The sequence below is a fragment of the Hibiscus syriacus genome, unplaced genomic scaffold (assembly GCF_006381635.1).
Source record: "Hibiscus syriacus cultivar Baekdansim isolate YM2019G1 unplaced genomic scaffold, ASM638163v2 tig00112305_pilon, whole genome shotgun sequence".
NCBI classification, from domain to species: domain Eukaryota; kingdom Viridiplantae; phylum Streptophyta; class Magnoliopsida; order Malvales; family Malvaceae; genus Hibiscus; species Hibiscus syriacus.
This window is the reverse complement of record NW_024063299.1, coordinates 272,819-344,907: the sequence shown is the minus strand read 5'-3', so window position 1 is coordinate 344,907 and position 72,089 is coordinate 272,819. Positions and strand designations below refer to the sequence as shown.

General features: G+C 32.5%; 3 protein-coding genes across 3 annotated transcripts; 1 reads left to right on the top strand and 2 right to left on the bottom strand.

Annotated features, from left to right (window-relative positions):
- The first annotated feature begins 29,585 nt into the window (after positions 1 to 29,585).
- LOC120177732 (probable LRR receptor-like serine/threonine-protein kinase At1g34110) lies at positions 29,586 to 33,331 on the top strand. Its single transcript, XM_039183767.1, is given in 3 exon segments — positions 29,586 to 31,519; positions 31,521 to 32,688; positions 32,880 to 33,331. Coding segments are annotated over 3 exon segments (3,234 nt in total). The 5' UTR covers positions 29,586 to 29,836; the 3' UTR covers positions 33,263 to 33,331.
- A 6,271-nt stretch (positions 33,332 to 39,602) lies between these two features.
- LOC120177706 (non-specific lipid-transfer protein 2-like) lies at positions 39,603 to 39,905 on the bottom strand. Its single transcript, XM_039183757.1, has one exon. It carries the CDS (start codon positions 39,903 to 39,905, stop codon positions 39,603 to 39,605), a length of 303 nt encoding a protein of 100 aa, XP_039039688.1.
- A 5,889-nt stretch (positions 39,906 to 45,794) lies between these two features.
- LOC120177731 (ras-related protein Rab7-like) lies at positions 45,795 to 50,163 on the bottom strand. The gene is made up of 7 exons (XM_039183766.1): positions 49,976 to 50,163; positions 49,834 to 49,860; positions 49,525 to 49,624; positions 49,265 to 49,411; positions 47,424 to 47,504; positions 47,194 to 47,339; positions 45,795 to 46,087 (listed from the first exon to the last, which is right to left on the bottom strand). Exons 1-7 carry the CDS (start codon positions 50,026 to 50,028, stop codon positions 46,024 to 46,026), a joined length of 618 nt encoding a protein of 205 aa, XP_039039697.1. The 5' UTR covers positions 50,029 to 50,163; the 3' UTR covers positions 45,795 to 46,023.
- Positions 50,164 to 72,089: the final 21,926 nt, after the last annotated feature.

Sequence of the window (72,089 nt, the reverse complement as noted above, 5' to 3'; positions counted from 1 at the left end):
GCCTTCTTCTCAGTTTAAAGACCTTGGTATAAAAATTTGACCTGAAAGTAATTATTTGCTCCTACCTTGCGGTAAATACGCCCTCGAGCTGAATGGAATCGAGCTCAAAGGTTCTCGTTGATAGATAACCCTTCTCGCCTTGAGCTATGTTGTACTAGGTTGGGAGATAACCCCCTGTTGTTGCAGATGACTCATTTGCTCTAAAAATGAGTCGATCCATTGGGCACGATATCCTTCTTTGTGAAGTTGAAATCGTGGGTGACTCATTCGTTGTGAAATTGAGCTTTGAGTTGGATATCATTCGTTGTGAAGTTGAAATCTAATCTCGAGTTGTATTGCTTCACCAAATTGGCTTTGAGCTGGGTATCATTCGTTGTAAAGTTGAAATTCAATCTTGTGTAAGTTACGTCGTTTCGAGTCCAATATCATTCGTTGTGAAGTTGAAACTAACTCTAGCATGAATCTATAAAATTATGCATTTATGCGATGCTATGGATGTAATACTCTTATGTGTGCCTAAAATGCATATGTGAAATATATTATTTTAGGATTTGGAGAGAAATCTCAATATCTGATTTTCGATCTTGATGACTCTTGAATTTCTGATTCTTGATCTTGGAACATACTTAAATCCGATGTACAAAATGTTATTTTTTAGTCTTGGTTTGGGTAATGCCTTTCAATTTTCTGCAGGATGGTGCATAAGCCTTGATCGGCTTCCGAATATCTGTACATTTCAAAAATCTTTGTACAGTAATACGCAGTTATCCATCCAAAAGTGAATAAATCATTTAAATTCAATTCAAGATTCTCTAAAATGAATTGATTAAGAAATGATCGTATTTATTGATGAGGAAAATGAACAAAGAATACATGGCAATTGTTCTTGAAAAAAGAAATATAAAGAAATACAAGTAAGTGCCCTAGATCTTGATAATGAGGATGCCTTTGAACTGATACACCGTTAGATGACTTTTGAGTGTAGCTTTTGTTAAGGGGACTTTGACAACGTGACAATGTTCAGAAGAGTGAAAAGTTCCTTCGAACTACGAAAGACTTGGATGCCGTGATGTTTTCTACTGCTTTGATCTGGGACCCTTCTCTTGCGTGAGTCTCATCTTTATCCAAGCTACCCTTCTGGGTTTTCAACTTGAATCCCTTATTAGTTTTAAGATGCCCTTTGTTGTTTTCATCCTAGACCCACATTTTCATTTTTTTTATTTATTTAGGGCGCCCTTTCGAGTTTTACCCTAAACTGTCCTTTCATTTTTTTCTGTTTCAACTTAGGATGCCCTTTTTGGTTTTTACCCTAAGCGAAATATTTTTGACTGCATTTGAATTAACGATATTTGGTAGTTCCTCCTGTCCATTTCAATCAAAATCAGTGCTCCTCCGGAGAAAGCCTTCTTTACGACATAAGATCCTTCCTAATTTGGAATCCATTTTTCTCTGTAGTCTTTTTGTATTGGCCAGACCTTTTTTAGTACGAGATCTCCTTCTTGGAACACCTTGGGAGCAATTTCTTGTTGTGTGCTCGGATCATTCGTTTTTGGCAGAGTTGATCATGATGAATGGCTTTCAACCTCTTTTCTTCTATTAAGTTCAATTGATCATAATTGGATTGCATCCATTATGCATTATCTAGTTTGATTTCTGACAAAACCCGGAGGGACGGGATCTCTACCTCAATTGGCGATACTACCTCCATCTCATATGCCAATGAAAATAGGGTTACCCCGATCGAAGTCCTTATCGAGGTTCAAAAAGCAAACAAAGCAAAATGTAATTTATCGTGCCAATCCTTGTATATCTCAATTGTTTTTCCACTATTTTATTGATGTTTTTGTTTGATGCTTCTACTGCTCAATTCATCTTCGGTATATAAGCAGTAGAGTTGTGATGTTTTATGTTGAATTGTTCACAAGCAGCGTCTATCATCTTATTGTTCAAGTTTGTAACATTATCGGTAATGATTCTTTCGGGAAAACCATGCGAACATATGATCTATTTTTTTCAAGAAATTGTAAATAGTGGACTGAGTGACACTGGCATATGATGCAGCTTCCACCCACATAGTAAAATAGTCAATTGCTACAAGAATGAATCAATGACCATTTGAAGCCTTCGGATGGATCTGCCCGATAACATCCATGCCCCACATAGAGAAGGGTCATGGTGCTGTCATCACATGAAAAGGTTGAGGCGGAACATTTATTTTATCCCCGTAAATTTAACATTTGTGACATTTTCTAGCATAATTGATGCGGTCGCTTTCTAATGTTGACCAGAAATATTTGTATCTCATAATTTACATCAACATCATATGTCCATTCGCATGCGTTCCACAAACTCCGTCATGTATCTCTTTTAATATCATCTTTGCCTCTTCTGCATCTACACATCTCAACAGGATTTGATAATGGTTTTTCTTGTATAGGACTTCCCCATCAAGAACATATCCAACCTCCATCCTTTTAATAGTTCTTTTTATCAGTTTCAGTGGCTTCCTCTGGATAACTTCAATTTTTGATGTCTTTTACTTCCTCAATTTGGTAACAATGATCCGGGTACTCTTACGACTGCATGTCAATTAGCATCATGTCAGACTTCCTACCGACCTTGAATGTGACTACCAAGGTAGCTAAAGCATCAATCATTTGATTTTCTTCTCTAGGCACGTAATGGAAAGTGACTTCATTAAACTCTTTGAGTAGATCCAGTATTAGCTTTCGGTACTCCACTAGCTTTAGATCATTTGTCTTCCATTCTCCACAGAGCTGATAGATCTCTAAGGTCAAATCTCCATATACCCGCAAGGTCTTTATATTTTGTCCGATAGCAGCTCGAATACCCAAAACATAAGCCTCATACTCTGTCATATTGTCGGTGCAATTGAAATTCATTCTGTTAGTGAACGGGTAATGATTTCCTTCAGGGGAGACCAATATTGCCCCAATGTCGCATTCTAATGCATTTGATGCACTATCAAAATGCATTTTCTAGGAAGCACACGTGGAAGTACTTGCTTTTTCTAAGGATATGACTATCAAGTATTCGTTTGGGAAGTCAAAATCCAGTGGTTCGTAATTTTCAACAGTTCTGCTTGCCAAAAAACCATATATTACACTTCCCTTTATAGCTTTTGGCTCACGCACTCGATGTCAAATTCAGATAACAACATCTTTCATCAGGCTAATCTTCCAGAGAGAGCAGGTACACTCATCATATACTTTAGTGGATCTAACATGGAAATCAACCAAGTGGTGTGGTACAACATGTATTGTCTGAGTCTACGCGTAGCCCAGACTAAAACGCAGTAAACCTTTTCGATGAGAGGATATATGATCTCGTAATCAGTGAACTTCTTGGTCAGGTAGTAAATGACCCTTTATTTTATCTCAGATTCATCATGTTAACCTAGGCATACCCCATTGAATTCTCGAATATAGATAAATATATGAAAAGAGGTTTGCCCGGGATGAAGGACATTAAGATAGGAGTGCGAGATAAGTACTCTTTTATTTTATCGAATGCAATCTGGCAATCCTCATCCCATGTTCCAGAATTATTTTTTTTGAAGAAGGCATAATATTGGATCGCACTTGTCGGTCAGTTGAGATATGAACCGCACTATGTAATCAATATGCCCATAAAACCTCGAACTTCTTTTTGTGTTTGTGGGGGAGGTAAATTCTGGATAGCTTTGGCTTTATCTGGATCAATTTTAATGTCTTTCCGACTAACCACGAAGCCTAACAGCTTTCCAGATGTTACCCTGAAGGTACATTTGCTGGGGTTCAGTCTCAGTTGAAACTTCTTTAATCTTTGGAAGAGCTTTCTCAGATTCTTGACATATTCATTTTCGGTTTGAGCCTTGACAATCATGTCGTTAACATAAACTTCAATTTCCTTGTGCATCATGTCGTGGAACAAGGTTACCATATCTCTTTGGTACGTTACCCCATTATTCTTTAATCTGAAGGGCATCACCTTGTAGTAGAAAGTTTGTCATATTGTGACAAATGTGGTTTTTTCCATGTCATCAGGATGCATCTTAATCTGTTTATATCCTGAGAATCTGTCTATGAATGAGAAGAAAGTGTTCCCGGCAGTATTATCCACCAAAGTGTCTATGTGCGGCAGAGGAAAGTTATCTTTAGGACTTGCCTTGTTAAGGTCTCGGTAGTCGACACACAAGCATACTTTCCTATCTTTCTTTGGAACCGATACTATGTTGGCCACCCACTCCAAATACTTGGCCACTTGAAGGAATCCAACATCAAACTGATTCTTGACATCTTTGATTTTAAGGAGCATTTCAGGTCTCATTCTCCTTAGCTTTTGTTGTACGGGTTTGCATTTTGGTTTGATAGGCAGTTTGTGGACTACCATATTTGTATCTAGTCCCGGTATATCCTGATACGACCATGCAAACACATCATTAAATTCTCGAAGTAAATCTATCAAGTTTTGTCTTGCTTCCGCCGAAAGAGTTATGTCAATTTTGACTTCTTTCTCTCCTCTTCGGTACCCAGATTCAAGACTTAGATTTTCTCTTCATGTGGCAATATTTGTTTGTCTTCTCTTTCTACCATCCTCAACAATTCAGAAGGTAAATTGCATTATTCTTCATTGTCACATTCATAATTTCCCCAAAATAATCGAACTGTTCAAAATCCACTTTCGGGTCAGGATCATCAGTGCCTGCAATATCATTATCTTGGGACCTGAATGAGAAATGAAATATGTATGCATGAAAGGAAAATATCCCACACATAATGATCGAAAATTAAATTCCAAAGAGAATGAAATGAAGTATTGAATAAAAGAAAATTAAATTCAAATGAAATGAAATGAAATGAAATAAGAAAAAATGTTTGCCATGAAAAAAATTGCATCTTTTATTGAATTTAAAAACATTTATTCACCCTTACAAAAGATCACTTATTCCCCCGGGTAGAGGAAAATAGGATAGTTTGAGTATTACTCTGAAAGAAATTTGAAAACCACAGGTAATTCTTCAGCCGTCCAATTGCTAAGCTCTGACCCAGGTAGCAAAAGCCAGATTATTGATCTATTCGCATTTTCAGTACCATATGTGGTTATAGCGTTAATACTCCAATCTTTCAAAACAACCTTAAAATCTGGTAAGGTAGTCTCAAACTCATAACCACTGGACTTAAATGTTTCATAAAGCGGTGGAAAAATCATGGGTTCACATTGAAAATCATTCTCGTTCAATCTGGCCAATTCTTGTCTCGACCTTTCTGGATTTTCTTCCTCTTATGTTGTTTATTGGGCTGAAAACCAAGCCTGAACTAATCTAGCTTTGTTATAGGAAGGACGGGGTTGATCCTTCCCTGTAACTCATTCCCAAATCCTCTTCCTACCTTGGCATTTCTTCCAAGGTATGCTTGATCTCCATTTTAGTGCACTCGGAGAGCCGGAGTTTGGAAATCTTTCCTCCTTCAGTCTTAAATGTGGCATTCACACACTCTAAAGAGCGGAACGAACACTCTACCACTTCATCATTCACTTCTATATAAGGGGCTTCAATGGTCACATTAACCACAATATATTCTTCAGCATTAATTATTACAAGAGCTCTGTCAATAACAAACTTGACTTTCTGGTGCAGTGTAGATGATACTGCTCCAGCTTGATGGATAAGGTCTTCCCAAAAGTCAGTTGTAAGAAGACATGATATCCATTACAAAAAATTCCATATTGTAAGTAGTATGTCCAATGGTTAAAGACACCTCAATCTTGTCGATTATCTCCCTCTTGGTCTCGTCAAATTCTCGGACCACACTCTGACATGTTCTCATGTGGGAAGTATCCCTTGGCAGCCTTTTCAACTTATCCAAATGCATCACATTAAGGGCAAAACTATTATCGATTAGCACAATAGGTAAGGCGTGCCCCTTACAATGAGCGGTGATGTGTAATGCCTTGGCTCGACCTCTTCCTTCAGTGGAATCTCATCATCAAAAAATTAGATGAGATTATCAGCTTGAATATTGTTAACCATTCGATCTATCTTGTTGATTGGTATGTCTTGTGGCACAAATGTTTGATTTAGGATATTCAAAAAGGTTCAAGAAAAATACGATACGGTACTCACTGTGCTTTAGGAATTTCATAAACTCTACAGCTTCTTCGTTCTTTATGAGCTCGTTTATCGCCAGCACATCCCTTTTGAAGGGTTCAAGTGGTCTCTGGAGAGACTTAGACTCTTGGGAGTAGTGTTTCCCCATGACATGTCCCATTTTGTTGTCATTTTCCTTCAGGTGCTTACATGGATTCATACTTCCAAGGCACTTGTCTGCTATCCTTGTAGGAAAAAGGTCGGGGTGATGTGATCACCACATTTGTTTGTGTTTTATCTGTTATCTTTACTTTAAGGGTAATTACCAAAGAATAACCCCTGTCATATATGCTTTCGGATGATTCTCAAGTAGCGCAAACATCTGTTTTCGAAGAGTCTTGGACTTCTTCATAGAACTCCAGTTCTTTCATATCCATCATGAACTGGATCAAAGCTTTAAACTCTGAGCAATCATGCACGTCATGCCTTCTTCATTGTGGTAACAGTAATTATTACCATCTTTACACCTTGATGCATCAAGATGTGGTGCAAGAAATCTTGTTTTCACCATCTGTCCCCATACCCATACTAGGGGAGACTTTACTTCGGCAACACTTGTCTTGAATCTCCTGTTTCTTTCCTCAACAATTGCATTGACCCTGCCTTTTTGGTGGTTAGGCAAAGGATTTTGTGCAACAGTTGGTGCCCCAGAGTTGTTGAAGTGGATCCAATTCTTATTTTGTGTTCTCTGCATGATCCTTTTGAATGTGATACAGTTTTCGATAGTGTGCCCCGGGACACCGCCATGATATTTGCAATCATACCACCTGGGGTATGGGTGTTTCATAGGTTCCACCAGATATGGTGACACTACATGAGTGTCAAAAAGTTATTGGTAAAGTTCTTTGTAGGTCATGGGAATAGGATCGAAATATTTCCCTTCCCTTTCTTTTTTAGGTTCTCTTGAATCTTGTCTAGAAGTACCTGACGGTACAACAACAGTTGATTTTAGATTAGAGATCGTAACACCTTTGTTTTTGTAGGTGTTGATGTTGTTGACCTCTCCATCCCTTTTCTTTATAGGAGGTTTCTTACTAACCTCCCCTTATTCGATCTTACATTGCTTTATGACCATTTCTATCATTTCTCTGGCCATAACTAAGTCACCAAAATTTCCAGATGTGATTGCGACCAAGTGCCCGAAATAAGGAGCCTTTAGCGTCTGCACAAAGAACTTCCTAGTTTCATTCTCATCCAATGGTAGAAGAACTTGCACAGCTAAATCCCTTAATTTATATGCATATTGTCTGAAACTTTCGTTATGCTTCTTCTCCATGCTTTGCAGCATAACTCGATCTGACCTCATATCATTGACATGTTTGTATTGTTCTAGAAATGACTTGGCTAAATCCGTCGAAGTCTTGATATGGGATATGTTTAGATGGTTGTACCACTAGATGGCTGAACCAGACAGACTCTCCTGGAAGCAATGAATTAGGAGTTGGTCGTTTCCTATATATCCTGTCATCTTTCGATAGAACATGGTAATGTGGACTGACGGACAATTATTTCCATCGAACTTCTCAAATTTTGGGGATTTTAATTTCAGATGAAAAACCAAATCTGGGACTAAACTGAGTTTCGTGGCATCGACTTCATAGTAGTCATGGTCTCCTTTAACCACCTTTATTTGATCCTCTAATTGCTTGATTTTCTCTTCAATTTTCTTTGCTTGTCCTCCTCATCAAAATCTGGTATATGGTAATCACCCAGATTATTCTCAAGGTTAGATACAGAACTCTGTACTTTTATAGCAGACGAGACCTTTGCTTTTGCAACGGATGAGTCCCCTTGGAGTCCTGGTAAGATTCTAGGTGAAATAACCACTTGTGGGGTAGGTGGCATAGTTACCCCTTTAGATGTCCCTACCCCAGATGCACTTGCATGATTCAGGCCGGATAATTTTGCAACTATTTGGTCAACCAAAGACTCTTGGCTTTTGGTGATTGACTCCAGAGTGCTTTGGTTATTCAGACTTATCTTCTCTTCTAACTCCTTTTGTAGTCTTAACATGTTCTCCTTGAGCTGGGATATCTTTGCTTCCATCTTTTTCTTTTTTTGAACGAGTGTTATGTGGATGAGGTGTGTTGAATACTTAGGATGGTACGTCCAGTGTTTGTTCCTTTTTTTGATGAGACATTTTGTTAGCTAATGTGAATATAAAGAAATGAAAATAAAAAAATGCAAAATATGTCTAAATGCATGATACATGAAATGTTCGAGGCATTGATCCAAAAACACGTATGTTATTATAAATAATCTTTATTGTGACAAAAGTATTATTTATTAAGATACAAAAACCCCTTAAAGGTACATTCTGACTAAGTCTTCTAGACCCCGAACAATTTCTAAAGGTTGACTAGTCTTCTACCTTCGTCTGTCACCGGTTGAATACCCTGTCAAACCACTCCAGCTTCTCTGGCTAAACCGTGCTAGTGTCGAGCTGCTTTTTGTACTTGTTCCAATAAGTCTCGAATGACTGCATCTCTGGCTTTCACTCTTGTTGAGCCTGCTCCCAACGAAAACGCCATTGGTAACCTCTATCGAAAGGAACTATCTGAAGCTCACTTGCTTGTTTCTTGAACCTGCCCACAATGGCCTCCAACTCAGCTATGGTTTTTCCATCCCGTTTTTGCTGGTTCTGAAGATACTTCTCTAAATCAGTTACTGGATCCTTAAACACTTGTTTTGGTGCTGGCTATCTAACAAACATCTTTGATAAGTCTTTAGTTGTTCTTTTAGGGTCTCTCTTTCATCATGTACCTCGAACTTTCTTTTCAGGCTATTATCTTCACTCTTCCAATACTCAAAAGATCTCTTCAGGTTGGAATTGTTCTGAACTTGTTCCTGATACCCCTTTCTTAAGTTTTCCAATTCGAAGAGGACTTTCTTTTGTTCTTTTTCTAACTTGTCTGCTCGATCTTTCTGAGTGTCGGTATCTAACTTCCAATGAAATCTTTCATCCTTGAGTTCCCTTATTCTTCATTTTAGTTTATTCTTTTCAGCTTCAAACTCTTTCTTTTCTATCTCTAGTTCTGAGGGAACTGATTTAAGATGCTCTTCCATAGTCCGAGTATCTTCATGCTTTGGAATAGAAATAGTGTCATTCATTCTTACTTTCCGCCAGTCCAAATAGTTTGGAGTAAGCATATCTTTAGTATATACGACATCCATATGGAACATTTTCTTCCACGACTTAACTATATCTTTAACCTTCTTCTTGTAGTTATCCTCATGGTATGCGAATTTCGCTCCATATATCCCATGTGTAATTGAGACAAACTGGCGTGCTCCATATTGTCGAAGTGCCAAAAGTGGAGAATATTCGACTCCTCATAATCCAAGCAATGTTATGGTTTCTAAGTCTCCACACCGATAAAGGATGTCACTATGAGTCAACCGTGGGGCTCTCCAAACGATGTTTTTATCTTGGAGATGTGTGAAAACCTTCAACCATTTCACTTTTGGGACATATTCTGGCCATTTCAGTGTACGAAACTCCCCCAAATGAGGGTAAGTGGTGTTGAATCGGTGGTAAAAAACACTGTTAGTCTTCCAAAAGTGACTATGATCCAGACTTGAAGAAGTTGCGTGCATCCTATAAATCTTCCTCCGCTAGTCTTTCGGTAATGATTGAGTGAACGAAAAGTTTCGACTAATATTGTCGATGCTAGATTTACTCTCTTCGGGAGTTGTTCGAACAGTTCTACCCATTTTTCAGGATGATTCTACAATAATTACTTGATGTGGGTCCAAGCAATTCATTCTCCTTTACCCTTGTGTTGAATCTGGTCAATTACCCACTTTTCATCTACCCCTGCGATCTTTGTTAACCCCTTCTTAAAAGGCTGACTCTTGATGAACTAGGTGTAGACTCGGTCCATTTTGGTTCATTCACAATGCATTAAGGTGGTGTATTCTTCAATGGTGGGTACCATATCTTCTTGGTTGAACGTGAAACAATTATACCCTGGATTCCAGGATTGTACCAAGGCTTGAATTAAGGGTTCGTCTATTTTAACCTAGAGTAGAAGTGCGATATTACCATACCGATGAAAGAAATTTTGTTTTTGGTCACCTTTCCAGCTGTCCTAGATGCATCGCAGTTCTTGAACATCATTCTACTTAAGGCTGACAGAAGTATAACTAACCAGTTTTGACACGTAGTTGCATTGCAAATTGTCCCCTTTTTCCTTCTGAGTCTTTTCTGACCATAGTCGGACCTCTGCGTTTTTCACCTCTTGTATTACAACTCCTTTGTCCATTAATGCATATTATTTGGGTTTAACAAATACTCTTGGTGAATCAAAACCTCTTTTTATAATGCAAATGATAAGTTAAAAAACAAAATATGAAAGAAAAACAAGTCAATAAAATAATAACCAAATAGTACTTGAAAGTAAAAAAGAAAAAAAATATTCCTACCCCGCATGATATATAACCAACATGCTTTAATTCTTACCCATACATGCTTTCTACCCTACATGATAATTTAAAGCAAATAATAACCACATATTTTCTAGTTTGCATGCTTTGAACAGAAAGTAAAATAGGAAATAATTCAAGCATCATAGATTTTGAAATAGAGTTTTGGGGTGGGCTCTAATTTCTTGCAGTCTTCGATTTAAGTTCTAAAGAATGTACCCGAGTTCTCCTTGCTGGTGCCCCCTTGGGCTTGCCAGTCCCTCAGTCCTAAGCCCATTACAAGCCTATATGGACCAAGTTAAACTCGAGAGGATACATTCCCTTATGTCTATACGGAGAATAAATACACACGAAGACACAAGTTATATGAATCTCGAAGGTTACTTGCTAGGCCTATATGGAGAATAAATTCCCACGAAGGCGTCGCTTTCACCTTCACTTAAAAGGGTTTGGAGCTCGAGTATAGAGCCAGAGATGAAAAATTTTAAAATCTGAAATCATTGAAAAAACGTCAGTACAACTATTTATTTGAAAAAATAATCAAAGATAAGTAATAAGAATCAAATAAAAAAATTAAAATTTAAACTTGTTATTTTTGCTTAAAAAGAAATCGGAAATTAATTCTGGCCTGACTCACTTACATATCCCCAGTAGAGTCGACAATTTGTCGCAACCGTCTTTCGGTTGGGCTCATAATTGGGCTTCGACTTAAATAAAACATGTTAGAGCTACCACCGATCATTTTAAAATATTTAGGTTTATCAGACACCATCTTACCTGATCTGCATTTTATCAAAAATATGTCGGATTCGGGAGTCAGTTACAGTCAACGAAGGATTAGCACCCTTGAACTGCCCTTTCAGTACCATTTTAATTTTTCGGTTGCTTTAATTGCGAAAATTAAAATTTAAAGACTCGATTCGAATTACTTACCTTTGATCAAAATCATTCCTAAAAATGTCAAAAGGGTTAAAGAATAGAATAAAATAAGATAAAATAAAAAGGTTAGTATTAGAGTTGAAATAAAATATCAAAGAAAAAATAATGTAAAATTAAATAAAAATTGGATGAATAAAGAAGTAAGATAAAATTTAAATTTAAAGGGTTAAAAAATATCAAGGACCAAATTTAAATTAATCGAAAGCTACAAAGTGAAAAGTCAAAGTCAGAGGGTTCAATTACAAAAATTATGAAAAATAAATAAAGACTAAATTGAATTAATTTAAAATCTCAAGGCCAATTTATAGCAGGTGACCAAAATGGAATGCGCATTAAGATAAGGGGGTGACGAAAAGGATTTAAAAATTCTTTAATTACACAAAGGTCTCTGGTATATAAATACCCAAAAACCCAATTCCCATCTCATTCTCTCATTTACTCAAAATTACTCTCACATCATCTCTCAAAATTCTCTCAAACGCTCTCTCACCGGTCGAATACCGACCAACCTCCGATAAAGCCATATGTCGCTGACCGCCGCTCCAGTCACCGCCTCCTATGGCCGAAAAAATTAACAAATACCCTAAAGTGTTCCTCTTTAAACCCCAAATCCTATCCCAAGCTTTAAATCCCCAAAATTAACCCCAAATATCGTGGATCTAAAAAAATAACATTCGGCTCTTACCTTTCCGAAGAATCTCTTCGATTTTCGATGGCCACTTCTCCTATTAACCACGACCAGAGTTGTTTTCTTGGGTTCCTTGTGATTTTTCGTGACTCCCACGAACCGTTTCACTCGGTTTTTGCTTAATATTTATGTCGCTTTTCAGTTTTGAATGCTTCGTTTTCTTTGTTGTGTGTTGTGTTTTTTGCTTGGTTGGTGTTCTGATTTTTTCAGGAATGTTCTTTGGTTACTTGTTGCCTTTCGATCAATGTTGTTATTGTTGGGTGTGCCTCACCAGATGTATTTATACAACTTCTTCGGGGGTCTGTTGTCGATCTTAAAGGGGTCGTTCCCCTCGTTTCGGGCTTACCGTCGTTCACGTGGCTGGGAATCTCGGGTGGTGCAGTCCCGATTTTCTCGGTCGGCCGATTCTTCTTTGACTGAGACTTTGGTTGCATGACCGTTGAATTGGGTCAGATCCAACGGTCCATATCTGACGGCACGACCATGCATCGCTTTAGGGTTTTGTTACCCTCAATTTGCTTTAATCTCGACCGTTCATTCGTGCTTTGATCGCACGGTTCCTATCTGTGCGGTGCTATAGCTAAATGTGAAAAACCCTAATCTATTGCGCCTTCGAGTTTGCTTGTTGGGTCAGGCTAGCTTACCCGGTTGGGCTTCCTCACATCCTTGTTGGACTTGGACCTAAATAAAAATAAAAAAATAAATAACAAATAAAAATAAACAAACAAACAAATAAATAATAATAATAAAAAGTATATAAAATATATTTCGAAAACGTTTTTGAAATCTATACATATGATATATTTTTAAAATGTTTTTCAAAACTATATATATTTTATATATTTCAAAATGCTTTCAAAGACTATATATTTTCAAAAACTATAGATTATATATATTTTCAAAATGTTTTCAAAAACTATATATTATATATGTTTTCAAAATGTTTTCAAAAACTATATATTATATACATTTTCAAAATGTTTTCAAAAACTATATATTATATATATTTTCAAAATGTTTTCAAAACTATATATTATATATATTTTCAAAATGTTTTCAAAAACTATATATTATATATGTTTTCAAAATGTTTTCAAAAACTATATATTATATATATTTTTAAAATGTTTTAAAAAAATATTATATATATTATTAAATAGCACATCGTGCGAAAATGAATGACTACAATTAATAAGTTAAGTTTTTTACAGATTAAAATCAAATTTAATGTTATGATTAATATATACACTTAGTTTTCATTAACGATAAAATCCAAAGAAGAATGAACTTCCGAGGATGATGAGAATAAAAATATCCATTACATGACCAAAGGAGCATAAATAGGATTCTCGCCTGTCTTACCAATCTCCATTATATGGATTTTTTTATATAAGATGAACATAAATAACATTTTAAGTCAGACACAATTAATTAAATAAATAAACATTTGAAAAAAATATTAAATTTTAAGATAGGTACCAACTCATCTTGAGATAATAAGACTTTAGTGAACCCATCATTGATGTGATTCATGTGAAGGTAGGGATGAAGGGAAAGTTTCTTTTGTAATCGTATATATGTTTATGGGTAAATTACCTACTTTTTGAGTTTTGTATTTTAACTATTACTTTTTAAATTATTTTAAATTTTATTTCTATTTTAAACGAGAAATCAATATGAAAATAATTTAATTCTTAAAATTCATTTAACAAAATAATTTTAATTTAAAATAAAAAATATTAATATTTAAAAGTATATTAATTTAGCTCTAGTGTTAATTTGAAATAATTTATTAAATCATTAATAATTTAGTGACATACTTTCAAATTTGTCAAAATTTAAAGACTTTTTGAATGACTGTTCCTTTTATTTCAATTTTATCTTTATCGATCATCCTCTCATTCTTCATAGCTCCCACTATCGTCTTCATGTCATTGTTCATCATTCATACGTCATTCGGACTCCTATTGCAAATTTGCTCAGCATCACCATCACAATAACTTCTCTACACGTGCACTATCTTCTCCACTCCTTTGAAAACACACACCCTTCGAACATCACATTTTTTTTGGTCCCTATCAAGTTTATATCTCCTCGTTCGTTGCTCTCATAGTCACACAATGTTTGGTGGCCCCAGCTTCTAGCCATTCATCGAAATTATAATTTTCAAAATTGAGGACAAATTGATGATGGGTGTGGCTGAGTTCGGTGGTTGAAGGCTTGAACAACATTACATGAGATCAACAAGGGATATGCGACTGTCATATAAAGGCGATAACGACGATCAAGGAGATGAATGGCGACGACATTGGGGAAGATCGGGGTTTGGGAGAGGGATTTTAAGATTTTATATTGGACCAAATTGATAGGATTCTCAAATATTGAGCATATATTGAATTATTTAGAATTATGATTAATTTGTACTTTTTGCTAAGTCAATAATCTAACCTAACAAAGAATAAATATTAGATATCATTTTGAAAAGAATAACTTAGTGACTAAAACATAAACACAAAAATAAATAAGTGGTCAAAGAAACAATTTATTATATATTTATTTGTAAAATAATAAATTTAATCCTCATATTCACATGTTTTATATCTTATTATTATTTGGTAAAATTATCCATCTATGTTTTAAATAAATAAAATTCTTTTAAATATAAAAATATAATTTTTTGTTTATGACACGTAATAATATAATTATACTTCAAGTTGAAATGAAATTATTATTTTTATATAAATTATACTGATAAATAATTTAAAAATATATAAACTATTACAAACAATATAAAACACATGTACGTTATTATGTGAAATATTTTATCAACATTGTTAAAATGTTTATCATTTTAGTTAATATTTCTGTTAAAATAATGTTTCAATTCTTTTAGAATGTGAAAGATCAAAATTAATAAAAACTAATGATGGACAAAATTATATACATATATATATATTATAGGTTAAATTTTCCATAATGTGTATTTATTTTTACATGCTCATTTTAGCCGCAATAATCGACTTGGCCTACCTTATATAGGTCCCATCCAATCGGGAGATTTATTTGATAATTCCACGTGTACAGTTAGAGAGAAAAGTAAACACAGATAAATTATAAATTTAGTAATTAAACTTTACTCTCTCTCTCATTTTATTTATTGTACATTAAATCTTTTTTATTTTTTCACTAAACTTGCTATATTATTTTTTTGTCACTCAACCGTTTTGTGACTAATAATTTTAGGGTGTAAGGTAAATAACTTTTTGAATATCTTTTAGCTTATTTGAGCATAAATAGTTTATTGATAGTTAAACCCTCTATTTTTAGCATTTTGTAAATATCTTTTTAAAATAGTTGATTGTACAAAATAAATTAAAAATGAAAATGTTGTAAAATCCAATTGCTTGAGAGAGTTGATTGTAAAATAAGACTTTATTATTTTCATAATTATATCATTCCCATAAAACCTCATTATTTTCATTTGTTAAATATTCCTATTCGTTTGTACTTATTTGGATATGTATATCTTTCTTAAATATTTATGTAATCTAAATTTATTTTCAATGAACTTGTGTAAATGAATTTTATGCAACGTCTAATGATAAATTAGTGAAAATTATTTTATTATTCTATTTTTTAGTTGTAGATTCTTAAATATATTTTAGTTAAGAAAATATAACAAAACATGAAAGTAAAAAATAAATGTAATGTTGATATTTTATACAATGTTAATAGTATGTATCAATCTCATAAGGTTAATATTTGTAAATATTAAATTTACAAAATACATTCAAATTTTTCAAAAATATTCACTAATTTTCTTAAGAAAATTTTAATTCATTGTCAAAAGCATTTTATCCGAATAATTTCACCCCAATAAAGACTAAAGTATTATAAAAATATATATACTTAGCAACTAAATGTATCATACTCTTATTTGTCATTTTACCCATATCAACTATCAGCTAAATTTTACCAAACACTCTATAAATAAATAATCACCTCAATTTCTCAATTCAGCTAATCAAATCAGTTGGTCAACCCAATTACTGAAATCATCTATTAGTTATCAGTTGTTTGCAAAACACCCCTGTTATAAATAGACTGTTATATAGATGTAAAAAATTTATTTTTCAAAATGGTGTCATCTTAACGCCGTTAACTATTTAATGACGGGTGACAAAAAAACTCAATGTACTAAGTTTAATGAAGAAATTGAAAAAAATTTAAGTTCAGTGAATGAAATAGGAGAGAGAATAAAATTAAATGATGAAATTTGTAATTTACCCAAGGAAGCTAAGGATGCTTGAAACATCTCCTGCAGAGCAAAGCGGTCAACAGAGGTACTGCGGTCTGCTGCCCTCATAATTAGCATCTTCATATAATCACTATTCAAATTTCATTAATTAAAACAATTCTTTTGCCAGAATCTCTGCATTAAAATAAGGGTAAAGTATATAAATGGTCACTTAATTTTTTAGATGCTTGCATTTAGGTTCCTAACTTTTAAAACTTGCAATACAGTTACCAAACATTTAGTTTGTTTGCAATATGGTCCCCGACGTAGCGGCCGTTTCATTGCCGTTAGGGTAAATTATATAAATGGTCACTGAACTTTTCAGGAGCTTGCATTTAGGTCCCCCAACTTTTAAAACTTACAACACAATCATTAATTACATTATAAACCCCAAATTCCAAAATACTTCAATTACATTCTAAACCTCAAATTCCAAAAATACTTCAATTGCATGCCCAAACCCAAATTCATAATCCATTCTCAAAATCTACCGTAACAAATTAACTTGAAGCAGCAACCCTAAATCCTCAAAACATAACCCTAATGTCAACACACCTTTTCGTCCTACTAGGATTTAAACTCCTAAAAATAGGATAGAATTTTGCTAGGATTCAAACTCCTAAAAATATGATAGAGTTCTACTATGATTTAAACTCCTAAAGATAGGATCCACAAGCACTATAAATAGCCATTGTAACTCACTATTGTAACACACGATTTACACACAAAACACAGAGGAAAGCATGGAAAATACAAAGGCAAAGCTATTGTAAACAATTCGAAAAGGAAATAAAAGGTAGCATCTTTTTTTACATTGGTTCGTTCATTTCTCGTATGTGCACATTATTTTTCTTGAGATTTGGTTCGAATAACCCAAAACGTGGGATGCGTATATAACCAAAAAGGGGTGGGGTTTCGAAGTTTCGAACCTAGATCTACTCCCGAGGCGTGTTCATTTTTTTTAAATATTTAATTCACCCCCTAAATCATTTTTTTTCCTACTTTATTATTCTTGTTATATATGCATGTTACTTTCTATTAATTTTATTATATATGTATATATGTTTTTTTTAGTGTTATTATTATTATTATATATATATATATATATTTCCTATTTTACATGTATAAATACGTATATTACTTTTGATTTTTTTTTACTTGTATATATATATATGCTTTTACTTTTTTTATATATTTTACTCATTTATTTATCTATTTTCTTTTTATCTTTATCCTATATTTTATGTTTTTATATTCTTTTACTTGTTTTATTTATTTATTTGCATTATCATTTTATTTTTATTTAGTTGTTTGCTATGTATATATTAGTGTTATTATATTTTTTATTTTATATATTCTATTCATTTTATACTTACTTTATTTCTCTCTTAATCTCCTTATTTTATTTGTTTTACTTTATTTATCATTTATTCATCTCTTCTAACCCATATTTTGACTTTTAAAGGGTATATTTGTAAATCTGTCAAAGGTAAGTAATTATGGATCATTATTTTATCTTTTAATTTAAACTTATAATTTTCTTAATCAAAGACAACTGGAAATTACGTAGTACCGAAAGGGCAGTTCAAGGGTGCTAATCCTTCCTTGACAGTAACCGACTCCCGAACCCGACACATCTTTGGAAAGACACAGATCATGTAAGAAATAAGGTATCCGATCAACCTATTTATTCTTAAATAAATGATCGGTGGCGACTCCAATCCACATTTTTTAAGTTAAAGCCCAATTTCGGGGCCCAACCGAAATACGGTTGCGACAGCTTGGCGACTCCACTGGGGACACAGGTAAGTGAGTCAGGCTAAGGTAATTTCCAGTTGTCTTTTTAATGAAAAAGGGTAAGTTTAAATTTTAAGGTAACATTTCGATCCTTATTGCTTACTTTTGATTATATTTTTCGAGTAAATAGTTGTACTAACCGTTTTCTCAATGATTTCAGCCCTTAAAGTCTTTTTTCATCTAAGGCTCTAAACCCGAGCTCCGAACCCATTTTAAGTGGGGGTGAAAGCGACGCATTCGTGTGAATTTATTCACCGCATATGCCTAGCAAGTAGCCTTCGGGATTCATATACCTTATGTCTTCATGTGAATTTATTCTCCGCATAGACATAAGGGAATGTGTCCTCTCGAGTTTAACTTAGTCCACACAAGCCTGTAATGGGTTTAGGATTAAGGGTCTGGCAAGCCCAAGGGGGGACCAATAAGGAGAACTCGGGTACCTTTTTTAGAACCTAAACCGGGAGACTGTGGAGAATTAGAGCCCACCCCAAAACCTCATTTCAAACCCTATGTTGTTCTTTATTTCATGCTTTATTTTCTGTTCAAAGCATGTGAACTAGAAATTTATGCGGTTAGGACTTATTCAAAATCAATTTGCGGGATAGAGATCATGTCCGGGTAGGAATAATAAGCATGTGGGGTAGATATCATGTGGGATAGGACTTTCATTTTTATGATCGCTTTTTATTATTTTTCACCTCACTGACTCTTTTCATCTTTATTTTATTTTATTTTATTTTATTTTCATCACTTGCATCATTTAAAAGAGGTGTTGATCCACCAAAAAACGTGTTCGTTAACCATAAATAATTTGCATTAATGGACAAAGGTGTTGTAATACAAAAGATTAAAAACCCCGAGGTACGACTATGGTCCGAGAAGACTCAAAAGGAAAAAGGAGACAGTCTTCAAGAAAATAATGTGTCAGAGCTGGTTAGCTACACCTCTATCAAAACAGAACAATGTGCAAGAACTTCGAGACATCTGGGACAGTTGGAAGAATGATCAGAAACAGAAGTTCAGTCGGCGGTATGGTGACATTGCACTTTTGCTTCATGTTAAGACCGATGAACCCTTAATCAGAGCATTGGTTCGATTCTGGAACCCGGGATACAGTTGCTTCACTTTTATCCATGAGGACATGGTACCTACCATCGAGGAGTATACTACACTATTGCACTGTGAAAGCATTAAACTAGAGCGAGCCTACATCAAACACATCAAGAGTCATCCTTTCAAGAACAAACTGGCTAAGATTGCAGGAGTTGATGAAAAGTGGGTGACTGACCGACTCCGAAACAAAGGTAACGGTCAGGGAATTGAGTGGATCCACATAAGGAAACTAATGAATGACCACCCTGATGATTGGAAGACTATAGACCTTTTTTGCACTAGGTCTGTATGGCTTGATCATCTTTCCGAATATTTTGGGATGCATTGACGCAGCCGTGGTGGAACTGTTTGAGCAACTTACGAAACGGGTCAACCCAGCACCAACCATCTTAGCCGAGACCTTTCGGTCTCTCAACCATTACCGAAGAGCTGGCGGAGGTAGATTCATTGGATTTGTTCAGCTCCTTCAAGTCTGGATTCACAGCCACTTCTGGAAGACTAATGGGGTTGCCTACCGCCAATTTAGCACTACGTATTCACCTTTGAGAGAGTTCATCACCATGAAATGGCATGAAGGAACTTCAAAAGAGAAGTAGATGAAAGTCATCACTCATCTATCAAGACCGAGATATTACTTGGAGAGCCCCCTGGTTGTTCTTCATTGACGTTCTTTTTCGATGTGGGGACTCCGATACTATGACCTTACTTGGACTTTGGGGTGCAGTTGGGTATGCTCCATTGTTAGCACTTAGACAGTATGGGGAACGTCAGTTTGTCCCAACAACATGCAGACTAGCTAGATCAGAGTTTGAGTATCACGGTCACAGCTATAAGAAGATGATCAAGGAAGCAGTCGATTCATGGAAGAAAGTATTCCGGATGGATGTTGTAGCTGCCAAAAACATGCTTACTCCGGACTATGTGGAGTGGCGAAGATTGAGAAAAAATGACAATATCCCGATGCCAGACTGTGAGGACACCTGGACCATGGAAGAATATCTCAGGCCTATCCCTTCTGAACTTAAGATAGCCAAGACAGAGTTTGAAGCTGTAAATAGCGAGCTGAAGCAGAGGATAAAGGAGCTTGAAGCTGAGCGCTATCAATGGAAGCTAGATGCCGACTCTCAGAAAGATCGAACAGACAAACTTGAAAAAGAACAGAAAAAGGTCCGTTTTGAGCTCGAAGACTTGAGAAATGGGTATCAAGATAAAGTCAAGGATAACTCCAAGTTGAAAGTGGCTTCTGAATACTGGAAAGACGAAGCTCATAGCCTGAAAAGAAAGTTTGAATGGCCTGATGATAGAGCTTTTAAGGAACAGATGAAGACTGCCCAAAGGCGCTTAGCAGACAGTCAGCATAAAAAACAATGCTTGAGAATCTGAATGGCTGATCTGGAGAAACAACATGAGAGAGATGGCAAAACAATAGCTGAGTTAGAAGCTATTGTAGATGGGTTCAAGAAGCAAGCAAGTAAGCTTCAGATAATGCCCTTCGACGGATGTTTACAGTGGCATTTCCGTTGGGAGCAAGCACAACAAAGGGTGAAGGCCAGAGACACAGTACAGAAGGTAGCTCGCCATCTACACGGCCTGGCAAGGGAAGCTGGAGTGGTCCAACAAGGCATACAACCAGTGACAAATGAAAACAGAAGACTTGTCAACCTGCTGGAAGCTATTCGGGGTCTAGAGGATTTAGTCCGAATGTACCTTTGATTGTTTTTATGTCTCTTACAAGATAAAATATTTTTGTCGAAATAAGGATTATTTATAATAATGGACACTTTTCTGGATCAATGCCTCGAACATTTCATGCATTTTTTTTTCATTTTGCGTTGTGCATCTACATTTCATTTTTAAGCATTTTCATAAACATGAAATTTCTTCATAGAGGATTCGATGAAATGGTTTTAACCACATGACACCATATGGAAGAAAGATTGTAACATCAAAAGAAAAAAAACTGAAAACAATACAGTGAGAGCCTGATCAGCTGATTGCAGGACAAAGCCTGCCAGGATGATCTAAGAAAAGAATTCCTATATCCTAAGGGCTACGATGTTGAAGCTGTTAGCTGTTACCACATAAGAAGCCCCAAACATTCCTCTGAAAACTGTAAGGCGCTTGTCGAAGAAGGGGGCATGACATATACCATTTGCACTTAGAGGATTGTTTTGTTTGAACACGTCTTTGATATTTCATGTTTGCTTAATCTTTTAAATGATTGAATGCTGCTTTCTAAGGTGGAGCAATTAAACAAATTTTAATCTTTAGTTCTTTGAATATTAAATGAATTAATGATTCTTTTAATTCTTCAAGAATTATAGATTTTTGACATATGGAAAGATTAGACCTTTCTTACCCTGTCTCAAACCCCAGAATAAAATACCTTGATTCTTTGCCCAAAACAACTCGTGGTCATTACCAAAAGACAAAATTTTGACATTACCTCCTTTTGAAATTCTTGAACATTGCCTTTATCTTTTTTATACACTCATACCTTTCTTTGAGTCAATATGATCACACCACTGTCTTTTTTAGACTAAAAAATAACCTTTCTTACCATTAAAACCCAAGGCATTGAGTTGTTCATTTTAACATGAGCATTCTTCTAAAGAACCAACTTGGGGAATCTCGCGGGGAGCCTGAACATTGAGACATCTGGGGAAAAAAAGAAGAAAAATTCATTCGAAATAATTCTATCATGCATTAATTACACTGTTTTCATGTGAATAGAATTAATCTTGAAAATCTATTCTCTTGGGGATACCTCTTCTGTGAAGATTTACATGTATGAAATGATGAACGACTTTCTTTCTTTATCCCTTCACAACATGAGAAAAAATATATCCCTTGTGTCCCCTTTTGAGCCTGTAGTATTTTTCTTCTGATTCAACCCTAACCAAGGATCACCCTCCACACTGGGGGGCAAGGTGGAAGAAATATGCTCACATGAGTGAAGACATTTATTCAGATGAGATACCAAAAGGTGAACCAATGCCAAGTGCGAAGATTCAATCATAACAAAAAGAAAAAAAACAAAAAAGAAAAGAAGCAAAAAAGAAGAAAACAAAAGAAAAAAGAAAGAACAAAAATCAAAAAGAAAAAGGGACAAAAAAGCACATGCAAAGATTCCCTGAAGACAAATGGCGCATCAAGCTTCAAATTATGAGATTGATCAAGCACAAACATTCTCGAATCACTCAATCACTTCACTCGAAGATCATAGAGCATCAAGAGAGAGACATTTTGAGCAAGACATGATTGAAGGCATCAGAATGAATTGATCCTTGGTTCAACACTCTGAAACACTTGTTTGGGCCTATTTATCCTTTTCTTTCATAACCATGAACCCTGGCCTACATTACGTGCCTTAAAAGTCCCTTCTAATCATACATGGATTTCTAAACAGAAGAGACTATCTTCAGATTTCATCCCGCCCATCAGGATTAATCTTTGTTTGCAAAAAAACAATATAATTAATGCATGGTATAGAAAAATAACAAAGGGGGGTTCAAGAATATCTTGAAACCAAAAGAGGGTTCAAGTTAAAAACCTGAAAAGGCGGCTCGAATATAAAAATTGTGCAACTGAGGCGATCACACAAGTTCCTTGATACAAAATCGCATAATCCGAGTGTAACCACGAAGGTTGGGAGTCAGAGAACACTTCTAGTAGAGGAGCATGAAAGATACCCCATCAAACCTTTGAGCATCAAATGTAAAATCTTTGACCAAACACAATAACCTGAGACTTTTTTATCCTTTCCTTACTCAACCATTTCCCAAAGATAGCTTTGATCTTGGCACTTGTCAAATAGCTATAATTTATTGAAGGATTAACATTGTAATTAATTCTTTAATATCCAATGAACTCTAGTTTTATGATTCGTCTCAATTGTAAAATCGTGAAAGGGACAATATTTTCAAAACTTTTGATATTTTCAGAACTTTGAAAATAAAGGAAAAAAACATTTTTTTTTCAAATAAGACAGTCTCTCTAGAATGGATCTTGGTAAATGACATGTGCCTCTTAGACACAAAACTCATGCTCAGAATCAATGCTGAAGCAAGAAATGAGGAACATTTTGGGCATCTTTGAAGATTCAACATCAAATATTGGGGCATTTTTTGATATTAGGGCATCATTTGGGGATTTAACATCCTAATGCAAATTATCAGACATTTTTCAGGAGATAAAATATAACCAATTCATGTTACATGCATCTTATGCATACATTTTAGAGCATCATATTTTTTCCACATACATAATGTTTTGCAGCTTTTAGAGTCAAATTTCGACTTCAAAACGAAGGATACTCGATTCAAAAGCACCTTTAAAGATTCATGTTGGTTGCTTAACTCAACAGCAAGAAGCTACACTACACTTCGACCAACTCGATAGATTGAAAGTTTCTCTCGAAACAACACAATTTGCTCGAGAGTGGATTTCAACTTCACGACGAAGGATATCTAGCTCGAAGCTAAACTTCACAATAAAGGGGTCTCCACGGTTTCAACTTCACGGTGAAGGGAATTGTGTCCACCCGCAATATACAATACTTGGATTTCAACTTCACGACGAAGGATATTCAAGTCAAGGCTCAACTTCACAACGAATGGGTCATCCGCGATTTCAACTCCACGACGGAGGATATCATGCCACTCGAGACAACACAAGTTCAACTTCACGATGAAGGGATGGCTGGTTGTCAACAAACAACTTCCCAATTTCAGAGCCAATTTCAACTTCACAGCGAAGGATATTGGACTCCAGACAACGCAAGTTCAACTTCACGACGAAGGGACCGCTGGTTGTCAATAAATAATTTCCCAATTTCAGAGCCAATTTCAACTTCACATCGAAGGATATTGGACTCCAGACAACGCAAGTTCAACTTCACGACGAATGGACCGCAGGTTGTCAATAAACAATTTCCCAATTTCAGAGCCAATTTCAACTTCACAACGAAGGATATTGGACTCCAGACAACGCAAGTTCAACTTCACGACGAAGGGACCGCTGGTTGTCAATAAACAACTTCCCAATTTCAGAGCCAATTTCAACTTCACAGCGAAGGATATTGGACTCCAGACAACGCAAGTTCAACTTCACGACGAAGGGACTGCTGGTTGTCAACAAACAACTTCTCAATTTCAGAGCTAATTTTAACTTCACAGCGAAAGATATTGGACTCAAGACAACACAAGTTCAACTTCACAACGAAGGATATTGGACTCCAGACAACGCAAGTTCAACTTCACGACGAAGGGACCGCTGGTTGTCAATAAACAATTTCTCAATTTCAGAGCCAATTTCAACTTCACAGCGAAGGATATTGGACTCCAGACAACGCAAGTTCAACTTCACGACGAAGGGACCGCTGGTTGTCAATAAACAATTTCCTAATTTCAGAGCCAATTTCAACTTCACAGCGAAGGATATTGGACTCCAGACAACGCAAGTTCAACTTCACGACGAAGGGACCGCTGGTTGTCAATAAATAATTTCCCAATTTCAGAGCCAATTTCAACTTCACTTCGAAGGATATTGGACTCTAGACAACGCAAGTTCAACTTCACGACGAAGGGACCGCTGGTTGTCAATAAACAACTTCCCAATTTCAGAGCCAATTTCAACTTCACAGCGAAGGATATTAGACTCCAGACGACGCAAGTTCAACTTCACGACGAAGGGACCGCTTGTTGTCAATAAACAACTTCCCAATTTCAGAGCCAATTTCAACTTCACAGCGAAGGATATTGGACTCCAGACAACGCAAGTTCAACTTCACGACGAAGGGATCGCTGGTTGTCAATAAACAATTTCCCAATTTCAGAGCCAATTTCAACTTCACAACAAAGGATATTGGACTCCAGACAACGCAAGTTCAACTTCACGACGAAGGGACCGCTGGTTGTCAATAAACAACTTCCCAATTCAGAGCCAATTTCAACTTCACAGCGAAGGATATTGGACTCCAGACAACGCAAGTTCAACTTCACGACGAAGGGACTGCTGGTTGTCAACAAACAACTTCTCAATTTCAGAGCTAATTTTAACTTCACAGCGAAAGATATTGGACTCAAGACAACACAAGTTCAACTTCACAACGAAGGATATTGGACTCCAGACAACGAAAGTTCAACTTCACGACGAAGGGACCGCTGGTTGTCAATAAACAATTTCTCAATTTCAGAGCCAATTTCAACTTCACAGCGAAGGATATTGGACTCCAGACAACGCAAGTTCAACTTCACGACGAAGGGACCGCTGGTTGTCAATAAACAATTTCCTAATTTCAGAGCCAATTTCAACTTCACAGCGAAGGATATTGGACTCCAGACAACACAAGTTCAACTTCACGACGAAGGGACCGCTGGTTGTCAATAAATAATTTCCCAATTTCAGAGCCAATTTCAACTTCACTTCGAAGGATATTGGACTCTAGACAACGCAAGTTCAACTTCACGACGAAGGGACCGCTGGTTGTCAATAAACAACTTCCCAATTTCAGAGCCAATTTCAACTTCACAGCGAAGGATATTAGACTCCAGACGACGCAAGTTCAACTTCACGACGAAGGGACCGCTTGTTGTCAATAAACAACATCCCAATTTCAGAGCCAATTTCAACTTCACAGCGAAGGATATTGGACTCCAGACAACGCAAGTTCAACTTCACGACGAAGGGATCGCTGGTTGTCAATAAACAATTTCCCAATTTCAGAGCCAATTTCAACTTCACAGCGAAGGATATTGGACTCGAGACAACACAAGTTCAACTTCACAACGAAGGGACGGATGGTTGTCAACAAACAATTTCCCGGTTCCAGAGCCAATTTCAACTTCACGACGGAGGATATTGGACTCGGAACAATGCTACTTACTTGGACTTCAACTTCACGACGAAGGATATCCAATTTCAGGCTCAACTTCACGAAGAAGGGAATCGTGCACACAAGCATCATCCATCTTTAGATTGGATTTCAACTTCACGACGAAGGATATCCAACTCAAAGAAGGAGTATATGTCAACAAAGACCTTCGAGTTCGACTACGCTCAGCTCCAAGGCACATCATTTACAGCATAACTCAAGGCTAGAAGGGTTATCTGCCATCAAAATTGTCGAGTTCGATTTCATTCAGCTCGATGACACATCAATCGCACTACTTTCCGGTTGCAGTCGAGGTTTTCAAGTCGAGAAGAGAACCTGGGTTAACCGTGCCTTAGTGACAAGCAACCATTTTCAAGCAAAAGCTATTTGTCAATGAAGATTGCTGAGTTCGATTCCGACCCAAGGTCTTTAAACCGAGAAGAAGACCGAAGGGAAACGAGAAGCCACGTGCTGATTCAAATTCCGAACTACGGCTTCAATTTCATATCATTTCAAGATGAACTCGGATTCACGACGGAGGAGTCATCCGTAACTCAATTCGACATGGAGTTATTGAAACATCAGAGTCAATTTTCAACTCCACCGAACAAAAAGTGTGTCTTTTAATCTTTATCCTATCCCCGTTAAACGACTATGGGCAAAGAGGGGCAACTGTCAACACACCTTTTCGTCCTATTAGGATTCAAACTCCTAAAAATAAGATAGAATTTTGCTAGGATTCAAACTCCTAAAAATATGATAGAGTTCTACTATGATTTAAACTCCTAAAGATAGGATCCACAAGCACTATAAATAGCCATTGTAACTCACTATTGTAACACACGATTTACACACAAAACACAGAGAAAAGCACGGAAAATACAAAGGCAAAGCTATTGTAAACGATTCGAAAAGGAAATAAAATGTAGCATCTTTTTTACATTGGTTCGTTCATTTCTCGCATGTGCACGTTATTTTTCTTGAGATTTGGTTCGAATAACCCAAAACGTGGGATGCGCATATAACCAAAAAGGGGTGGGGTTTCGAAGTTTCGAACCTAGATCTACCCCCGAGGCGTGTTCATTTTTTTAAATATTTAATTCACCCCCTAAATCATTTTTTTCCTACTTTATTATTATTGTTATATATGCATGTTACTTTCTATTAATTTTATTATATATGTATATATGTATATATATATATATATATATATATATATATATATATATATATTTATATATTTCCTATTTTACATGTATAAATACGTATATTACTTTTGATTTTCTTTTTTTTATTATTATTATTTTACTTATATATATATGCTTTTACTTTTTTATATATTTTACTCATTTATTTATCTATTTTCTTTTTATCTTTATCCTATATTTTATGTTTTTATATTCTTTTACTTGTTTTATTTATTTATTTGCATTATCATTTTATTTTTATTTAGTTTTTTGCTATGTATATATTAGTGTTATTATATTTTTTATTTTATATATTCTATTCATTTTATATTTACTTTATTTCTCTCTTAATCTCCTTATTTTATTTGTTTTACTTTATTTATCATTTATTCACCTCTTCTAACCCATATTTTGACTTTTAAAGGGTATATTTGTAAATCTGTCAAAGGTAAGTAATTTTGGATCATTATTTTATCTTTTAATTTAAACTTATAATTTTCTTAATCAAAGACAACTGGAAATTACGTAGTACCGAAAGGGGAGTTCAAAGGTGCTAATCCTTCCTTGACAGTAACCGACTCCCGAACCCGACACATCTTTAGAAAGACGCAGATCATGTAAGAAATAAGGTATTCGATCAACCTATTTATTCTTAAATAAATGATCGGTGGCGACTCCAATCCACATTTTTTAAGTCGAAGCCCAATTTCGGGGCCCAACCGAAAGACGGTTGCGACACCTAAATATTAAATTTCCCCACCAATTAACCCAACATAAGCAACAACATTTAGTTCATTTTAGGCCCATAACAATAAGTGATTATGTTGGGTTTAGGATTTAAAAGTTAGATTTAACCAACTATAAGTGAACAATACTTAATTTGATTCGAAAAAAATATTTTTCGACTTGAATTGATTCAAAAAAATTTGATACAATTGACTTTGAGTTGTAATTTCATAAACTCAACTTAAAACAATTTCAAGTTAAACTCGAGTTGTAAAATACAACTTGAATATCTCAAAATTTTTAGTAATTTGTGGATTAATTTTTAAGTTTGAGTCAAGTCCCTTGACTCTGTATGATATATGTATATCACATATGGAAAAAATATAAAGAAATATATGTATTGCATATGGTTAAAAAAACTACTTAAATTAGAATAAAATAATATTATATATTATAAATATTTATAATTAAATTTAAACAGAAACTTGAAAATTCAATTTTAATTGGACTTGATTTAAATTTTATAAACTCAAATTGAAAAAATTTCGAGTCAACTATTTTATAAACTGAACTGAATTAGAATCAAATAATATTATAATATGATAAATATTTATAATTAAATTTAAACAGAAACTTGAAAATTCAATTCAATTTGACTTGATTTAAATTTTATAAACTCAAATCGAAAAAATTTCGAGTCAACTATTTTATAAATTGAATTGAGTATTTAGGTCCAATATAACCCTAAATCCTAAACCCCACATAATCACTTATTGTTCACTTATAGTTGGTTACATTTTTTTAAAATGGTTATGTTTTGAGGGTTTAGGGTTGTTGCTTCAAGTTCAATTTGTTATGGTAGATTCTGAGAATGAATTATGAATTTGGGGTTGAGCATATAATTGAAGTATTTTGGAATTTGAGGTTTAGAATGTATTTGATGATTGTGTTGTAAGTTTTAAAAATTGGGGATTTAAATGCAAGCGTCTGAAAAGTTCAGTGATCATTTATATAATTTACCCTAACGGCAGTGAAACGGCGGTTACGTCGGGACCATATCGCAAACAAATTAAATATTTGGTGGCTGTATTACAAGTTTTAAAAATTGGAGGAATTAAATGCAAGTATCTAAAAAATTCAGTGACCAATTATATACTTTACTCTTAAAATAAACAATTTGCAGAGGAAAAATGGAGTCTTCCAATGTCTAGGCTGTAAGCAATACACTCACTCACTCACTCAAACCGACTGAAAATCCCACCACCAACACCATTGCCACTGCCAAAACCACCGTGGCCGCCACCCTCACGGTGTTTTCCCCTGAAGACATTAACCTTTAAAAAGCTTCTCACCATTCACCACCCTTATTAACTTCTTCGCTATTCAAGATTTATAACACTTGTATTTTGTATCTTTTTTCTTTGATGCTCACATGTATGGTTTCATCAAACTAAATTGATGCTCAACAGTTTTGGTGTAAAGTGTAAGCAAAGCTTTCACCTCCAATGAAACCATCCTTCTCACATGAATGTTGTCTCCTGGAAGTGTGACTTTTCACAGTTTCCATTGAAACCTTAAGAAACCCTCTCTTTCTTTCAACTCGCAACCTGGTTTTTTTCTTCTTAGTTTCCACCTTGGGTTAATGGCTAGCCTATTTGCAGGTACCCATCTCTTGTTCTATCTGTTCCTTTTTAGAACAGTCTTTGTCGCCTCTCTTTCACCTGATGGAGAGGCCCTTCTCTCTCTTTTATCAGCTGCTGACCCGTCTGCAAAAGCTTCCTCCTCGGTGCTCTCTTCATGGAACCCAAAGAGCCCGACGCCATGTTTTTGGAAAGGGATAACATGTTCCCCTCAAGATAGGGTCATCTCCCTTTCACTGCCCGACGCATTCCTCAATCTCTCTTCTTTGCCCCCACAGCTTTCATCTCTTTCTTCATTGCAACTTCTCAATTTCTCTTCCACCAATATTTCAGGCACAATCCCTTCTTCTTTTGGCAAACTGGTTCACCTTCGCCTTTTGGACCTGTCCTCTAACACTCTCACCGGTTCCATTCCTCAAGAGCTCGGCCAGCATTCTTCACTACAGTTTCTTTTCCTCAACTCAAATAGATTGAGTGGTCGGATCCCTCCACAGCTAGGGAACCTCACTTCATTACAAGTCCTTTGTCTACAAGATAATCTCCTCAATGGCTCAATACCATCTCAAATGGGTTCATTGGTTTCTCTCCAGCAGTTTAGAATAGGAGGCAATCCTTATCTGACGGGAGAAATCCCTTCACAGTTGGGCTTACTTACAAATCTGACCACATTTGGGGCAGCCGCCACTGGTCTTTCTGGCGTTATTCCACCAGCTTTTGGGAACTTGATCAACCTTCAAACTCTGGCTCTTTATGATACCGAGGTGTCTGGATCGATACCACCTGAACTGGGGTTATGTTCAGAGTTGAGGAATCTGTATTTGCATATGAACAAGCTGACTGGTACTATTCCTCTAAAGTTGGGGAATCTTCAAAAGGTTACTAGCTTGCTTTTATGGGGTAATGCTTTGACAGGTTCAATCCCGGCTGAGTTATCCAATTGTTCTTCACTTGTTGTGCTTGATGCTTCGGCTAATGATCTTTCTGGTGAAATACCTGGGGATATTGGGAAGCTTGGTGTTCTTGAGCAGCTTTATTTGTCCGATAATTCGTTAACTGGGTTGATTCCTTGGGAGTTAAGCAACTGCTAGAGTTTGACTACGCTTCAACTCGACAAGAATCAATTATCTGGTTCAGTACCATGGCAGATTGGTAACTTGAAAAACTTGCAGAGTTTCTTTTTGTGGGGTAATTTGGTTTCTTGGACAATCCCATCATCCTTTGGGAACTGCACTGAACTTTACGCCATGGATCTTTCCAGGAACAAGCTTACGGGCTCAATGCCAGAAGAGATTTTCAGTTTGAAGAAGCTCAGCAAGCTTTTGCTTCTTGGAAATTCTTTATCTGGAGAGTTGCCCAGAAGAGTTTCGAATTGTCAATCATTGGTGAGGTTAAGGCTTGGGGAAAACCGGCTTTCAGGGCAGATTCCGAAGGAGATCGGCCAACTGCAGAACTTAGTGTTCCTCGACTTGTATATGAATCATTTCTCAGGCATTCTTCCTTCTGAGATTGCAAACATCAGAGTTCTTGAGCTATTGGATGTTCACAACAACCACATTAATGGAGAAATACCATCTCAGCTTGGGGAGCTTGTGAATTTAGAGCAGCTTGATCTTAGTCGAAACAGCTTCACCAGAGAAATTCCTTCTAGTTTCGGTAATTTTAGTTACTTGAACAAGCTGATTCTCAAACAACAATTTACTAACAGGGTCCATCCCGAAATCGGTTCGGAATCTGGGGAAACTTACACTGCTTAAGTTAAGCTTCAACAATCTCTCAGGTGAAATTCCTTCCGAAATTGGTTATTTGACAAGCCTATCGATCGGTTTGGACTTGAGTTCCAATATGTTTACTGGTGAAATACCAGAATCAATGTCTGGATTGAGACAGTTACAGTTACTTGATCTGTCTCATAACATGTTACATGGAAAAATCAAGGTTATAGGTTCCCTTACCAGTCTTGCTTCTTTGAATATCTCGTTCAATAATTTCTCGGGTCCTATACCTGTAACGCCTTTCTTTAGGACCCTTTCTTTCAATTCTTATCTACATAACCCGGATCTATGTCAATCCCTGGATGGTTCCACTTGTTCTTCGAGTCTAATACAAAAAAACCGATTAAGATCAGCCAAAACCGTTGCTTTGGTTTCTGTGATCTTTGCCTCGGTTACTATCGGGGTCATTGCTTTATGGTTTTTAGTTACAAGGAATCATAGGTATATGATAGAGAAATCTGCAGGAGCTTCATCATCTTCACCGGGAGCTGAAGATTTCTCTTATCCATGGACTTTCATTCCATTTCAAAAGCTCTGTTTCACCAACGATAACATCTTGGACTGTCTCAAAGACGAGAATGTGATAGGAAAAGGCTGTTCCGGGGTTGTTTACAGAGCAGAAATGCCGAATGGGGAACTGGTTGCGGTGAAAAAGCTTTGGAAAACAAAGCAAGATGAAGAGCCAACAGTGGACTCATTTGCAGCAGAAATTCAGATTCTTGGACACATTCGCCACAGAAACATTGTGAAGCTCTTAGGTTATTGTTCCAATAAAAGTGTTAAGCTCCTGTTATACAATTACATTCCCAATGGTAATCTGCTACAGCTTTTGCAAAGAAATCGAAACTTGGATTGGGAAACAAGGTACAAGGTTGCCGTCGGATCAGCTCAAGGTTTAGCTTATCTTCACCATGATTGCAGACCAGCAATTCTACACAGAGATGTGAAATGCAATAACATACTCTTGGATTCAAAGTTTGAGGCTTATTTAGCAGATTTCGGATTGGCGAAACTGATGAACTCTCCTAATTACCACCACGCAATGTCCAGAGTTGCAGGCTCATATGGTTATATTGCCCCAGGCAAGTTCCCTACTTAACTTTTATATGATCAATTGGAGTACAATATTCATGCCTGCATGGTCTGAGCTGCACGGTTTTGTCCGTAAAAGCACCTTAAAGATCGAAAACAATGCATTTATATCCTGATCATGTTCCAGCATAGCTAGTTATTTAATGTCTTGCCTGAGGAACGTTTATTAATTTGAATGCAGAATATGGGTACACAATGAACATAACCGAGAAGAGTGATGTCTACAGTTATGGGGTGGTCCTGCTGGAGATACTAACTGGGCGCAGCGCGGTCGAATCACGGGTGGGGGACGGATTGCACATCGTGGAGTGGGTGAAGAAGAAAATGGGAAGCTTCGAACCAGCTGCATCGATTCTCGATGCGAAGCTTCAAGGATTGCCCGATCAACTGGTCCAGGAAATGCTTCAAACAATTGGGATTGCAATGTTTTGTGTGAATTCTTCACCGGCGGAGCGTCCGACGATGAAGGAGGTGGTGGCATTGTTAATGGAAGTTAAAATACCACCGGAAGAATGGGGAAAGACTTCTCAACCTCTAATAAAGCAATCATCAAATCAGAGTTAATTTGTTTTAGTTTAAATTCCAAGAACATCATGGATAAAGGGAAAGCATGGGAAATGCGATATTGTTGGATTTGGATGACGTGTACAGTATTAGAGACATCAAAATCTCATGATTTGCTATGTTAATGCCTTTTCTTTTGGATCATGCTTCAATGTATCCAACACCTACCAAATCTTTGACCAATCTTTTCTTATTCTTACGTAACTATTGAGAATGGATATGTTTATCGTATGAATATGTTCATTTTTTAAAATAAAAAAACACTTTTTTTATTAAAGATATACTTAAGATAAGGGTAAATTATATTAAATTTTAGGTTGTATATCGTTTATATAATTGAACTTTCATTTTTTTTTCAATTATAGTATTAAATTTTAGTTTTAACTTCAATTATGTCATTGATAATCATAATGGTCGAAAGATTTGTCTATATCATCATACTATTAAAATTTAAAGGTACAATGATATAATTGAAGCTATTTTTTTTTACAGAAGCTACTAGTTTTGTTAAAAATAGGAAATATTCAAAATTACAATGAATGTTTGTAATCATAATGGTAAATTAAACACACAATTAAGATATTTTCTTATAATCATTGATACAAAAAACTTGCCTCCTAATATTATGCATGGACCATACCAGGAAAATGTTAAAAACCTAACAAAAAATTTGAACAAAATATAGATAAGAACATATTTGATCACATAGGTAAACAAACCACAAAAGAGGATCAAACTACTGAAAAACTACAACATACAGTAAATCAAAGTCGAGCGACGTGAGAAAATTATCCACGAACATAAACCACACATCTAAATCCAATATCAGGTTCAAATTAGGAAAGATCAACGTGATAACAAATAAATACCATCTTGATTAATCAAGACGATGTCAAATCAAACATTGGGAAAAAGATAAATGAAAACGACAAAAAAATAAAAAGCAAGTAAAAAAATAGAGAAAAACATGCCAAAGTTATTAAAAACCTAAAAAACGAAAAATAAAATAGAAAATAATGAGAAATACCAGTAGTGATAGTCAATAATAAAGTTGGTATCATTGTCTATCAACCAAAGATGAAAAGAATTTAAACCACATTTTAGAAAAGGGAAAATAACTTAAGTGACTAGGAATTTTTTATAATTAATCTAAGTTAAAATCAAAATTTAATATTATAATTGAAAAAATTAAAAATAAATAATATAAATAATGTATAAACTATAATTTAATTGTATATGATATAATTTACTCATAATTAGGGGTGTGTAAAAATATCCAACCATGTTGACCCAATCCGTCGACCCAAAACTAAAAAAACCAGGTAATTTTCTAAAAACTTTACTCAATCGGGTACCTGACCCAACATTTCCCGGGTCGGGCCCGAGTCACAAAATTGAAATTTTTCAAATACCCGAGATCAGAGAATTTTTTATATATAAAATAATATTATATTATTATATATTTAATTATTAATAATATTATATATTTAATTTTTAATCAATAAGACGCGATTGGCCCAAGGGAGCTTGCGGTTCATCCTTGGGAACACGATTTAATAATATCATATATTTAATAATTTTATATTATTATATATTTAATTATTAACAATATCATATATTTAATTATGAACTTTTATGTTTTATTTATATTATGAATTATTAGATTTTGTATTTCGAACTTTTAAATTTTATGTTTAAATGTTAGATTATAAAATTCGAAGTTTCATACATTTAAATTTATATGTGTACTTTTTAATTAATAATTTAAAAATAAAAAAATGAGTATATGAGTACCTAAATTACGGGTACCCACAAAATTTAGATACTTAATTACCGGTACCCAAAACATGATCAAAACATAGACCGAAAAATCAATTATCCGACACTTTGGGTACCCAAAAACCCAGTAACTGAATTTGCACACCCCTACCCATAATTACATGGATGGATAGCAATCAATCAATCAATTACTACTGCATGCATATACTGGGAGTAGATCCAATGATGCAGAACAAAAGCGGACAGGCAAACCACACCCCATGCTTCCTCACATTTTTTTTTCATTTTCTTTTTGTTTAAAGACCTTTTAGCATTCGGAGATTGTATTGTTTTTAAATTCGTAATCGATCAGAATTTTTAAAAATTAAATAGGCATATTATTTTATTTTAAACAAAACAAAATAAAATATTTATTTAAATAATATCAATTTTCTTATTTTTTAATCGAATAAAAGAGTTGATATCCGGTCTTTTTCAGCCCTTTACATTGCTCAATCAATCTTATTGTAATTTGGGTAAATTATACAATTGATCATCTAATTATTGTCTCTTTTCATTTTGACCGCTATTTTTAAAATTTTGTCAATTAGGTCATCCAACTTTTTTTTGATTAATCTGGGATAAGAATAAGGTAGTATACATTCAAAGATAACTCTCAACCATTTGACGTTGAACGCTCTTACTCCTAACATTCTTGGTGCTCGAACTCGGGAGCTCATGGAATAACAATAATTCATTTACCAGTGAGGTCGCTTATTTCGTGCTACAACTATTTAAATGTATTCAATCAAGTCATTTGTCATTAACATTTAATGAAAGTGCTGACATGATAGTTAATAAAATCGGTAAGATTAAATTTATTAAACTTAATGAAAATTATGATCGAATTGATATAATGTATAAATATTGATGATTAAATGTGTGATTATACCAACTGTCACATCATCGCTTTCATTAAATGTTAATGAAAACTCGATAAATAACTTGATTGAATGCATTTAAATAATTAGATAACATGATTGATAAAACTTTAAAAATGATTATCAAAATAAAAAATATAATGATTAAGTAGTCAATGATATAATTTATTATTGTTTGGCGCTTTTGGTCAAAGAAAACAAAATCAAAAGAAAAGATGTGTTGGGTTGTCTGTATAAGTCTGACGCTGACAAAGGAAAAGTATGCAGAGTATCCATTATGTCTTGTTTTCTTTTGTGTGCTTTAACGTTAGACGACAATTAAGCCCAACAATCGCCGATTGTAAGGTTGTAAATGAGAGGAGTTAAATCGTAAAATATTTAAGATTAATTCAGTTAAAATTAGATAAATATTTAATTTGAATAGATTTGATTTAAGCTCGATTTGAGTTTTTAATAAATTGGAACATGCTATTTCATACTCAATTCTATAAACTCGTGAGTAATTTAAAAAAATAATATCTTAAAAATTTATTTTATTAATAATTAAATTATTAATAATATTACATTATATGTTAATTTTTTTAAAAACAGTATAAATGTACTTAAAATTTATGTTCGAGTTTGAACTTTAACCGAGTTAAGTTGAATATTTTAATTATTATTTTAAGATTTTTCGAGCTTCAATTCATTATTTTGAGTTTGAGTCGAGTTTAAAAATTTTAGACTTATGAGTTTTTAAATAGACTCGAACTCCATTTCAAAATTTTCAAATCGAGTTGAGCTCAACAATATTTGAACTCGACTCGTTTACAACCCTATTCAATTAGTAAGAAATTTGAGCTCACACCTCAAACTTCAATTGGCAAGCTCTAACTTTAAACTTTAATTTGATTTTTGGGTTGACTTTTAATTATTTTATTTTAGAATAATGAACAAAAAACTCAAATTATTTAAATTAGTTCATTCAAATTAATATATCTATTTAAAGATAAACTTGGTTATTATGTTTTATTTTAAATTTAATTTCTTTTTCTTTATCTAAAGTTTATGATATATTTTTTAAAGAAAAAATAATTTATTCATTTCATCAATCTAACTATACAGTTTTAATATATATATATATATATATATAATATGATAATGAACATTTAACATCGATGAAGAAAAAGAACTTCAACATGAATAAAGGTCTTAAAATGATGAAATAAAAAATTCAAAAGTTTAAATTTAAAACGAGGGTTATAATTTGAGGACATATGATGCAATTAACTCAAAAAAATATTATAACAAATTGACTATTAGTTTTGTTATAATTTAAACATGAATGACATATTTAAAGTGATTACAAATATATATCACAATAAGAAAATCAACTCAAATAGCTTAAAATAACAAACATAACAAAAGAACTAAACATCATCAAATTGAGGAAGACGGCAATAAATTAATCTCTAAAAATGATTATATAAATAAGACTATTACATTTATATGACGAACCAAAAACTTTCATAGATTTTATAAAAAAAATTAAAAATATTAAATAAAAAAACAAAAACACCTGTCTATCGTAAAATTAAAATGCTCATAAAACATATAAAATTTATGCTAATAAAAATTTAGTAAAGTATACAAATGATCCTCTGACTATTGGGTGATGTTTTATTGAGTCTTCAATTAATAAAAGTTACGAAATAGTTTCTTGACTATATGACAATGCTTTGTTGAGTTCTCTGACTATTAAAAGTTACAAAATGATCACCCAACTATTCATATGATTCAAACTCATCATTTTCTATTAAAAATATTTTCTGTTAAAAATTTGACGACATTTTGAGTTGGACTTTAATATGCTGAATATGATATAATAAAATTTGATCTCAAAATCTTAAATGACTATCATATCTCAGTCAACAGGTTAATGTCCAACTCAAATTGTCATCAATTTTTTTAACGAAAAAAAGATGAGTTTTGAACATATGAATAGTCAGGTGATCATTTTATAACTTCTAATAATCGATACACCCTATAGTCGAGAGATCATTTTGTAACTTTTAATAGTTGAGGCACTCAACAAAACAACACCCTATACGCAGGGATGGAGTCAGGAATAAATATTGGCAGGAGCCGAAATATTGATTTTTTTAAAAGAAAAATGTAATGAATTATTAGGTATTTAAACTCAAAATTCAAAAGATAATGTTTATTTGTCTAATATTTAAATTTACAATGAACTAAATTGTTATTAGACCAAGAAATTTAAGAACATGATATTATTCATCTTTCGTTGAGTCCTTAATTAAATATTTAATAAATTCTTATATTTTTTTAATTTGAATATTTATTTTTATATGAATCAAAATAATAACATATTAAAATTTATCAAATATAAAACTTTTTACAGGGGCAAGAGCTCTTTAAACCTTAAGGGGGTGTTTGGTTCAGGTAATCTGAGATTACCGGGGGAATGAAATCTCATTTCCCCGTTTGGTTGGCCAACATTCCCAGCCCCCAGTATTTTTTTATTACCAACAGTGGATTTTTTGGGTATATTACCGGGAATGTCATTACCTCCCTTCCCTTAGGTATTGTTGGATTACCAGCGTTTTGGACTAAAATGCCCTTAATTTTTTTTCTTTCAAAAATATCCTTATTATGTCATTGAATAATAAAAATTCTACAAAGGTTTAATTACAAATTTATCCTTAAAATATTTTAGATTTTAAAAAAGAGTCTATAATTAGAATTTTATATGAAGTTCAGGGGTTAAAATAAAATTTTACCCTTTCATTAAACCTATTTATCTTTTCAATTTTATAAAAACAATTATATAAATTTTATGAATTTAAATTTTTTAAAGAAAATATATAAATTAATTATATTAATATTATAGTATAATTCAACTTGTTAAAAAAATATAATAAGGATAATTTGGTAAAATATACATTCCAATAATCTTTTATTCCTTTAAACAAACACGATAATCTTACATTCCTGCAAAACCAACCAAACACAAAATACAATATTCCCAGTAATCATATTCTCTGGTAATCTTTTATTTCCATTGGTAATCTTATATTCCGTTAACCAAACGCACCATAAGGGAGTTTCTTCCATGCCTATACAAAAGACCATTTGTGTATTTTACCCTTAAAAAAAATTGAGATATAAAAATCAACCCATACAACCTTGTTGGGCTCCTAAGTTAGCCAAGGCCGACAAGTATGTATTCATAGAGATGAATCCTGCATGTTCCACTACTCACCGTCTCAAAACTAATCCTCGGTTTCAAATGTTGTATTAATTATGGTTAAGACATTCTATATTTATATAAATTTAAAATATTAACAATTTATATCAATATAAATTTTCAGATATTTGTATATTTTATTATTTTTATAAACCTGTATATGTCCATATATTTAAATTATATTTGTAATCATATTAATTTGTACTTATACTTTATTTTAAAATTTATAATAAAGTAAATAATAAAACTGAAACAAACTAAAAAGAAAACACTAATAATTGTAATATAGTAAACCTTTACTCATCATCATTTTTAATTTATTTTGACAGCAAAATCAGCCCTATATGCTGCCTCTTTATGCCTATATATATATAACATTGAAATTAAGATGCTTTTAACACTGAGGATATGGAACTCCACAAGCTCTAGCGATCATTCTAGTGTTGGGGTTATCAGCAAATTGTCTCAAAGCAGGGTCGTTAAGGTACCCGCAAAAGCATGTCGTCTGGTCCCTCAGCCTGTTGCAACAGCTTTCGGATGGAGGCACCGATGACGTGATCGCTGGCAAGCATACGCTAAGTTCTATGGGGTTGCATGTTACTTGTGCCTCCGCCCAGTGTGTTTCACCCGAAAACACCGCCGCCACCAACACCACTAGTACCGTCGCACTTAAGGCAACATATGGAAACCTCTTCATTTTTATTTTGTCCCACTCAAAGTTGTGAGGCTAAGGACCATGATTTATGGGTGTGGATTTATGATCGGCTCAAGTTCTTTGTGGGGGCGTTTCGTCACACTATTTGAGACCCCAAACTAAAATCAAATTTAGGTTAAAGTTGTTGGTATCTCTCTTTGTGTGAACGAAATAAACGGAATCTGTATCTATATTAGCTCTTCACGATGTAATGTCACGAATTAAATAGAAAACCAACTCAGTTGAATACATTAAAAAATAAACCCCTAAGGAGGTTGGTTCAAGTGGTAATAACTTAATATCGCTCAAGTAAGTTTCGAATTTGAATCTTTGTGTATACAGAAAATCTCTGTTGAAATACCCACCCACCAAAACCAAATATACGACACGGATCAGTCTGAATTAATTAGGACGAAACCTTAAGAACCGGAAGGAGAAAAAATGAATCGAAGTTGGTGGACATGACTGAAAGTTGTGCGGAATTTTTTAGCGCATGTTCGAATCCTCCTCCTCACATTTATTTTTATGTATTAAGATCAACAAATGGAGTAAAAATATAGTTTTAGAAAATATGTATTATAACAACAATCAGTTGGTCTAGTAGGATTAGACACTAGTTTCCTTAAGCAAAGTCAAAGATTTGAACCATTGCGTTTGCGAATGGAGCAAACTGAGTTGAGAGGATAGCCCTCGCCTCTGCAATACATAATCTGGATTAGTAGATTAATAGATCGGATACTAGTTATTAATTTAAAAAAAGAAAATATTTATTATGTTGACTAAAGTTTTGTACTGATATGAAATATTTAGTATGCTAATTTTATAATTGACTATCAGAACAATAATCAACTGTAAACTTAAACAAAAATCAAAAGAGAAATTAAAATTTTCAAATAAAAAATAATACATACCTTCAATTTTTTTTAAAAAAATAGGGAACTCCCTAAAATAAAGATGCGTTCATAAATTAGGTCAAACCAAGTTCAAGTTAAGCTTATATATAAAATTAATACACTTTGTATTGTTCAAGCCCTATCCAAAATATAAACCTCAAATTTTATCCAAACTTGTTTATATTTAGGGTAAACTACACGGGAGACCACTAAAGTATGCTTAGAAATCAATGTGACCACCAAACTTTCAAATGAATCAATCAGACCACCCAACTATTTAATTGATTCAATCAAACCATCGACCGTTAGTTTTTAACAGAGGTAGTCACGTGTCCGTTAATAACATTGGCATAATTATATATTTAGTCCTTAATATTTACATATTCTATTAATTTAGTCACTATTTTAATTCAGTTAAATAAATTTAACTATCCAATTAGAACGTGACACATGTAAATACATGATTGAAAGGTTTTATTTATGAATTTAAAATTATTTAATTAAATAATTTTTCTATCCAATCAGGTGTTGATACTTGTCACCACCAATTGAAATGAAAATAAAGGGATAATCTTATGCTTAATGGGAATCAAACTAAGGTCTTGGGGGATAAAGCAGATGCCCAAACCATTGAGCCAAAGGTCCCAAATGATTTAAAGTTACAACAATTTGTATTTGTCTTTTAAAGGTTTGTTCAGGATAAAAAATTAGGTCAACTACATGAGAGACCACTAAACCATGGTTAAAAATCAATGTGACCACCAAACTTTCAATTGAATCAATCACACCATCCAACTATTTAATTGATTAAATCAAACCATCGACCATTAATTTTTAACAGACTTGGTGACGTGTCCATTAATAAAATTGACATAATTACATATTTGGTCCTTAATATTTACATATTCTGTCAATTTAGTCATTATTTTAATTCAATTAAATAAATTTAACTATCCAATTAAAACGTGACACATGTAAATACATGATTGGAAGGTTTAATTTCTGAATTTTAAATTATTTAATTAATTAATTTTTCTATCAATCAGGTGGTGACACGTGTCTCCACCCGATTAAAATGAAAATAAAAGGACCAACATGCTTGCAAGGGAAATTGAACCTGTGTCAAGGGGGAAAAACTACCAGGCGTCTAAACCATTAAGCCAAAAGTCCCAAATACTATAAACTTACAACAATTTGTATTTGACTTGTAAAAGTTTATTAATGATAAAAAATTAAACAAATTGTTTTTTAAACAAATTATTTTTTAAATTAATTGTAAACTATTTTTTGAATTAAAATATTCATTTTTTATATAAATTAGAAAATTTTAAAAAAATTTCGTTAATTCAAAAATTGACCGAATTAACCGAAATTTGTTCGGTTCGGTTGCTAATTTTCAAATAAATTTCGATTCGATTAATAGTTAAAGAAAAAAAATTCGGTTAATTCGGTTCAGTTAATAATTTTCAATTTAATTCGTTCGGTTAATAATTTTCAAATAAATTTTGGTTTAATTAACCAAACCGAATTAACCGAATTTTGCTTTGATTAATTCGATTAATAATTTTAAAAAAATTGGTTAATTCGGTTCAGTTAATAATTTTCAAATTAATTCAGTTCGGTTAATAATTTTCAAATAAATTTTGGTTTGATTAACCGAACCGAATTAACAGAATTTTTGCTTCGATTAATTCGGTTAATAATTTTCATAAAAATCGGTTAATTCGGTTAAGTTAATAATTTTCAAATAAAATTTGGTTTGATTAACCGAACCAAATTAACCAAAATTTTGCTTCAATTAATTCGGTTAATAAGTTTTTTTAAAAAATCGGTTAATCGGTTCAGTTAATAATTTTCAAATTAATTTGGTTCAGTTACTAATTTTCAAATAAATTTTGGTTCGATTAACCGAACCGAATTAACCGAATATTTTTAATCGTTAATCGAACCAACATTTATTTGAAAATTATTAGTCGTGAATAATTTATTTATTTTTTAATAATTTATTTAAACAAATAATTTGTTTAATTTGTTATCCTTAACAAACCTTTAAAAGACAAATACAAATTGTTGTAACTTTAAACCATTGAGGATCTTTGGCTCAATGGTTTGGGCGCCTGCTTTATCCCCAAGACCTTGGTTTGATTCCCCTTGAGCACAAGATTATCCCTTTATTTTCATTTCAATTGGTGGTAACATGTGTCACCACCTGATTGGAAAGAAAAATTATTTAATTAAATAATTTAAAATTCATAAATAAAATCTTCGAATCATATATTGACATATATCACATTCTAATTGGATAATTAAATTTATATAATTGAATTAAAAGAGTGACGAAATTGATAAAATATGTAATTATTTAGGACCAAATATATAATTATGCCAATTTTATTAACGGACACGTCACTACCTCTGTTAAAAATTAACGGCCGGTAATTTGATTGAATCAATTAAATAGTTGGGTGATCTGATTGATTCAATTGAAAGTTCGGTGGTCACATTGATTTTTGACCATAATTTAGTGGTCTCCTGTGTAGTTTACCCTAAAAATTAAAAAAATATTTATTTAAATACATTATTAAAAAATTAAAAAAATTATTCAAGACTAATAATTATCAAATAAATTTTGGTTCGATTAACGTTTAAAGAAAAAAAATCAGTTAATTCGGTTCGGTTAATCGAACCAAAATTTATTTGAAAATTATTAACCGAACCAAATTAATTTAAAAATGATTAAACGAACCGAATTAACCGATTTTTTTTAAAATTATTAACCGAATTAATCGAAGCAAAAATTCGGTTAATCGAACCAAAATTATTAACCGAACCGAATTATTTTGAAAATTATTAACCGAACCTAATTAACCAATTTTTTTGAAAATTATTAACTGAATTAATCGAAGCAAAAATTTGGTTATTTCTTTTTGGTTAATCGAACCAAATTTTATTTGAAAATTATTAACCGAATCGAATTAATTTGAAAATTATTAACCGAACCGAATTAACCGATTTTTAAAAAAAATATTAATTGAATTAATTGAAGAAAACAATTCGGTTAATTCGGTTCGGTTAATCGAACCAAAGTTTATTTGAAAAATATTAATCGAACCAAATTAATTTGAAAATTATTAACCGAACTGAAATAACCGATTTTTTTTCTTTAACCATTGATCGAACCGAAATTTATTTGAAAATTATTAATCGAACCGAACAAATTTCGGTTAATTTTTGAATTAACGATTTTTTTATAAAATTTTTCTAATTTATATAAAAAATGAAAATTTTAATTCAAAAAAATAGTTTGCAAAATTAAATAATAATTTGTTTAAACAAATAATTTATTTACTTTTTTTAATATTAACAAACTTTTACAAATCAAATACAAATTGTTGTAAGTTTAAACAATTAGAGACCTTTGGCTAATGGTTTGGGCGCCTGGTAGTTTTCCCCATGACACAAGTTCGATTCCTCTTGCAAGCATGTTGGTCCTTTTATTTTCATTTCAATTGGGTGTTGACACGATGAAAAATCATTTAATTAAATAATTTAAAATTCATAAATAAAATCTTCTAATCATGTATTTACACGTGTCACGTTCTAATTGGATAATTAAATTTATTTAATTGAATTAAAATAGTGACTAAATTGATAAAATATGTAAATATTAAGGATCAAAAATATAATTATGCCAATTTTATTAACGAACACGTCACCACCTCTGTTAAAAATTAACGGTCAGTGATTTGATTGAATTAATTAAATAGTAGGGTGGTCTGATTGATTCAAGCATGTTTGTCCCTTTATTTTCATTTCAATTGAGTGGTGACACGATGAAAAATCATTTAATTAAATAATTTAAAATTCATAAATAAAATCTTCCAATTATGTATTTACACGTGTCACGTTATAATTGGATAGTTAAAGTTATTTAATTAAATTAAAAGAGTGACTAAATTGATAAAATATGTAAATAATAAAGACCAAATATATAATTATGCCAATTTTATTAACGAATACGTCACCACCTCTGTTAAAAATTAACGGTCGGTGGTTTGATTGAATCAATTAAATAGTTGGATGGTCTGATTGATTCAATTGAAAGTTCGGTGATCACATTGATTTTTGACCATAGTTTAATGGTCTCTCGTGTAGTTTACCGTTATATTTATAAATCACTTATTTAAACTCATTTAGAGTCCACTCATATCATTTTTAAAAAAATAATTTAAGATAATTATAAATAGTATCTATTCATAATTTTAAAAATCTATTGAGGATAATTATAAAATATTATATGTTCATAATTTTTTTAATCTATTAACAACGCACATCTACAAACCCAACTGCTCTAACTCAATACATCTAAGTAGAACAATATTTCCTTTTACTACTGATACCACTTGATGGGTTCACTCCTATCATGTTTTAATATTTAATATATAATATAATATAATATTATAAATTTAATTTTTATATGATTATAAACATAGAAAATATGAATTAGAGCCTAAACCTAGCTCATATAGGTTTAACTCATAGTTTATATGGGTCTAGTATGTTTGTCCAAATCTGTTTTAAGCGCTTAATCTATTTTATCCAAATTCCACTAAATAACCAACTTTTGAACATATCTACTGAAATATTTAAAAATAATGAATCTCTTTGCTTAAACACTAATCCTATTATGCTACTACTTTCTATTAACCACCGAATATGTAACTGCAAGCACATATGCTATTATTACAAATATCAATCGGGAAAACTCATTGTCCTCGTTAATCCTTCTACAAAATCCCACACAATCCTATCATATGCTTGTCTAATTTTAACGCCATCTAACCCACATTAAAACAGGATGAAAGCTATTTTATATTACTATATAAATTTAATTATTGTTTTACTTTGTTGAATACTTAAAGCTAATTTTTACGAGTGAGGTTCCAGGCTTGCATCTAAAAAAGTTTGTCCATTAAAACAGGATGAAAGCTCACCCCAATGGAAAACTATAGAATCTTAATTAAACTCACCTGGAATACTACAAATTCCATCCCTTAAAGTTCACCTCTACCAACCAAAAACAAAACAAAACAAAAGCAATGGCAAGTAATACTTCGATCAAAGGTGTTCGGAATGCAATGTATACAAAAAAAAAATGGTTAAGAATGATGAAACCAGAAAACATGGATGCATTGGGTGATCACCGATAATGACAGTTTGGCTTGTAATCAACACGCACAACCACTTCTTTGCTCGGTCTCAGTCACAGCCTCTGGGACGCCCTGGAAATATCTGCAATCATACACAGACAGGAAAACCAGTTGAAGGAAAAAATTACATACCGTATAGCCTGGTCGTTGGTTAACTATCTTAAAAACATCTATGCTAAGTCGAAGTACATTAAAGCCAAATATATTAAGGCAAAAGTGGAGGAGCAAACAGTTTCATTGTAATGACAAGTGAAACAAAAATTGCTCATGAAATCAAATTTTTAACCATAATGATTTCATATCAACAACAGACGCATAAAACCTATATCCTGCTAATCCATATAGTAAAATTTTTTCTATATAAATTACACAAGAAACATTGAGGTCTGTGTTAAGCATAGCAAAAGTGCACCATGGAATGCAAGCTAGTGCACATCCATACATAACCAAATAATAACGGAAACTATAACAGAAGAAGTAGGTTGTGAGTAAGAGTAAGACATATCATCATTCTAAGATATAGATGGCTGTCATTTCTGATTGTATAAGGAGTACTTTTTGGTAATAAAGAAATTAGCTATATATGATAAAAAAACATATTTCTTTGAATCAATATCAAAAGTGACTAAAGAAAGTACACTTTATCATGATTCTCAAGAAACTATTTGCCTTTTCTTTTATTATAATTTCTCCACTCACTTGTGATTGTTTCAGGTAAGAATACCCCATTGATCTGTCTAGAAGCACCTTCAAGCAACAAAATATGACTTGTCTACTTGAGAATTTGTAGTAGAACATTTCCACTGTACATTATTGAACCAATGTCCATATGAGCAACTAAGCTAGGAAATATTGGTCTACCAAAGGCATGTTATACTTTCTATACTGTTTCCATGAAGAAATATATAAATTGTCATTTCCTCACCTCAAATTTTATATGACAAGGCAAATCAATTATTATTCTGATCAGGATTTCTAGGTGACAGTATAGGTTTTACATGCTTAATGTAGTTCAATTTGCAAAAGAATGCTGGATATATCCTGTCTTTTCCCCTACTACCTATCCGAAGTCCGCAATGCTTGGAAAAACCATATATCATTCTGGGCCAACAATACCATGCTGGAAAACTATTAACGTATATGCCAGAATTCACCCAAAACAGGGAATATGTTTCAATATAAACTTACATGTCCTGCTCACGCTCATTTGCTAGAGCAGCTTTAGCAATAGAAAGGAATGCAGCATCAACATTGATATCTTCTTTTGCCGATGTCTCAAAGTAAGGTATGTTTCCATTTGAAGCACACCAATCTTTTGCTTTCTTCTCGGAAACCTACATGGCTCAAGATGCAACCTATTAGGCTGAGGTGTGAGAATAAAGGGAAATTTAGGACATATAAAAACCACATATCCTTACCACTCGACTATTACCACCATCTATATCTATTTTGTTTCCAAGCAACATAAACGGAAACGTCCTGGGATCAGTTGGATTGGCCTGGCATGAAATGAAAATGGACAACATATCAGCATTAATAACAAATAATAATCGCTTCACAAAGAAATTAATATAAGGGGAATGAAAACCATAAACACAAAAGACTAATCAACATCAGAAATTAAATTGGCTGCTAGGAAAGGTCATGCGCATTGACAGGGAAAGTATGTCGAGTTGAGCACTGAAGTGTGGCATCACCAAAAATGTTTTATCCAATTTTTAACTAGCTGAGTTTTAGCATGATGAAATTAGGAACCAAAGGAGAAGTTTCACATTCCCATGAGAATCAGAGCATTCGTGGAGTTACTACTACAAAATTACGAACATACTCCTTTTGACCTGCTTATATTAAACCTATGCTGCTTTTATAAACCTGCTCTGACCAGTTTGACTGCACAAAGGAATGACAGTAATACAGGAGCTGATGGCCAAATTCCAAAACAGTAGAATGACAACAAAAAAGATCAAATCAGTATACACATTTGGTTTAAATCATTCACTCCAGTGGCAAGGCAAATTGTCCACTAAAGGTGGAGCAAGAAACTAGAAATTATGTTTCTTTTATGTTCAGAAAGTGTTAAAACTAATAAACCTGAAATAAACCAAAATGAAGACGAATTGACAAGGCAAAAATAGAACCAGTGAAAAATGTAAAACCAGTTATGTCACCATTCTAAGGTCAAAACAATAGAAAATTAGGAAGAGATCCAAAAGAATCTATAAGCCCAATCACAATCTGACAAAACTAGGAATGTATTTAAATTTTTGCAACCAAAAATAATTCCAATGTCAATATAGCTATGAAAGCATACACTCCTAACAAGAAGAATCCTAAGTGTTGCTTCTTCCAAAAAAGAATCTTCGATCAAGGTCAATAGAAAAGGCATCAACTTGCAAAAAAAACAAGCACCACTTTTTTCTCTCGGAAACAATTTATGAAAACAATTTTCCTTCTTTATAACAGATTAATTAGAAGAAATGTCATTGGCAAAGTCTATTAAAGCGGCTTCAACCATTGAGCGTATCCACAAGCCATTGCCAGACACAGGCTTAAAGATGTAAAGAAGATTTAGGTGAAAATAAGGATAAACGTCTCCAATTCTACATTTTTTGGACTCTCAAGATATTTATGACTAAACACCAGCAATTATCTCAAACTTTATCATTCCACCACTACTCTGGTGTAAATCACTTAAGTAGGCTGTAAATAATGTTATTGAAGAAGTTAAGCCCAGTAAGAAATGAGCAAATACAAACTCAAAATCAACTAATAAAATCATTTTGGATTCAAATAAACAAAACTCTAGTAGACGGATGTTTGTGAGCATCAATGTGAATATAGCAGCATGCATACCAAAGATACAAAGAGAAGCGGAGAGGCCTTATAAAAAAATTAAAAACAAAAAAATAGTTTCTTGATAGCTTATAAATAACCTGCTGTTATGCAGGAAGTATTCCATATTCAGCAAAGTAGCCAAAGTTTACTTCAAATCATATGCATTACTAGCCAGCATCCCATAACCTAAATAAATATTTCTAGTATCAGATTTATCATGGCAGGGTAATAAAAGCAGGACAAGCCAATAAACCAAAAACACTGCAGATTCTTCTTAGCATTCTCATAACCCCGGCCATGTTATAGAGGCATAAAACAACTTAAAGTAAATGTGTCATGCATTAAGACATTCAAAAACATAGTTTGTTAAAGAACTAAAACCAACAAAAAAAAATGAGATTTAGAGATAGGGGCAAAGAGAAACCTGCTTAAGAAACTCTTCATGCCAATTATCAAGGTTATCAAATGATTTTATCACATTAACGTCATAAACTAGCGCACAGCAATCTGCACCCCTATAGAAGGCAACTCCGAGACTCTGAAACCGCTCCTGCCCTGCAGTATCCCATATCTACCCAATGCAATGCCAGCAAAGAAGGGGAAAAAAAATCCATAAACATATTCTCCGTGAAAACTTCAAAGTTAAGCAAAAAATAGTATGGAAATACTCGGTTGAAACCTCACTTGCAGAGTGACAAGGCGATCATCGATCTGGAGTTCCTTGGTGACAAAATCAGCACCAATTGTTGCTTTATATTGCTGACTAAACTTCTTATGAACATATCTAAATTCAAGAAGTTAATCCCGACAACATTGTACCTTATAAAGTCAACCTTTAAATAAATAAACAAAAATATAGAGATTTATGAAAATAAAATTTAACAACCTTAATACAAAGTTTAAGATCTAAAGTTAGCCCCACAAAAGAACAAAAGAATCACAGAAAATTAAACGATATGAATATTTAAAATTCGATTACTGTTGAAAGGATACTGATTCATCAACGACGTCTTACCCACCCTGACATTGACAATAACCCATTAATCGTACGAATGACTAAAAATATCCAGAAGTTCGAAAAATTTTAGTTGTAAAAGGAAGAAACCCTAGAAATTGAATTTGAGAACGAACGTACCCGCTATCACCGAGAACAATGACCTTGAGCAAGGTTCTTCTTCGCATTGCCATGGCGGTAAACTTAACGGAAATTTTCGGTTTGATTTGTTAGTTTTGATTAACGTTTTTTTTAAAAAAAAATCGTAATTATTACACCCCTCAATCAATTATTTTCGTCCCCCACCCCCTAGATCTCTGGTCGACGCTTTAAATTTAATATCGCATGTTCTGTGGATTTATCCGATATATTTGGAAAAAGGATTGAAAATAAATTTATTTTTCCCCACTTTATTTTGCCTTTTATGTTGGGAGGTAATGGGTCGGGTTTTTGGGTCACCTACTAACTCGATAAGAAAGAGTCCTCCACCCGTGACCCGATTTGATCCGACGAAATTAAGATTTCACTAAACTCGATCCGACCTGAAATAATAATAAAATATATTTTTATTTAATAAAAACAGTGATTAATTGAAAAAATTATATATAAGGGGTATTATTATAATTATCCCTAAATATATATGATAAAATTATATATATTTTTCGGGTCGGGTCAAATTTTTTTCACCATAAACCTGACCTGACCTGACCCGACCCAACCCGAATTTCTTTTTAAAATCCAACCGGTCGAGTGAGATCGAACCCTTCAGATTCGTGTTGAATTGCCATCACTACTTTTCTGTATTAAATAAATGTGTTTTCTACGGAGAAGAATTTCCGTTCTGTTTCGTTCTTAACTTGTAATCAACTCATGTAGATTTTGTTTTTCCAATCTTAATACAAGTTTAAGCTCTTCAAATAAAATCATGAGCTTAAGTTGATTTTTTTAATAAAAATTTATTGAAAAGTAATTTATTTTGCTATCTTCCATGGTTTAAATGACATGGAAATTTTATTTTATTAAAAAAAACTACATTAAAAGTAATAATTTTGCTTAATAATGTTAAATTTTTCTTTAATATTTAATTGAATAGTTAGTTTAGTTAGCATTCCTTTTTAGAGTACTTTAATCCTTAATGTCTCGTTTTAGGTCAAAATAACCGCTTGGTGAATGAAAATCATTAATCAATTAACGATTAACATTTTGAGATGATGTGACAAACTACATGACATTACACGAAGATGTGACAACACCACATATATAATAGTGTTAATGTGGCAGTGCTATATTTATAAAGATATTAACGTGTTATAATGATACATTAATAAAAATATATATTTTAAATTAATTATACATACATTAAACTCAGTCCGGCAAAAAACTGGTTTCAAATCTTATTGGTTCGTTCATGCTAAACCCAAACTAAAATAACCTAGTAAATCTATTACCTTTTCAACCGTCGCTAAAGCCTTAACAGTCTTATGTTCAAACACAATCATAGACAATCATATCCCTTACCCAACTCGGAAAAAATCATATCATCTAATCCTTCATTTGAAACTCAACCTCGTCTGTCACCTTAACAATTTATCCATTATCTTAAAATCAAAAATCAAACTTTATCATTATCTCACATGCCTTATCACGAAAGAAACATTATGAAATAATCTTGCAAAATAGAAAGAATGATAAGAAAATTATACCAAAATTAAAAAGAAAAAGAGAGAAAATTATATCTCAATCATGATTTTCTGAGATAACTAAGGTATTGGTTCTCAAATCTAAGCGGTGACACGGAAGAGAAGTCCACCAAAAACAATATACTTAAAAATTATAATGATTCGACGATTAGAGATGAGAAGTTAAAAGATTTAAGCTCAATTTTAGGTTGTATAGGACAATTTCGAGCAAACTAGCATTGAGTTTGAACTTAGGAGACCGAAATAAGTCTCCCTATGAAATTTAAGATATATTGGTCATAGTCAACGATAATGACATGCGACAAACGATCAATATCTCATTAGTTAGACTACTAGAGAGAATTCAAAAAGAAAAATTATAGAGATAAAGGATAAAAAAAGGAAAGGAAAGAAAATGTAAAAAAAAAACTTGAAAAGACTAAGGCCCTATTTGGGATTGTTTTTGACATCTTAAAATCACTTATTTAAGCAAAAGCAATCCCAAACAAATGTACTTCTGACAAAAAAATGTGCTTCAAACGGGATTTTCACCAAACAAATGTCCCTGATTTCCTATTACTTTAGTTCCTCTTTTATTTTAACTCAAATTTGAACCATATGTTCCTAAACTATCATAGAGTATACATGTACTTTCAATATCACTTTTGATAATTAGTTTTGTATTTTTTAGTCCCTCAATATTGCATGATTTTCGTATTTCATCAATTAATCATTCATTTTAAGTAGGTTTTTAACTAAATTTAATCCACATGCTCCCCTACCACTGTAGAATACCTAGGTAACTTCGATTCTTATTTTTTTACTACAAATATACTCTTATTTTAATTTAATCATTTAACTTTGTATTTTACTCAATTAAGTATTTTAACTATAATTGTTTACAAATTTTATCTTCGCATTAATTCTTTGACTCCTTTATACTCCCATTAATCTTTTATCCTTAAAACACCTTCTTTGAAATATAATATTCTAAATATATTTTATAATTTTAGATTGTGTGATATATTAAATAACATTGTAATGTGAAAAGAATATGAATAAATATATATATCTTATATGGTTAGAGAAAGTCAAGAAATTGGAATAAATTCGTACTATAATACTATAAATAATTAGAATTAAATTTGTATAGAAACTCTAACAACTTGACTCGAAAAAATTTCAATTCGACTAGTCAACTCGAATAACTCAAAATTTTTTGACTCAACTCGACTTGATCTAATGTTCACCCCTACTAAGAGGACCTACACGTTTTCTAAGAGAATGGACAAATTATTTCCACAATCCTTCTACTTTTACATTCATTGTAATTGCATGTTTTTTACTTATTTAATTATTATTTTGTCCCATTTAACTTTTGATTTCATTTAATTTAGTCATCGAATCATGAATTTGGCTAATAAATTGGCCTTAAACTTTTAATTGAATACATTTGAGGCCATAAATCAGGTTGTTAATGTTAGCTTAATTCACCATTGGCCTTCATATTAAAACAGGTATAATCTTGAAATTCTTGTTTTATTTTTAAAATAATGTTTATTTCCTCATTTTTTACATTAAGCATGACCTTGTTTATGTTATTTTTCCCTGTTTTTCTATAAAGCATTGCATGAAATTTATTTTAGTTTTCATTTTTAAAACTCGAGGTAAATTTGCTTTGTTATACCGACTAATGCAGGTAGTATCCTAAGTAGCTGGATTTCGACCTTCTTAGTTATTTACAACAAAGAGATATCCTCCTCAAATAAATTTGATTTCTTTTCAAACGGGTACAAAAATAAATTGATATTTCCAATCGAAATTCACTATACTTCTTTAAAAATTAAATTCATATGCAATATTAAAATTAGACAATTGATCTGACCAACCTCAGGAATCCGGCGTTCTGGCACATCATCTCCTTTCCCTGATGGTGATTTTGCTTCTGGTTTATCCTCCCAAGCTCTTCCACATTCATAAGCCTTCCAACTGATCAGGTTGCAATTAATCATAGAGTTTCATTTGAGTTGACTACTGGACAAGTTATAAGAAATGAGGCAGCAACACAATCCAATTGGATGACTAAACTATTCTCGTCATATTATAAATTCTTAATATATAAGAATATATAAAATTATTCTTATATATTGATTTTATCATGATATAAATAATTTCTTATATATATTACAAATTTTAAAAATAAATTGAATCAAATAACAAAAAAATTTTATTTTACGTTTAAAAATATTTCTCCTATGAAATATACATTTTCTAATATTTTTTTTTTAAAATTTAACATTTTAAATATGCCTAATTTTTAATTATTAAAATAAAATATTAAAAAATCACTTAATCAAAAACCAAAATTAAGTGAAAAAATTCAATAATATATATATATATATATATATATTTAAAAATCCAATCCTATAATACTAAAGTGAGAAATTTACTTGCAATATCAAAGTACAATAAATATATTAATTAAAATAAAATAAAATTATAAATTCAAATATTCACCGGCAACTTCCCCTTGTTACCCTTCAATAACAATAATAATAACAAAACAAATAGAGGACTGCCTAAATTAATTCGTTTCTTTCTTCTCTTTTGATTCATTGGCTGAGTTAATACTCAGGTTAGTTTCACATTGTTTTTAAAAAGTAACTCATCATTAATATTTTAATATATAAATCAAGAATTTTATTTATTTTTAAGTAATTAAAATAAATTATTTTTTAAGGGGTTAATATTAAATTATTAAAATAAAATAAATACATAATTGAATGGGACTCATGCAATAGTAAAGGTAAAAATATAAATTTGATTCTAAATGTAAAGTTAAAATAGAAAAGCTAGAATCTCAACTATTGCGGTTGGTTTGAAAACACATTTTTCACAACATTTTTTTCTCTTAACTTTTACCCGTTTGATATTAATTTTGTGTCAAAACGAACTTTTTAACTAAAAATACTTTTAGATAACATTACTAAATTCACCCCCAATGAATTTAGATTTAGACAAGAAAACAAAAGGCAGTAAAATTAAATTCTGTATAAGAATACAGATATTCCCGACTCCCAACAAAGAAAAGAAAAATGAAAGTTGATGATTAACCCAGCCAATGAATCTAAAAACAAGGAAGTAAAGGAGGAGGAAATTGGCAAAGCATTCTTTATGGAAGTGTATATATATAACACTACATTAATTTAAATTACAAATTATGTCGACATTTTCTTTGTACATAATGAAATAATGTCGACATGTTTTATTTTTTACATAATAATGTCTAAAATTAGACAAGTGTAACACAAAAAGAACTCTGAAAAACGGCAGCACAGATGATAGATAAGGCCAGGAATAGTTTACTTAAGGTGTGAACGTCGGCTGCTTGCTTGCATATCAAATATAACAACACTCCTAGAATATACCAAACCAAAATAATTCTAAAAAGGCTTAAAATTTTTAAACATTTATTTAATTATGTATATAAAATTTTAATTTTGATTTAATTACATATATTTTTAAGAAAATAAATACATTTATTTTTTTTATATTGAATAAATGTAATTATTTGTGCATATGGTACGTAAATATAAGATAATATTACGTTAATTATGAATATTAAGTTAAATAAAAACTTCATATATAATTTTAATATTTATTTTTGTTATTATTTAATGTGTAACTTTGTAATTTAATTGTTTATTTAGGAAAAAAATAAAATATATACAAGAGAGGCTTGCCAAACAAAATCACTAAGATATGGTTGTGAAAAAATGATTGATTTAGAGTGTTGGAAAAATTATTTGCTGGAATATAGTATTTTCTACAGTGTTTTTGGAAGACACTTGGATTATTCGGTGTCTCCTGTATTATTACTTTGTGAGGCTTAGTGTTTTAATTGTATGCAACATGGAAAAGATATTGTGTCTTCTCGGGAAGACGTCAGGTGGTCTGAGCATCTTCTTCTATCAACTATTCATATCACCATAATTAAGAAAATAATTTCTCTAACATCTCATATGAACCATTTTTCTCCACAATATTATCTTATCAAATTTGCCAACTTGCAATATTTACCCTTAAGCTTCTATAAAAATTTGGACATAGAGTTTTGGGCTTAAAAGAAGGCTTGGAGTTGGCAAATTTGCTTGGATGAGGTGTTGGAAAAATGATTTTTTCACAAGGAGTGGTGTAGATTTTATTTGTTCAAATGGGTTCAAATGGGGTGAATGTTATAGTATTTGAGAAAATGCTTGGGGAAAATGCCGAGTCTTCCATACGTCTTGAATCGAAAATATCAGGTGGTCCATGTTCTTCCCAAGCACTATAGCATCCATCATATTTGAGAAAATAAAGGCCAATAATTTTTACTTCTAATTTTTTTTTTTCACTTCCTTACTTGAGTGATTTTACCGTTTGCAAGGTGTCTTCTGCATCTATCTTTTTCAATAATTTTTATTTTTTTATTTCCTGATTCGTTGTAGGTACAAAATTAAAAAGTGTTCTCATCTTAGGACTCACAAAATTAAAATCATCTTTGCCCCACCGCCAACATGGATCCCAAGATTCACTTAGGGGCTTCTTGGTTACTGTTGAATGAAACCATTCAGCGCTGAATGCTGAACCGTTCAACATTCAGCGTGTTTGATTCGCACCTCTGAATGAAGACTACGCTGAATGAAACAACAAAACATTGCTGAATGATTCAACATTAAAGTACATTCTGAATCATTAAGCACCATTTTTTTTTACCATAATACCTATTTTTTCACATGTTGTCTTATTAAACAATCATATCTTATATAAATAATCATTATGAAGGTAAAAATGAAAAGATTCATAATTCAGATTGTTCATTCAGAACCATTATCAAACAACATGTCACATTCAAAGCCAATTCATATAGAGCCTTTGAATCATTTAGGCCATTGAATCATTCAACTGTTAATCATTTTATTTTATCAAACATCCCCTTAATCTTCGTTGTATCCATATGGCAAACTTTATATAATATATTTATAAGTATTAGTTAAATAAATATAAACAATTTTTAATGAAAAAAAATATATGAAATACTTGTAATCTAGACTCCTACCACATACATCATAATTTTCTAAATATCAGTATTTAGAAAATGATAATAAGTTGTCACAATTGTTTAGTTGATAAATCAAAGTATAACTTATTTGAGTTTAAAAAATAAAGTCATTACATAATATATAAATACAAAAAATAGTTCAAATACATCAAAATATCTTTGAATATAATACAAATACAAAAATTATAGAAATCAATATATGCAACATAAATGTAATCAGAAATATATTTTTAAAAATTTACTTTTAAATATGCTTATTATATATATTAGGTAGATGGAGATAATATGGGGCAAACAGAGATGGATTGAACACAAAGTCATACTTACGTTCGTCTCATTATCTATAATGAGTTTAATTATTTTTATCCTTATCTCATTACCTATGATATTTTTACCTATCTTCATCCAATTAGATGTAAAGTGAGATGAATTACCACAAAATCCGTCCTAAACATTCTTAATTATATCTAAAAACAATAAAAAATATAATAAATATTCCTCGTCACTCGATATATAGTTTTATCAATTAAAATTACTCATTTCAATAATTTAAAGTTCAACTAAAAATATATTTTATTATATTTATATATTTTTACGATTAGTAAAACTAAATGGATAAATTGTTGGAAGAACTAATGGACACTCAATAAACATTGTAATTCGTACGTTATAATTGATATGAACCAAAATATAAATACGATACTAACTTGGGCTAGTTTACAAACAACACTATAATTTTTCTAAGCTTCACTCACTATCTCTTGTTTCTACTTTCACTCATTCATACACACTAAAGTTAATCTACACACATTTATAGGTGTAGTAAACCGCCTAATATGCTGCTGATTTTTTTCTTATGACGCCTTAATCTTCTTCATAATTTTGTTGCTGTTGCATCATCATTCTATTGCCCCTTAAATTTTTGGTTGTTTCAAAAAGCTTAATTGTTATGCATTAAACCTGATATCATTTCCTAGCTGTTGCCATACACATTGCTTCCTTCATGTAATTTCAAATTTTGCTGACATACTAGAAAAATCTAGCTGTTGCTTCATCATCAAAATGTTGGCACATTTTTAGCTAATCAATTTCTTAAGCTGCTTGCCAACTCAGGTTAATATTTCATGAAGTTTCAAACCATTCATTAACCATCCATTGTCTTGCCAAACGTAAGAATTAAAATCATATTTGAATTCTAACATTCCCCTCACAAATATGATTTTATTCCAAGCTTTTCTTTGAGTTTGTTGAATATTTTTGTTTTCAATGATTTCGTGAAAATATTTGTTAATTGATTTTCGGTTCGACAATAGATTAACTCCATATTTTTGTTCTTCACCTGCTCTCGTATAAAGTGATACTTTGTATCAATATGCTTACTTCGGCTATGGGAGACTGTGTTAGGATCGCCAGTAATCCCCATGGCGCAGCAAAAATTAATCCGACAATCTCACCATGGATCCATGTACGAAAATCGAATTCGAGAGGAAAGGATGTGTGATTTACCTTGTGTTAGTGAAAATAGCAAATCGATAGTCCAGTCACGAACAATTACGAATCCTAAGCCTCCACGAAGAATGTCTCAGCCTCTACTTGGTTTACCCGGTTGAGAGCAAATTTTTCTTTCTCAGAATCTGTTTTTGAGAAATTCCGTGTAAAGTCTAACAAAAAAAACGGTTACTTGGCCATTCTTTTCTTCATATAATGTTGTTGCCCCAAGCCTTAGGGTTAATTCGAATTTCATTAAAAGAAATATAATTATCCTAATTATATTCTTTTTAATATTTATGTATCATGTTAAGTATATATATATATATATATTAATGTTTATTATGCATTTTATTATGTACAATAAAATTGTACATGTATAACTCAATTATTATTTTCTTATTTCAACTTCGGCTGTGACCTTGTAGGTTCCTGTAACATTAGTAGTAATATTAGAATCATTCTAATAATGCAAACAATGAGTGACATCTAGCATTATATCATTGTCATCTAAGTTACAAGAAGTCATGATTCGCCATAACCTCTTCGTGACTAACTCCTTTATGTATTATATCCTTTATCCTTTATATCTAGAATAGGCACAAGTACTAAAATAGTCACACTTGTATAGACCATCTAATGTTTTTTGATATCCAGAGTAGACTATTATAACACCCTAACCCGTATTCGACCCGAATATGAACCCTAGGTGTCATATTGACTTTTCAAATCATTTTACTTGTACAAAATAATGGAAAATTTGAAACTTATATTAAATAAACTGAATAATTTACATAAATAAAATCAAAAAGGTTTACAAAACTGATTAGAGCCTGTTTGATTTGAACTTTCCTTTACATGCCAACAAAATATTTCATATAACAAAAGAACCTACTATATATATATTGTTTCTGATCTGATCATGGTAAAGATATGCATTCCCAACTTCTTATCCTTGGTCCTTAGGCTTCTTCGATTATACTGTGAAACACTCTCACGCTAAGTCACAAACTTAGTGAGACATATATGCATAAATGAACTAATGAAACATGTAGTTACATACTTTCATAACATATAGTTACATACATTCACAACATACCTGAATCGTCATATCTCACACAAACAAGAACACATATGATCATACATTTAACAAATAATAACATGTCACCTCATAAAATATTAATTCTTTTTAATCTTTTATGAGCCCATGGTACATTACTGAGAACTAAAGACATGTGAGTGCATTGAGGTTGTGCACAAATACTGTCGCCACAGCTCATATAAAATGCACTGAAGTACCGCGTAGAAAATTCACCAAAGTACCACATAGAATGTCCCAAAGACCACATAGATGTCCCGAAGGTCCACGTAGAATTATCCCGAAGGACCGTGTAGAACCCTCGACTCGTGGCATGCCAATTATACCCTCAGCTCTCACATCACATACTATGGGCTTTACCATTTATATTATTTGTTATATATTATTTCACATAGACAAGTAATCACGTAGTTATGTCGTATAGCTTAAATCTTATGTTTATGTAATCATATAACTTATTATCACATAGCTCATGTGACATTTTTATTTGGTCACAGAGATCATATCACATAGATATGTACTCACATAGCTCATAGTTACATAGCTTCTCATTTTCCCTTTAATCACATAAGTCAATTATATCAGTTCATATAGTTTATCACACATACATGCATTCACATAGATCATCATATCAATAACATATTTGTATTCATGTACTCATGCAATCTAATATAGGAAATAGACTCATCGCAAGTCTTATTTCCATAAAATAACCTATACACAATATCATGCACTCACCTTAGCCTCACTTAATACACTCAACTCTTATAACTCTTTGTCTCTCTCTTGCCCAATCTTACTTTTTCGATTTGTCTGGACTTTGCTTTCACTCGATATCTACAAAACATACGATCCATATAAATATCAGAATTTGAATCACTACTAATCAATCATCAAAACTTAAGCTCAAAAAGACACTTGACTCATAATTTCCATATGAATAATATCGATACTTCCTTATTGTGGTATTGATACTATACTTCAGTATCGATACCCATTCTCGGTTCTGGAATTTTATCTAAAAATGGTACCGATACTTACCTATTGGTATCGATACCCCCAATACCGATACTACTAATTCAGTATAAACTCTTTAAAATCTCTCATATCTTGTAACTCTGTTAATTTCTACTTCTCTTAAAGTTTCCGTAAGCTTTCTTAATACTCCAAGAGTCAAAACTACTCATAAATTATAAGAAATAATCAACTGGAAGAATCCTTACCTTAGCTAACCACTCACGTAGAGAGGATGGAGAAAGGATTCTAGATGTCTCTGATAATTTTCCTTTCATTCCACGTGTTTATAAAAAACACCCCTAATGAATATTTAATTCATGTACTTGTCAAATGACCATTATACCCTTATATATTTCCATATTTACTAATTAATCCTACTAATATAATTTCCAATCAAATCCCTAAACTTTTCAATTTTTTAAAATTAGACCCACATTTCAAATCTTACAATTTAGTCACTAACTGAGTTTTTGGGATGTTACAAATCTCCTACCCTTAAGAAAATTCGTCATCGAATTTTCATTGCAAAAATAGATGGGAGTACTGTCTACTTAATCTTCCATGTTTGCAGTCACTAAACTTGTCTTTTTACTCTTCCATACTACACCTACATTCAACTTTTAAAAATCAATACAATGTCATTCATCATGTAGATAATAGGATTATATCAACATGGTAACCCCAATTATCACTAACTCAAGATAATAAGGTCAATTGATTTCGTTCATCATTTTCTAATTGCTTAGCAACATAATTCAAACCTTTACTCTTATACAGTCCTCATTCGAATTACAATATACACAATCTTGATAGTAGGCACTACTTGCACATGACCTTGTTCTTTACCATTTTTTATTAATAACCATATTAGCTCCATATATGTTTTTCAGAATAAGTTTCTCATACTTCAAACGAATTCGACACCACTTAACCATGCCCTAATGGTTTAGTCACTATCACATCTCTACTTCTTGCTTCCAATAAGAATTTTCAATTCTCTCACTAATTTGTTACTAATGTATAAATATGTTGATTCTGAATATATCAAAACCAAAACTAATTTACCATATGATTAAAAGTATCTGCAATGATCTCTGGATCATCGTGATCTTCGTTAGTCCTTATATTGTAAGACCCGGGCAGTTGAACGCATCTCATGTTGAGTGGATGACTTAGACTAATTTCTTCCTCGACCTCTGCCTCTAATTCTCTGAGATACCATAGTAGATCGCTCTATTTGTGCAGTTTCATTAGTCATGAATGGATAATCTCGAATAAAATGTCTGATGTCACTATATCTAAAGCAGACTCCGGAGACCTTTCGACATACTCCAGTATGATTCTTTCCACAATGAAAAATTGCCTTGATTGACTTAAATTTGACCTTTTAGAAGAATATGCAACTGACTCAGACATATTATGTGGATGAAAATCAGAATCTCTACTTCTCTTTGATGGTGCTGAACTTGAGGAAGCACCAACTATCTTGGACATCTGAGCTTTCTGTTCTCCATACCTTTAATTCTAAGCTCTCTCAAGAGCTTTAGCACGATTGACCACCTCTTGAAACTAGGACAAATTCAAAACTATCAATAATTCTTTCAGTCTGGGGCACAAGCCTTCAACAAACCATTCATATGCATCATTCTTAGTCGGAATAAGCTCGGTAGCAAAACGACTTAAGTTATTAAACATACATTCATATTCATACATGGTACGATTCCCTTGTTTTAGGTTCATATATTCTTGCTTTATTTGTCTAATAAACTGGTTACCGATATACTTATGCTTGAATTCTTCTAAGAATAAGGACCATGTCACTTGTTCACATCAATCTCATGGTGATATTTGTCCACCATACTCTAGCTTGACCACACAACAACGAAACTATTCCATATAACATCTTCACTTTATAGTAGTGGAGTCCATCTCACATTATCTTGACATCGTTTAGCCAAAGGTCAGCAATAATAGGATCTTCTTCAGCTTCACCCTTAAACTCGAGTGATCCTAACCCTTTCAATTCCTTGGCTACATTCACTCTAGGAGTTAAGGAAGATGGAGGATGAAAATGCGTCAGAATAACGTTCAACGTCCTGAAAAATACCTCCTGATCTCAAACAGGCGCTCCCTGAGGTATCCGCTCTTCACCTTGCCTGGCCAGGGCAGGTGAATTGCTACTACCTTCTTGCCTATCATCTCCCGCTTCACTTCGGGAGCTATCGTGACCAGACATCTAATAAGACATAACCTTATAACTCTATTAGAAGACAACATACTCATTACTATCAGATCAGAAGTTTTCACTTTTTGTTGTCATGTATACTTTTTAAAACACTTTTGACTTCGGTTTAAGCCTAGAATCGACTAAACCTTAGCTGATACCATTAAATGTAACACCTCATCCCGTATCTGACCCAGATATAAACCCGAGGTGTCACATTGACTTTTCAAATCATTTTACTTATACAAAATAATGAAAAATTTGAAACTTATATTAAATAAACTGAATAATTTACATAAATATAATAAAAAAAGTTTACAAAACTGATCAAAGGCCTGTTTGATTTAAACTTTCCTTTACATGACAACAAAATATTTCATATAACAAAAGAACCTACTATATATATATATATTGCTTCTAATCTGATCTTGGTAAAGATATGCAATCCCAACTTCTTATCCTTGTTCCTCAGGCTTTTTCGATCCTACGTGTGAAACACTCACACGCTAAGTCACAGACTTAGTGAGGCATATATGCATAAATGAACTAATGAAACATGTAGTTACATACTTTCATAACATACAGATACATACATTCATAACATACCTGAATCATCATATCTCACACAAACAAGAACAAATATGATCATGCATTTAATAAATAATAACATGTCACCTCATAAAATGTTAATTCTTTTTATATATTTTATTAGCCTATGGTACATTACTGAGAACTAAAGATATGTGAGTGCATTGAGGTTGTGCACAAATACTGTCACCGCAGCTCGTATAAAATGAACTGAAGTGCCGCGTAGAAAATGCATCGAAGTGCCACATAGAATGTCCGCAAAGGACCACATAGATGTCCCGAAGGACCACGTAGAATTGTCTTGAAGGACCGCGTAGAACCCTCGACTCTTGGCATGCCAATTATACCCTCAGCTCTCATATCACATACTATGGGCTTTACCATTTATATTATTTGTTATATCTTATTTCACATAGACAAGTAATCACGTATTTATGTCATATAACTTATATCTTATGTTCATGTAATCACATAACTTATTATCACATAGCTCATGTCACATTTTCATATAGTCACAAAGATCATATCACATAGATATGTACTCATATAGCTCATAGTCACATAGATTATCTCATTTTCCCTTTAATCACATAAGTCAATTATATCAGTTCACATAGTTTATCACACACACATGCATTCACATAGATCATCATATCAATAACATATTTGTATTCATATACTCATGCAATCTAATATGGGAAATAGACTCATCGCAAGTTTTATTTACATAAAATAACCTATACATAATATCATGCACTCACCTTAGCCTCACTTAATACTCAACTCTTATAACTCTTTGTCCCTCTCTTGCCCAATCTTACTTTTTCGATTTGTCTAGACTTTGCTTTCGCTCGATGTCTACAAAACATACGATCCAAATAAATATCAGAATTTGAATCACTACTAATCAATTATCAAAACTTAAGCTCAAAAAGACACTCAACTTATAATTTCCATATGAATAGTATCGGTACCCAAGGTACAATACCGATACTTCCTTACTGTGGTATCGATACTATACTTCGGCATCGATACCCTTTCTCAGTTCTGGAATTTTATCTAAAAATGGTACCGATACTTACCTATTGGTAGCGATACCCCCAAGTACCGATACTACTAATTCAGTATCGATACTCCTCGAAGAATTCCTTAACTTTAGATTATAGTACAATATCGATACCCAAACACATATATTGTTTATTTTTACTTTGAAGTATCGGTACTATTCATTCAATACCGATACCCCATACCCAGAACTTCTTCCTTTAACCTAAAAATTTACCCAAACAGTTAAATTTCTCATTTTACTCTTCTTTAAAGCCTTTAAACTCAACCACACTTATTCAAATAAACTTATTTCACTTTAACTCTTAACATCCAATATCTAACTGGAACACTTAGACCCAAAAATCATACCAAATATTCAACATGTCTTAAATCCATATCTAATACTTTAGATTCCTTATTTCAGATTATGAAAAGTCAAATATGACTTCAAAATCCATTTCTTAACCTTTTCTCACCAATTCACTTAAAAACTCTTTATACAAAATCTCTTATATCTTGTAACTATATTAATTTCTACTTCTCTTAAAGTTTCCTTAAGCTTTCTCAATACTCCAAGAGTCAAAACTACTCATAAATTATAAGAAATAATCAAATGGAAGAATCCTTACCTTAGCCAAGCACTCACGTAGAGAGGAGGAAGAAAGAATGGAGAAAGGATTCTAGATGTCTCTGATAATTTTCCTTTCCTTCTACATGTTCATAAAAACCCCTAATGAATATTTATTTCATGTACTTGTCAAATGACCATTTTACCTTATATCTTTCCATATTTACTAATTAATCCTACTCACATAATTTCTAATCAAATCCTTGAACTTTTCAAATTTTCAAAATTAGACCCGTTGTTTCAAAATCTTACAATTTAGTCACTAACCGAGTTTTTGGGATGTTACAACTATAATAGAAGAAAAACTTGTGATATCTTATATCAACTTGTTCGAGCATGGCCATGCATTTATAGTCTTACTTAATCAAGTGACATGTGATATAATTTCTATTATGTAGGAAGAAAACATATATTATCTTGATCATTCTAATCTCACTACATATATCGTGATATTTTCAACATCAATCTTTATAATTCGACCAGTTACAAAGCATATTTAACTATATCAAAATATATATGTTGAGATAGTAATGATCTCGAGTATGAGGATCATACATGTAGTCATCACAATGAGCAATATTATGATCGTTACATAATAATCCAAGGCATATGCCCATAGTGGGTCAATCTAATATGTTATTCTCTAACAACATACTCATGTATTGATTTTGACATCTCTATGTCAATGACAACTTGTTGTCATCAATCAACTATATGTTAGCCTTGAATGTATTATTATTGTCCATGCCCATAATAATACTCGACTAAGGATCTTTTAATAACAATCATATTATTATATGAACTTCATTATCTTTCAGTTTATATAAGACGCAAAAGTATGACTGAAAAACAATAATGGAAATGTCTTTATTCAATAAACACGATAAAGACAGTATATCAGTACAATCATCTCATGATTGGTCTTTAAGCATACTCTAACAGATTGGATTCATGACAAGAGAGATTGTGGACTTGTTGACGACATAAATTGTAGTTGGTTCTTCTTATTCCAATTATAACTCGTTCAAGATATTCTTCAACCACAATGCTTGGCAAGTGCACACTGCAGCGACTATATATTTTTCTTTACTTATCGAAAGAGTTACTGTTTGTTTGTTTTTCTTTTAGTACCATGAAAATGCTATTGAATCAGTGTGAAATAGATATCCAAAATTACTTTTTCAATCATCCAAACTTCCCCTATAATCACTATCAGAATAACCAACTAATTTTAAATTTTCTGAATGTGTGTAGAATAGACTATGATCTATCGTGCCTTTGACATATCTCAAAATTTTCTTTGCTTAATCCAATGATATTTTTTTTGGTTTCTCCATGAATCTACTCACAAATCCCAAAACATATGTTATGTCTGGTCATGTAATAGTCAGATACCTTAAGCTTCCAACGATGCTTTTAAACAACTTCAGATTCATTGGTTATCCTATTGAATTCACACTTATTTCATATCTGGTCCTGTTGGAGTGGCCATCGACTTGTAATCTTTCGTTCTAAATTTACTTAAAATATGCTTTGCACACTTCTTTTGAGATATAAATATTTCATCTTGCATTTGCTTCACCTCGACTCTAAAATAGTATGACATTTCTCTAATATCTGTCATTTTAAATTCTTTAGTCATGGCTTTCTTAAAATCATTAAACATACATGGATTGTTTCTCATGAAAATCATGTCGTCCACATATAAGAACACGATCATGATATCATTGTCTTCATTTTTATTTGTGTATAAGACATGTTTGTATGGACTCTTTATGAACCCATTTTTCTGTAAATATTCTTCTATTCTTGTGTTCCACGCTCTTGGATCTTGCTTCAAACATACAACACTTTCTTTAATTAATAAACTTTGTCTTCATTTCCCTTTTTTAATGAATCCAGGTGGTTGCTCAATATAAACATCTTATTCTAGGTAACCATTAAGAAATGCTGACTTCACATCCGTTTGATAAATCTTCCATTTGTTTTGTGCAAAAAATGTTGTAAGAAGTTTGATGGTTTTGATTATTTCCACTGGAGCAAATATTTTATCATAGTCTATTCTATGTTTTTAGCCTTTTGCAACTAGTCTCGCTTTGTGTTTCTCAACCTTTCCTTATTTGTTGATCTTAGTCTTGTAAACCCATTTGAATCTAATTGGGTTGTGACCTTTTAGTCGACTTGTTAGTTCCTATATATCATTTATTTCTATTGATGCAATTTCTTCATCCATAGCATTCTTCCATTTATCATCTTCGATTGCTTCTTCATATGTTATTGGATCACTATTTGCAAGTAAGCAGAAAAGTTAAATATTTTTAATTCATAATCACTGTATCTTTCTGGTATTATTCTCTCCCTAGTAGATCTTCAAACTTCTATGGGAGGTGCTTTAAGATTTTATGTTATTTTATTATCACTATTGTTGTTGCTTAATGTTGATGTGCATTTTGTTGAGGACCTTGGCCATCATCTTGACTAATAAGATTGTCATCATTTTTATCTTTATTAAAAAAGTAGTCCTTCAACCTTCTTTTTTCTTTCCCTCATCTCTAGTATTCTACCTCATCGAACTCAACATCTCTTGAGAATATTGTTTTTTGTAAGAAAGAGGATTATAGAGTCTATATGCTTTACTTATTTCATCACAACCAATAAAAAACATTTTTCTCCTTTGTCATCAAGCTTTTTTCTTATCAGTTCTAGAACATGGTCATACGCGATGACCTGAAAATATTGAGGTCTCTAACTCCTGGTTTCTAACCATTCCATGCTTTATTTGGCGTCCTGTATTTTACTTTTTGTTAGATATTAGTTCAGTAGGTAAACTGTACATCTAATTGCTTTTGGCCAAAAATTTCTTGGTATGTGTTTACCTTTTATCATACTTCTTGCCATGCTAAGGATTGTGCATTTTTTATTTCAACAACTCTATTTTGTTGAGGTGTATATCTAACTGTCAGTTGATGAATAATTCTGTTGAAGATACTTTGATATACAAAAAAATGTTAAATAGTTTTAACAAATTTTAAGATTATATTTGATTCGGTCATTTGAATATATAAATTGTTTTTAAGGTAAAAAAACTCTTTTTTACTTCTCACTCTATTGAAAAATTGAGTCTTATACTGGAAATATCTTTGAAATAATTTTTACTAAGTATTTCAAACTTCAATCGAGTCAAAAATCTATTTTAAGCATAGTAGAATCGATACTACATGAATATTATCGATATTGTTCATGAAATATCGATACAACTATCGATGCTGAAGCCTAAAATTACGTAGTAGTATCGATACTGCTAAGACAATACCAATATTGTTGTAGGTTTGACAAAACAAAATGCTATTTCGGTACCAATACTAGCTTAGTTTAGATACTACTTTTTCATAGTAGCATCGATACTCCACATGGTAGTACCGATACTACCCTTTTGTTTTTGAAATTGTCAAATTCTAGTATACTCATTTGGTACCAATACTAGTCCCAGTATCGATACTACTTATAAGAGTTATATCGATAGCCCTTGTACCAGTGTCGATACTATCTTTCCCCAATGGCTATATTTTTGTATTTAATGCAGGGAGTATCAATATCCAAAGCCTAAGTACCGATACTACAAGCATCTGGGTAGCATTTATTATAGGAAACTACCTTCCAACAACTCTATTTACTCCCACAACAACCCAAACAATTAGAATTAATCGAGGGAGTATAAAAATAAGATTCCAAGTTATATGTGAAGATAAGAGATCATTTGGTACCGATACTAGTCCGAGTATCAATATTACTTATAAAAGTAGTATCGATACCCCTTGTACGAGTATCAATACTACCTTTCCCCAACGACTATATTTTTTTATTTAATACAAGGAGTATTGATACCCAAAGCCCGAGCACCAATACTATAAGCATCAGGGCAACATTTATTGCGAAAAACTACCTCCCAATGACTCTATTTACTTCCATAACAACCCAAACGATTAGAATAAATAGAGGGAATATAAAAACAAGATTCCAAGTCATATGTGAAGATAAAAGATCAAAGAGAAAGCCAAAAGCAATCAATTTGAGCCAAAATCAAGTCAACATTCTTCAGCATTCCTTTTGCTTTCAAAAAACACTTTTGTACTCATTTGTTTTCATTTATCAAGTGTTCTTATTTTTTATTTAATTGTACAAACACATTTCTAGTGAGGTTTTTATAAGTTTGTAATTTGTAATTTTCTTATTGAGATAATGTCTCAAGAATTTAGGGTTTAATTCTTGAGGGAGTTGTAAGGTTATACCTTATCCTCAAAGGTTGCTACAAATTAGTGAATTTGTGAAAATCCTGAGTGTGGATAGCTACGGTAGTGGATGTAGACTTTGGTTTATAAATTCAAACCACTCTAAATCTTTGTGTTCAGTTTTTCTATTTTCTTTTCAAGCATCCACCAAAATTTTTATTTGCCAATAATCTCTTAGCTATTTCATCCATTTAATTGACTCAACAATTGGTACCAGAGCTTAGCCCATTGGAAAGATTAACATCCTCTTAAGCAGATCCTTTGAAAACTTTAATCATTTCATCATTAATGGTCAATCCATCTACTTCAGGATTTTTGGTGAGTCTTTTCAAAGTCTCTTTACTTCAATGGTGTTAACTATTCTTATTGGAAGAATATGATAATGTTATTTGTTCAAGCCACCAATTATTTGGTGTGGGATGTCATCACCGACAGATCATCCATTCCTTCAAAGATGCAAGGAAAGCTTATTGTACCAAAGGTTAAGTTAGAATAGATTGATGAAGACCGAAGACTCATTCAATTAAATGCCAAGGCCATCCACATTCTATTTTGTACATTAGGCCCCGATGAGTATAGTAAAGTATCTTCATGCTGTAATACAAAGTAAATTTAGGACAAGCTTGAAGTCACTTATGAAGGTACAAGTCAAGTCAAGAAGTCAAAGATTGTCCTCCTTACTCTCAATTATGTGAATTTTAAGATGAAGCCTGATGAAGACATCAATAGAATGTCTGATTAATCCACCGTAATTATCAACAAGTTAAAGGGTTTCGGGAAAGTCTATCCAAATGAAAAAAATGTGATGAAATTCCTTTACAGTTTACCAATTTCTTGGGAATCCAAGAAGACGACTATTGAATAAGCTAAGGATTTTGATGTTATTACACTTGACGAACTCATTGGGTCTCTTCTTACCCATGAGATAAGACTCAAGAATGAAAAAGAAAAGAAGGTGGATAAGAAGAATATTGGAATTCATCTCAAGTCTACAAAGGAAGAGAGTGATTCTAGTGAGGAAGAAGATGAAGAAATGACAATGTTTGCCAAAAGATTTATAAGATTCATGAAGTCCAACAATGGAAAAAGATTTCAAAGAAAAGAGGGCTTCAAGAATGAAACAAAGGAAAATGGCCTCATTATTTGATATGAATGCAAGAAACTGGGACATATCAATTTTGAATGTCCTCAATTAAAGAAGAAGGGGTCATCCAAGAAGGCTTAAAAGGCACATGTAACTACTTAGAACGTTGAAGAAAATTTCAATGAAGAAGAACGAGAGGTAGCGAACTTGTGTCTCATGGCCATTGAAGGAGAATTTAAGGTAACCTCTAACTCATCTACATTAAATGAATATTGTTTTGATGAGTTGCAAGAGGCTTATGATGAGTTGAATTTGAAATTTGAGATCACGCTTTCAAAACATAAGCAAAATATTTCAAAATTGAAAAATGAAAATGATCTCTTATCTAAGACCAACAATGAACTTGAAAGTAAGGTCAAGGATATGCAAGTCAAACTTGAGGAGTTTGAAAAGAAAAATTAAGACTTACACAACCTACTTTCAAACGTTCATGATGATCATCAAAAGAAACTTGATGATGTTAAGGCTTCTTTTCACAAAGTTGGAATAAATCATTTTGAAAAAGGCCAAAATTCTAAATCTAACTATCTTAGAAATATCTTTAGACCATACAAACATAGAGTTCCGCAAAGAACATCAAATGAGAAAGTTGTTAGAAGCATATGGTTCCCCAAAGGACTCATTGCTATTAAGGACAATGATATATTAGAAATGTGGATACTTAAGGGGACTAGATTATTGGGAAATAATACATATGGACCCAAAATAATTTGGGTACCAAAAATAAGAAATTAATCTATGTTTTTAGGTGGATAAGCATTGCTACAAGGAACAAAAGGTAAGTTCTAATTCTTGTTACCTTGATAGTGGATGTTCACGACATATGACCGATGGCAAGAATTACTTCAAAGAGCTTAAACCTAAAAGTGGAGTAGTAGTAAATTTTGGTGACAACTCCTAAGGCCACATAGAAGGAATCAGTTCAATTGGTAACAATTATTCCATTTTAATAGAAAATGTGTTATATGTCAATGGTTTGAAGCATAATCTACTTAGTATAAGTCAATTGTATGATAAATGATACAATGACATTTTTGAGTCTAATGGTTGCATAATAGTTAACATTGCATCAAATATGATTATGTTTGTTGGATAGAATAACAAATATTTACATGGTGCATTTAAATGATATTGTTTCCTCAAACGTATGCCTAGTAGCTAAAGATGAAAATGATTCATGGTTATGGCATAGAAAACTTGGATATGCTAGTATGAGAATATTAAATAAACTTGTAAAAGGTGATCTATTAAGAGGCTTACCAAAGCTAAAATTTAATTTAGACAAATTTGTAATGCACGTGTAAATGGTAAACAAAAAAGAGTTTTCTTTAAATCCATTAATGATGTTTCCTCTAGTAGTGTTCCAATTGATACATATTGATTTATTTTGGCCTATTAGGACTATTAGCGTAGGTGGAAAACAATATGCCTTTGAACTTGTTGATGACTACTCTAGATACACATGGGTTCTCTTTTTAAGCACTAAGGATTAAACTTTAAATAAATTCATCACATTTTTAAAACTCATTCAAAATGAAAAAGGTCACTCAATTTTAAGTGTTAGGTGCAACCATGGAACTGAATTTGAAAATCTTGGTTTTGATGAATATTGTAACTCTGATTGAATTAGCCATAATTTTTTTATTCCCTAGAACCCCTCAACAAAATGGAGTTTTTGAGAGGAAATATAGAACTTTAATTTAGAAGAAATGGCTAGGATCATGCTTTGCGAAAATAATTTTCCAAAGTATTTTTGGGTGGAAGCCACAAATACCGCTTGTTATGTGATCAATGGAGTAATAATTAGACATATTTTAAAGAAAATCCATATGAACTTTTTAAAAATAAAAAGCCTAACATTAGCTATTTTTACCATTATAGGTGTAAATGTTTTACTTTAAACAATAAAAAAGACAATCTTGACAAATTTGATGCTAAAAGTGATGAATGA

What these genes read in the sequence shown, in the direction of transcription:
- LOC120177731 (XM_039183766.1), bottom strand. Translation starts at nt 50,028, where the DNA reads ATGGCAATGCGAAGAAGAACCTTGCTCAAGGTCATTGTTCTCGGTGAT. An exon ending in ATCGCCTTGTCACTCTGCAA is followed by an intron (nt 49,412 to 49,524) that starts GTGAGGTTTCAA and finishes TGCATTGGGTAG; the next exon opens with ATATGGGATACTGCAGGGCA. An exon ending in AATGAGCGTGAGCAGGACAT is followed by an intron (nt 46,088 to 47,193) that starts GTAAGTTTATAT and finishes GTATGATTGCAG; the next exon opens with ATATTTCCAGGGCGTCCCAG.
- LOC120177706 (XM_039183757.1), bottom strand. Translation starts at nt 39,905, where the DNA reads ATGAAGAGGTTTCCATATGTTGCCTTAAGTGCGACGGTACTAGTGGTG.